The following is a 72,089-nucleotide window of genomic DNA, read 5'->3' on the forward strand; positions in this document are numbered from 1 at the left end:
TCATCTACTTGCAGATTTATGGTGCAAAATCATATCATTTTAAGCTGATCTCATTGGCAACATTATGTGCAGAGTATAATCTGTGTGGGTTACCTCTCAGTCACAGTATTGGCTACCGTGTGTGCAGGCTGTCTGAACCTAGCTTAACTTGTGATACATTGAGGAGTATGGGTATTGTCATGCTCTGTAGAACTCCTCTGCTTTTAAGGTTTGCCTTAGAAAGCTTCATTTGCATCTAACTTCTACAGCAGCTCAGCTGGTAAAGAATCCACTTGCACCTGGGTTCTATTCCTGGGTTGGGAAGATACCCTGCAGAAGAGATAGGCTACTCACTCCAGTATTCTTGGGCTTCCCTGGTGTCTCAGATGATAAAGAATCTCCCGGCAGTGCAGGAGACCTGGGTTCAGTCCCTGGGTTGGAAAGATCCCCTGGAGAAATGAACAGCTACCAATTCCAGTATTCTGGCCTGGAAAATTTCATGGACTGTATTGTCCATGAGATCACAAAGAGTTGGACATGACAGAGTGATTTTCACTTTCCATGGCATACCCCTCTATTCATAGTCCTCAGGTGACAGCATTTGATTATGTGTGTGTGTGTGAAGATAGAAAAAGTAAATATAATTAATGAAAATTATTAATGTAATTATAGAAAATTAGGACAACATAAAACCTCTAGGGACAATAAACCGTAGATTCACCTAGAGTCTAACCACTCAGAGAAGACTTATTGTTATTCTGTTGTTTTGCTTTTCCTTATTTAATGAACAGATGAAACTAGATAAATAAATGGAAGGTTTTCTTTTACCAATCTTTGATTAAAATATTTATTGATTCAAGTAATTTGTATTGAGTAGCTACCATGAATTATACATTTTAGTAGATGCTCAGTTCAAATGAAGCTGTATATATGTGCAGTTTTATAACATTTTCTGTTTACCATGATTTCAGAAACAGTTTTCAATTTAAAAAATGTATGCACATATTGTTTTCAAGTTTGCATCATTTATGTATGAATATATCATACTTTGAGCAAATATTACTTTTGTATCATTTATTTTTAATGTAATTTTTATATATAATATGTATATATATATGCACATTCATATATATGTTATATATATATATATATACCCATTTATTTATATATACACATATACCCATTCATATATATATCTATATATACATGCATTCATATCATCCCTGGTTTGGGACGATCCCTTGGAGGAGGGCATGGCAATGGCAACCCACTTCAGTATTCCTGCCTGGAGAATCCCCATGGTTGGAGGAGCCTGGCGAGTTGCATTCCATAAAGTCACAGAGTTGGACATGACTTAGCACACATATTAACTTATAATAAAACAATGAACAAAATATGCATATATAATAGGCTATTATTTATCGTGGTTTTGTTGGTCAGAAGTACCTCCCTCCTCCTGGTGGATCTGACCAGATTGGTTTTTCAATAGAGAACATCAGGAGCTTGAGTTCTCTCAGTGGGTTTACTCAAAGCATCCAGGATTGATTTAAAACCAAAATAATTGGGAACCATTCAGACTCAGTGTAATGGCGTTAAGAATGGTCTTCAGATCCAAAGGCTTTCAAAGACTCAAGTCTGAACATTAGAACATGAAGAGAATAAGGTTGGGGTTAAAATGAAGAGGATCTTACTGAAGATTCCATTCACACATATAGTGCCCATTCCTGTCTCTGCACTGATCAGAATATTGGATCAAACATGTATATATTCATCAAGGAAAAAGCCACCCATATGCCAGAGTTCTCCTTTCTCCCTATGAAAGCTGAACAAAATCCAACTGGGCTGTTTTTCATTTGTATCTTGGTGAATGTCCAGCTGATTAGAGTTAATCTAAGGTTGTGGTGATTAATTATAGCATTAACAATTCAACAGGGGCTCCTGGATATATGACTTAAACTAAAAGAGTTAATTTTTTAGTGGAGTTCCATGGCTGAGGAAAGTAAATACAAGACAAATCAGCCCTCAAATGCCTACTGGCACTTACTACTAATTTTCCTACTTGGATGCAGAATCTTTTGATTGACATTACAGGGAATTCAATCACAAAATAGCTGTCAGCTGTTTTATGTTCTTGTTCATTTGTGTAACCACTTCCCTTTGGCATTTATAGCAAATAGATTTCCTGAGCATTCAGATCCTTATGATCACTGAGAAGATAGCAATTGGATTTTAGTAATCAGTGGTTAACAAAACTATTACAAACCATTTAAGATATACTTTGCTTATTTTCATGTGCTACAATTTTCTCTTTCCTTCTGTACTTTCATTTAAAAGAGGTTGAAGGGAAAGCTAATGGCAGATTTCTGATAGTTTACCTCTATTGACATTACAAATCCTGCCGTCTGACAGTAATCCTCCTTAGCATGAATGATTCAGGGAATTGCTTGGGACTATAATAAATTGCAGAAAGCATTTAAACTATAACACTAGCATAAAACCTTTGTTTTTTCTCCATGAGTAAGGACATTTTAAAAGATGAAAATTAATGTGCTGAAGTCTGAGGCAAAGCATAAGGGGTAAAGATAGCCCATAACATTTTGAGAAAGGACAAGGTCAGCCATATGAATTAACAAGGTAGAGATTTATGATGAAGCATTAAACTGGGCAGGCAAATAGACTACCTGGAATCTATGATGGTCAAAGGCAGCACTACCTGGGCTGATTCAAGACTGAAGGTCTTAGTAACTGAATTATTGAATCTAAATCAAATTCTGAAAATTCCAGCACGTTACTGTGAAATTACTTTTCTAAAGTTATTGGAGGCAAGTTTCTCTCTACTCTGTTAAAATTTAAACCTCACTTTCAGAAAAAAGAAAATGAAAACTATATCCTAAGTTTAATCCCTTACGTAAGAAACATCCAGAAATCATAATTCTAGGTGGCTAAGGGCCATGGAAAAACAAGTAATTTATATTATAATATTACAAAATATTGCAGAGTAGAAAAACACTAATAAACTGTACTCAATTTTATTCAGCTTAAAATATTTGTGTGAACAATAAAATTATTTAAATGGAATGAATAGTGGAATATTCAGTATTCAAGTAAAAAGCTAGTAGGAAAATAAAATGATTCAAAAATGTGTTTCAAGTATGAAGATGCAGAAAGTGAGCATCACATTCAACAGTACCAGCACCCAACATATGTAATGGAACACAGGGCAAGTGAGTCATATCAAGTTCCTTGGAGCAGCAAAATGCCCCTGCAACTAAGTTTTACTTAAATTTGAGTGTGTGTGTGTGTGTGCTCAGTCACTCAGTCATGTCTGACTCTTTGGAACTCCAGGGACTGGCCTGCTTGGCTCCTCTGTCCATGGGATTCTCCAGGCAAAAAAAAAAAAAAAAAACTGGAATGGGTTGCCATGTCCTCCTCCAGGGGATCTTCCCAACCCAGGATTGAACCCAGGTTTCTGGCATCTCCTGCATTCGCAGACAGATTCTTTACAACTGTGCCACCTGAGAAGCTCTAAATTTGAGACCCTGCGACTAATTTCCAAACTAGGCTTTTTCAATAATCTCACATATTTATTCATGATAGGTAATTTTCAGTGTCAACTTGGTTGGGCTAAGGGATACCTCAATCGCTGGTAAAACATTATTACTGGGTAGGTCTGTGAGGGATGAGGACCCAGAAGAGATGAGGATCTGAATCTGTAGACTTAGTGAAGGAGATCACCCTCCCCTGTGTGGGGGATTATCATCCAGTACATTGAGAGCCTGAGTACAGTAGGTAGAGGAAGAGTAGATCCACTCCCTTTTTGAGCAGGGAGATTTGTCTTCTTCTGCCCTTAGACACCCAGCTCTTCTGGTTCTCAGGCCTTTGGATTGATTAGGATTTGGACTATTGACTCCACTATTCTCTCTGGTTCTGGCCAGAATTAGAGATTTCTTATTAGCCAATCAGGGATTTATCCTGAGATTAGCTCACATAGTTATGGAGGATAAATTCATGATCTACTGTCTGTAAAGTGAAAAAACAAATGAAGCCCAGGAAGCTGTTGGTGTAGTTCTAAAGCTTCCCTAGTGGTTCAGACAGTGAAGGGTCTGCCTGCAATGCAGACCTGAGTTCAGTCCCTGGGTAGGGAAGATCCCCTGGAGAAGGGAATGGCTACCCACTCCAGTATTCTTGCCTGGAGAATTCCATGGACAGAGGAGCCTGGCAGGCTTCAGTCCATGGGGTCACAAAGAGTTGGACATGACTGAGCGACTAACACTTTCACTTTCCATATACATATCCTATTGGTTCTGTTCTCTGGAGAACCCTGACTCTCATAAGTATTTATAATTTGTGCATGTAAGATGCACATTCATCACTCTAAGTGACAATTTCTTCAGCCCCTGTCTTCTTTTAACCATAGTCTCATAAATGCAAACAACTCTGTCAATAGCTCTCACCAAAATCTAAACCCAGTTAGTTAGGTGAGCCTGGAATTTGCTGTCATTGGGCAAACATACTGAAATCTTTTACTGGTTTGTAATTACACTTTACTGACCACAGAGCACTCATGTCTTCAATATTTTTGGCCTCACAGTTGCTTCACTAAAATTTAAAGCTATGTTTCCAGACAATACTACCTCTCTCAGCTCCTGGAAACTGAAGAACAACATTTATCACTTGTCTATCTTATGAATCCTAGAGAAACCACCATGAACCCTGGGACTCTAACTCATCTCTCTCAATAAACCTTTACAGTATTTCTACTGGGAAATTTTTATAGTCATTTTACTGAATTTTATGAATTATATATTAAAGATATGACACATTTTCATCCTTGTAAAAATTTTCAAATTCTGTTGAATTTTTCTGTGTATGGTAATTTTGCTTGTTTTAAAACTGCCAGCAGATTGTTTTAAATGTTCTGGTCATAACATCTATTTATATATATATATATATATATATATATTTTTTTTTTTTCATGAATCTTAAGGCTTAAAAGCTTTCCCAAAGATCAATTTTTTTCTACCTTTGTACTACATGTATACAATGATACTTATGACTATGACTTGTATGCCTCCTTTTACACTATTTAAAGATTTTCCTATACTAAACAAAGTACTTTAAACACCCTATGCTTAGTAAATTTATTTGATATTGAATTAAACTGGCTTGCTATATTAAAATGACATGTGATTGTTCTTTCACAAATTGCTTATATATTAAATTTGGTTTATGCTGGTACTCTTTCATATATAGGTTAAATATACCACTAAAATGAAATATAAGAGGATATTAAAGATACCTTCCAATTTTTTAAAGCATTGGTAGTAATTATACTTGTGTACAGAATCTGGTAATTTCTTACATTTTTTTAATAAAAGTTATGAAACTCCCTCCAATAACAAAAAAATGGAATAACTTAAGTTAGAAAATTATATAATTCATAGCAAATTAACAAATTATTAAGGACATTACTTTTAATTAAAAGTTTTTACTTATGGATGAATAAATAGTTATGAAATATTACCTAAAGCATATATAGTAATGCAGCGGAAAAATTCTTCTCTTAGTTAAAAATTATTGCTGTATATTATGAATATAGAACCAAGAAATGGAAAACATCTCCAAAATTCTAATTACCAGTTTAAGAGTGGGCTATATGCTTATATTGGCAAATTTGTCTTATTTTTGTATATTTCTCTTTGTAGCACATCCTTGATTTCCTATACATTCTATTTTCTTTAAATAATATATTTGTGAGCCTTTGTGAAATTGACAGCTCTTATGGGATGAAATAATAACATTTGTAAACTCACATTATCTAGTTTTATCTGCACTGAAGAGATGTTATCTGACACCCATATGCAATATTTTTACATAAGCATAAAAGACAGAGTAGCATTTTCAATGTGCATACTAAAAAAACTATTTCTAAACTGTTTTTTCATAGGTTATAGACATGTCAATAAATTGCAGTATGGCAATCCATATACAAATGAAGCCCTTAACTAGCTCAGCAAATGAAAAAAATGAAATTTAACATTCGTTATTTTATTGAATATTTTCAGGAAATCACTCTCTGTGAATTTAGGGATCATCTTGTAAATGATCTACAGAGACAATGATTTTAATAATCTAGAACTCCACACCCCTGAGGTTATTTTTTCCTAGCATTCATCATCTTATTTTACCAATATGTTGTAGGCTTACCCATTAAAACAATGGAAACTTTCTATATTAAATATCCAACACTGAGTTTTCTAAATACCACCCCATACATTTCCAATCACTTTCTCTAATGTCCCGATCCTATCAGTACCTCAAATTTTCCAGAATATTGAACTGTGGATCCAACCACTTTTCGCTGTCTTTCAATCACGTCTTCACTTCTGTCCTCCTTCAGTTGAAATTTCATGATCAATCATGATCAAAACTGGCATTCATTCACCAAACTCTTGCCCCTCAATCATTTAGTTTTAGGGTCCTAAAAAATATAGCCTCCAGTCACTGCAGCTCTCCATTTATGTCTTCACTGCATGAATGCCACTGAAAGTGTGTGGATGTAACCCTTGTACTATATACTCACAGCACTGCTAACTGGTTTCACTTTAAACTCACAATTTTCAAACTACGAGTGGATCTGTTGTATATTTCTCTTGTCTATGTACTCTCCCCCTCTCCTGCTAGAATATTATATTCTTTCTCCTATCTCTTTAAACCCCCAACATTCACTGCATTCTCCTCCTTCTCAGACGATGACCTTATTTTGTATTTTACCAGTAAAGAAAATATAATCAGAAGGGAACTTAGGTTTCCACTACTACATCTTCTTCTATGCCTTCCTGCTATCTTCTCTTTCACTACTATGAAATAAATATTCAGTGCCTTTGTCTAGAGACAACCCCTAATCTTATTCAGTAGAGTCTATGTGTCTGAACCACTCAAGAATATCACTATAGCAATTCTCCTCTGTCTCTTGCATGTGTCACTGATTTTTCCTTCTCCAATAAAATATTCCACAAAATATATAATTCTATCCCATTATAAAAGAAAATCTAACTCGAAAAACTCCTTAAAAAGTTATATGTGTTACCAGTACAAAATCTCTCCTCTTACTCTCTTTTACACTCATTTTAAAATTAATTTTTATTGGACTATCTCTGCCCTAAATATGGTGTTAGTTTCTACTGTACAGTAAAGTGAGTCAGCTATATATATACACACACATCCCTTCTTTTTGGGATTTCCTTTCTATGAAAGTCACCATAGAACACTAGCTTCTCACTAGTTGTCTATCTTATACATTGTAGCAATAGTGTATATGCATAGGCTTTTGCATTTACTGTTCTACTTAAAGTACTCATGGCAATTTACTGATGACTTCAAATTGCAAAATCCTATGACTTTGTCTTAACTCTCATATGATTTGACCTATAAGTAGAATTTGTTGCTGCTGCTGCTGCTGCTAAGTCACTTCAGTCGTGTCTGGCTCTGTGTGACCCCATAGACAGCAGCCCACCAGGTTCCCCTGTCCCTGGGATTCTCCAGGCAAGAACACTGGCGTGGGTTGCCATTTCCTTCTCCAGTGCATGAAAGTGAAAAGTGAAAGTGAAGTTGCTCAGTCATGTCCGACTCTTAGCGACCCCATGGACTGCAGGCTACCAGGCTCCTCTGTCCATGGGATTCTCCAGGCAAGAGTACTGAAGTGGGCTATCCATTCTTTTCTCCCTTGACCTTAATGCTAGATCTGTGTTCTATGTCAAAATTTTGTTCAATTTTCAGCTCTCTGGTTTCTTATATCTCTCTTAATTTGGAATGATGGGAATATCCCAAACTCAATCCTTTGAACTATTCCATGGGATTCTCCAGGCAAGAATACTGGAGTGGGTAGCCATTCCCTTCTCCAGGGGATCTTCCCTACCCAGGGATCAAACCTGGGTCTCCTGCATCGCAGGCAGCTGTTTTTAACATCTAAGCACAAGGGAAACCCACATAATTAACATAAACATAAACTTAACTAGTTAAAAAATAAACACCAGATATTTTCCTCCAAACCTGCTTATTTCACGTGCTACATCATTATGATATAAAGTAACATAATTTTTTCAGTTGTTAGTGCTTAAGCTCTAGAGTTAACCTTGAAATCTCCTTTCTAACATGTTCCATTTGATCTCTCAGCAAATCTTGTTTTTCCTACCTACAAATTGTATCTAGAATGTGGCAGACTACTACTAAGTTGAACCAAGTCAAGACCAATGGTTGATGGTTTGATTGCCATAGATTATTTTCTGGATCTACCTGGTAGGAAATGACAAGCCACTCTAATATTCTTGCCTGGGAAATCCCATGGACAGAGGAGCCTAGTGGGCTATAGTCCATGGGGTCACAAAAGAGTTGGACCTCACTTAGCAACTAAACAAAAACACCTGCTTCTATTTTTACTTCTCTATTAATTTAGACTTTAAAATGCTACCAGAGAGATATGATACCTTTTAATCACTTAAAAGTATTGATTAAAGAAAATATCAATTATATAATTCACAGTCAAATTAGGAGACAGAAACCACACAGTAATTTAAAGAGAACAATTTAATACAAAGAATATTTATGTCTGAAAGAGTAATGAAGATATAAAAAGCAGCCACTATTCCTAGGTCTGAGATAAATCACCAAATGGAGATTGACACCACTGATTTCCATCCAGACATTGTTGGACAGGACATGGCTATGGTTCACTGGATAGTAGAGAGTTGCTGCAATTGAAATGTAGATGAAGGAAGGATGAAATGCCAGTGTAAACTGAAATAGCTCAAAATTTCCCTCGAAGATAGGGGATAAATGTACAGATCTCTGTTACAATATTTCCTCTGTCATAATGACCAGCTAGTGTTGAAGCAACTGTTTAGCACTCTTTGATAATGTCTATTTGAGGTTCTTTGTTTAACTCTGTTAATTGAATTGACCATTAATTTTAGTAAATTATTTTATAATTAACTCATTTGATTAAATATATAATTATCAGTGTATTGTCTTGAGGACTTTGTCTAACCCCGGCCTGAGTTTGTGATGATTTGTGTATTCCTGGGGGGAAAAAAATCAGCAAGTAAATTATGTAACTGGTAAAAGTCTAAGCAGAAGAATCAAGTAGTAAATTGATACAAGTAAATATATATGTATGATTACATGGAATATATATGTATGCATTGCATATACATTGTAAATATGTGTGTATAGAAATATGTTTATATAGAAGTCTTTTATAATTATACTTTAAAAATGGAATTAAAAATAGTAATATATAATCAAAATAACAATTTAGCAAATATTTGCATGTTAACTTTTACACTCAGTTCTTACTAAAAAAAATACTATGTAAAATTCATAATATAAATAAGGAAAAAGTACACAGAAAAAAGAATCTGTGTAGTAATAGATTCAGAGTAGTATGACTATGTGATTCATTTTATTTATATGGTTAGAAAATGAAAGTGTTTCTTGTAAAGCTATTTACAAAATAACCATTTATAATAAAGTACCCAATTTTAAGTGCCGAATCCATTTTGTTAACTATGAATCTATGCATTTATGAATACAGATATTACTGAATTTATTAATCATGAAAGCAAACCCTCCCAAGATAAATTTATATATTTTCATGGTGATTGTCAGCATGATGCTAATCCTTGAAACAAAAGGAAATCAGAAAAATATACACATATATCTAATATACCTTTATTTATATTGTGTATGAAAGTGAAAGTGAAGTCGCTCAGTCATGTCCTACTCTTTGCGACCCCATGGACTATAGCCTACCAGTTTCCTCCACCCATAGAATTTTCCAGGCAAGAGTACTGGAGTGGGTTGCCATTTCCTTCTCCAGACGATCTTCCCAACCCAGGGATTGAACCCAGGTATCCTGCTTTGTAGGCAGATGCTTTACCGTCTGAGGGATTTATAATTTAGATAAAAGCTTTGTCAATTAATATGTCAAGGCATATTTATATAATGTAGATTTTACAGATAATACAATCTTAGACTAAGATATATAAAATTTTTAGTGTTGTTATTAGTCTAAGCAAAAGTCTAAAATCTAGTTCACAGTCATATTTATATAATATTATTAAATTTGAGGAATATGTATATCAAAAATAATTACTACTACAAAATATGAGCTAAAATACATTTTAAAATGGAATTCTAAAAATATAGAGACAAAAGATATATTCTAAAGGCTAACATATTATGCATTTTATCAACCTCCTCCAAAATTCATGCTAAACAATTTCATTTTCCTCCAGCTTTGCTTGTAATTTTTTTGCAGTTGCTCCAAATCCTCACTCATTTTTATCCCGATAGACAAAGACTAGTCAATGTTACCTGTCAAAGAAGCAATGAAAGTGTCAGCAAGTCCCAAATCCTCAGTTTTCTGGCTCTTTTTTAGGGAAATCCCTTCATATTTCTTAGAATCATTTTTTTCATCTCATGAATAGAGTACAGATAATGACATAGCATTTGTAGAACTTTACATCAGTAATGTATATGCAAGATACGTTGCATGGCAAGCGCTCAGTTGTGCCTATTGTTAATTTTAATGTTACTTTTTGTATGTTACACTTAAACACACACACACATATAATTTTACTTCATAGATCAAATGTAACAGTTTGCAATTATTCTTTTGTTTTTACACTTTTTTAGTGTAGTTGATTTACAATGTTGTGTTAGTTTCAAGTTTATAAAAAGTGAATCAATTATACATACGCATATACATATATACAGTTGGAATTCTTGTTCAGAATTTTGAACTAGTGAAAGGTACTCTTGTTAGAGGCTATCTTATGAAACAAAATGAAAAAGAATTGAATCATGACACTAAATAAATTTTCCAGTGGTTCATCAATCAAGGTGCTTTTTAAAAACAAGCACTAAACTATATCTCAGCTAGTGGCTGTGTGGAGATAGAATACTGTGAGTTCTACTTTGGGGATTAATCACTACCCTAGAAAATTCAAGTGTACATTTGAGATTTGTGGCAATGCTTGTGTTAAATAAAATTTGTTTATATCAATATGATGATAGCATTAACAGATAAAATAATAAAGCTTAGACATTTCATACTTTTATCTCCTCATAACACACAAAGCAAAATATACATACAATAAATTTCTGATAGTTACAGAATGGCTATGTACCAGTTCAGTGCAGTTCGGTCACTCAGTCATGTCCAACTCTTTGTGACCCCATGGACTGCAGCACGCCAGGCCTCCCTGTCCATCACAAACTCCCAGAGTTTACTCAAACTCATGTCCATTGAATCAGTGATGCCATCTAACCATCTCATCCTCTGTTATCCCCTTCTCCTCTGGCCTTCACTCTTTCCCAGCATCAGGGTCTTTTCAAATGAGTCAGTTCTTCACATCAAGTGGCCAAAGTATTAGCGTTTCAGCTTCAGCATCAGTCCTTCCAATGAATATTCATGACTGATTTCCTTTAAGATGGACTGGTTGGATCTCCTTGCAGTCCAAGGGACTCTCAAGAGTCTTCTCCAACACCACAGTTCAGAAGCATCAATTCTTTGGCACTCAGCTTTCTTTATAGTCCAACTCTCACATCCATACATGAGTACTGGAAAAACCATAGTTTTGACTGGATGGACCTTTGTTGGCAAAGTAATGTCTCTGCTTTTTCTATTCTAAATTTTTCAGTTAGAATGTACTTTTCATGCAACTCAGTGTACAATGAAAATTAACATGCATATTTTACAGATTAAGGTATTAAGTCAAAGATAGTTAAAGAGAAAGCCAAAGTTTACACAGATAGGACATGATCAAACGAGAGGCTACTCAACCATTCACATCTTTGCCTCTCAAGAAAAATGCTAGCTCTTCTAAGGGTCATATAGTAGTTCTCTTTCTCTCCCTTCTTTCTCTTTTTTTAAATTTTTATATGAATCCCTCAGGCTTTCAATTAAACTAATTCCTACTTGGTTGGCATTCAAATATTCTTATTCATTTCAGTTTTAACTGGGAAAAGGCAGATAGGACTATCAAATTAAGTATTATCATTAATGAATCTATTTGAAAAGCAATTCAATGACCCTGTTCTTTATGTAGTAACTATTCATGGCAATGTCCTTCATTCTCTAAATGTTGTAATAGGGACAAAACCCAATAAACAGGAAAACAGAATGAGGCTCTTACAGCAAACACTCCAGGACAACTTTATAATGAAGTTTGAGCTGATCATTTAGACTTACTTTATGTTTCCCCAACTACTACACCCAGAAGCCCTTTTTAATTCATATATGTTCCACATAAATATTAGGTATAATTTGGATTATGTATTATGTGTCTATCATATTTAAATTGGAGGTAACTTACTGTTAAGTATAGAGTGTGGTTTTAGTGTTGTAAGCTTTGTATATAAAACATCTTGCCATAATATCATGTTTGCTACAAGTATGCTCATTATCCGCTTAAATATAAATTATCTATTCATTTGCTTCAGAAAACTTCACATAGACTACAGTTTTGCTATTCAGTATTTCTTTTTTGATGGTAATAAGCGATAATAATAAGCTTAAGTAGGAAAACAAGTATTAGGCAGGAATCACAGCCCTAGAGAAAATGATGGAGCATTTCTGTGCACCAGTGATAAAAATCTGTTCTGTAGGGATGCTCATTTGACAAGTTGCAGAAGAAATTATTGCTTCAATATTTATATCTCTATTTCTCTGTGTCTAATTTAATGACTCATTTAACATGCTTGTAATTCCTGAGATAATATTAGAAATCTGTTGCATAATTATGCCTCAGTTCTTACATGGTATTTAAATTCCAGGCCATTATATATTATTGATCTACTAAGATTATAATTTGAAACTTAACTCCTTACTGTCTGAAATTAACTAATGCTGAAAGTATGTTTGTCCTCATGATAAATGATCTTTTCATTTGATCAAAGTATAAAATTGTCAGTAAAGAAGGTCTGTGTTATAGAAGCAAGATGGTGATAAAATGCCAATAAATTTTAGAAACACAATTATCTCTGAAAGCAAGTTCTTGTCTGGTGTTAAGTCGCTTCAGTCATGTCTGCTCTTCGTGACTCCATGGCCTATAGCCCGCCAGGCTCCCTTGTCCTTGGGATTTTACAGGCACGAATACTGAAGTGGGTTGTCATTTCCTCCTCCAGGAGACCTTCCAGACCCAAGATTCAGACAAGCTTCTTCTAGGTCTCTTACATTGGCAAGCTGGTTCTTTAACACTAGCGCCATCTGGGAAGCCTCTAAGTTCTTGTCTAGGGCACATCTTATTAGATTGCTACATTTCGGAAGCTTCTGCAGCTGCATGCGTCTTTGTTGATATAAGGTACCTAAAATAGCATTATCTCCATGACCCAGAAAGTCAGTTAAAAGGCAGCCTTGGTTGTAATGATATCATCCACATTTAATGTCTGCACCTTGGAAGTAAAGAGGCAATAAAAGCTTCCCCAATAACCCTAAATACTAGGTTTAACAGCAGTGTTATACATCAGAGAAAAAATACAACAATACAGTTTTGCCTTATCTCCTGTCCTTCAATATTTCTACAGATTACTTTTTAAAATTCTAAATATGTTACTTACAAAATACTTTTAAAATGTGTTGTTTTGCCCAAAATTTATGTTCAGAGCCTTTTTCAGAGGATCAGCTTCACAGATTCCTCCAATTGCTCCCACAGAGGTTTAAAAATGCCTGCTTCAGAAGAACTGCTTAACATGGTCCTCCAGTAGTATTTAATATAAATGAGCTTACCTAAATCTACTTTGAACTTTTGAGGTAAGCTTACTTGCATATAGGTGAATATATTTCTGTTTCATCAGAAAATTTTTAAAATGTCTGAATTAATTAAGCTATTGTGTGATGAATGGTAAGGTATTATAGTACAGAAAGTCACAAAGCAGGCCCTAATTCCTTCAGAAGACAAAAGGGAAGAGATTTTCTTTAACTGGCCAAGGTATATATTAATAGTTTCATAAAACCAAGTCTGAAATGTTTTGTTTTTCTCTGGGTTAGGTTTTATGCTTTCCTGGAGCTCAAATTTCCTTGTGTATCATTTATATTTTAAATTAGGTTATTTAATTTAGAAAAATATATTCTGGGTTTGGAGATGTGACACATAGTACCATCAGATCTTTTCCTTCTCAAATTACTGTATTTGATCTTCTCCCCTTCGTTCTTTGCCTGCCTGCCTTCCTCTGTTCCGTCCTTTCTCTCTCTCTCTCTCCTTTTTTGACATGCTGTTTTTTCCCTGTGAAATATAGATATTTATTTTCTTCATTCCCACTGACATAGATTTAATGGTCATTTATAAAGATAAATTTCCTGCAACTTTTTTAATGAGGTTAGTGCAGATCTTAATAGCTGTTTAAAATTCAGTGTTCTGTTGCAGGAAGGGGGACCCCTTCCAGGGCCTGAAACTTGGCTCTTGTCTAAGACTCAGAAATGAATTGTCCAAGGACACACATATGCTGACAAAGCAAGAGATTTTATGAGGAAAGGGCACCCAGGTGGAGAGGAGTAGGGTAAGGGAACCCAGGAGAACAGCTCTGCCACATGGCTTGCAGTCTCGGGCTTTATGGTGATGGGATTAGTTTCCAGGTTGTCTTTCACCAATCAGTCTAACTCAGAGTCCTTCCTAGTGGTGCACGCCTTGTTCAGCCAAGATGGATGCCAGAGAGAAGGATTCTGGGAGGTGGCCGGACACGTGGTGTCTCCTTTTAACCTTTCCCGCTCTTCCCATTGGTGGAGGCTTATTAGTTCCATGTTTCTTTCCAGGAACCTCTGTTGTAAAACAACTGATGCAAATGGTTACTATGGTGCCTGGCCAGGGTGGGCAGTTTCAGTCAGTATGCTTTGCCTAACAACTCCATCCTATTTTTTTTTTTTTTTGTAACTGAGTATGGGCAATGAGATACTTTATCTAATTATAAATTAATGGTAGATTTTCCATGACTGAGTCACATTTCGGAGGACTCAGTTGTAGTAAGCCTATTATTATTTTATAGTTACTAAGTGGTGTGTGTTGCTTTTGTTATTTGGCTGTCTTTTACTGTATCTAATAAGATGATTATACTACCACTTAAAACATGTTTTAATGGCTACTTAGAAATACTATGTAGAAATTTCAGAAACTAAAGCAATGATATCCATTATTCTACCAAAAGATAGAATTATTTATGACTTACCAAGCTTATTTCTCTATTCCATGCTTTTAATGAGCTCAAAGGTTGGAAACAATGTAGATATGTGCTGTAAGATATCAAAGATATCTTGACAATAAATTTGATCATCAAGAATTTTCAAATTAAAAATAAAAGATGCAAGAAGGAGGCACTTATACTTTATCAGTTTAAGTTTGGGTAGAGCAATGAGTTTCTTTTTTTAAATTCTCACTTCTTAGTTCTTTTCAACTATTTAAATAAGGATGTTATTTTTGTAATTCAAAAAAAGATTAAACACTATGTGTTGGTCAAAATTAAAATATATATGGTGTTAAAACTAGTTTAAATATATTTATTTTCCACATGCATCTATTACACACAGTATTCTGTGTAGAGTCAACAGGTCTAGTTGCAGTTCCTTACTTAATCTACTTAATATAACTAGTATTCTAAATGTAGTGGAGGTACAGAATAAAACATTTAATGTACTCTTTTATTTATTTGTTTAATTTTCCTGGTTGCCTAGAATTGTTAAAAATGAAAGTTCTGGGGTTTTCATGGCCTTAATATTTCTGATTTCTTCTTGATTGAACATAAAACTTAACTATGATTACACTTTGTATGTTAACAGTGAAAGATCCATAATTCAGTTTCTGCCTTTTTTAATAGTAGATGACACACATTTAAGCTCTTGACTTCCCAAACTGAAGCTGCAGAAAGGACATCTATAACCCACAGCATCCAAAGATACAATTGAGGAGTTGTTCTAAGTTTTTATAAAAAAGAAAAGTTGCAAGTTGTATTATAGGTTAAAATTAAAACAATATCAAATTACAGTTTTTCTCATCTTATTTTGTACACCTTATTTTGTTTAAAAAAGAAGGCTAAAGAAAGAAAAAAGTGTATAGAGAAAAGGCTGCAGGAGATGAAATATTTGTGTGGACCTGGATCATCAGTTTTGCTACCTGGTTGGTCACAGGAAGCGCCATGTTTAGGAAAGCCCTGCTGTTGGTTTAATGCTTTGTTATTGCCATTTTGGAATCCTTAATATTTGTACAAAATATTTTCATTTTGTACTTTGGCTCACAAATTATGGAGCCAGCCCTGCATTTAGGTTCAAAGTTTCATTTTCTATCAATGGGAGGTCCTTGGAAATAGGGGTGGGGCCCCTTATAAATGGCCTGTGATACCTCTCAGTCTAATACATACAAATTTTTCTTGGATTAATGGGCTGTAAGTGGGCTGAACATATTAAAGTGTTCTCTCATGATATTAAGAAAGATAACTTATTGAGATAACATGGGCTGTATGCAGAGAGGAATAGAGAATTACATTGTGTCAAAATTTATTTTTAATAATTGATTCACCTGAAGATCCCTCATCTAAATTCTCTGTTAGGAATCAGGTCTGCCTGAAAGTTAAAAAAAAAAGAAAGTTTGCATTACAAATTCATTAAGGAGCGATTTGGATATCAAACAATGACTAGTAGAAATTATGTGTCTATAATTCATACACCTGGAGAATGCATTATTTTGCTGCTTAGTCATCTAAGTGTGATTAAATCAAGGACAGCTATCTGTAGTAACCAAATGTATTCATCATTTGAATACATCTACAGTTTTAAGAAGGGTGCAAGGTAATTTCCCTTGATTGCAAATCGATTTGTTTAGTGAAAAAAATTATTTGAAGTGTCTTGAGAATCATTTATACTATATCGTGGGACCAAAGTTGCTAATTTCACAATTTACATTTATTGTCAATATACTTTTGGAGTACAACATGTGTATAAAAATGTACAGATCATAAGTAAAATCCTAATGCATTTTCAACATACAGAGAAAAAAGAATATTACAACTAACCCAGAAGTCCCCTTTTCCTCCTTCTAATCATTAACCCCCAATAGGGGTAACCTCTATCCTGACTTCTAATAGTATAGATCTATTTGGTAGAGGTGAAACTTATAATTGAAAGCATATATATACTCTTGTGACTGAATTCCTTTGTTCAGTGTTATGCTCATTCATGTTGTCTTAAGTAGCAATAGTTCATCCCACTTTTATTGTTCAATAATAATCTACTGTGTGAATATACGGGTTCCCTGGTAGCTCAGCTGGTAAAAAATCTGCCTCCAACACAGGAGACTCTGGTTTGATTCCTGGGTTGGAAAGATCTGCTGGAGAAGGGATAGGATACCCACTCCAGGAGTCTTGGGCTTTCCTGAATCTGTTTATCCATAATAGTTTAGATAGATAATTTAGTTCTCTCACCTGGGATTAATGTTAATACATTGGTGTATATACATTATGTTCCCATATTAATGAACAAGTAAAAGATTACTTGAACGGTACTTTAAATAGAGAAAATTGTCTTCTGGAGAAACATAAAAAGCTTATTTTTCATGTACAGTGGGTTATTTTCTTGATATTTTCAGGACCAGAATAGCCATAGTAACACACAATTTTACCAATTAAAAGAATGTTACTCATATTTCTTCTTAGCACAACATCTAAAATACTTACATTTATAGAGGATTTTAGAACTTTCCACAGTCTGATGTGTTTATTAGTATAAGGCTGGACAATATTTATTATTGTTATATAACGCTCTCTCTCCATGTCTTTAAATACATTGTAAAAGAAAGTTGAAAACAAACATTATTCTGATCTGAAACTTTGTTCCAAGTATTCTAAACATGAAGCATTTAAGCATAACCTCTTTCATGTATAGATAAAATAACATCCTTAGGGTTTTGACACAGCTCTCTGGGCTTTTACAGTAATTAGTGTTGTATTGACAGTTATTCAGAAAAATCAATACTTCTTTGAGAGCACCCAATTGTGTCCATTATTTAATGCATTTAATAACGCATGAAATGATCTGATATTTAGCCTCAAGTACTTTCTTTTACTAATTCTTTCATAAAGAAATAAATGAGCAAACTAGATTAATAGTATAGTGAATAATAATTTCATTCCTCAGATAATCATCATTTTTCAAGCCAATATTTCATATTCTTTTTTTCTTATATCCACCAAAATCTCTTTAGAGATTTAGGAAGAAATAAATGATGACAGTCTTCCCCCAGGATACTCTGAGTCCTACTTTAATGCATTTTCTGTTGGGGTTCTCATTGATGGATTAAGTCAATCATTTGTTATTTTAAATTTAGTTGAAAAAATAATATCTGAGATCATGTTTTGTGGAAGTTCTCCTAGAGATACAAAGATTCTCTAAAGGATTTATTCATCAATGTAATCATATTTTTGGAAGTTTAAAATTGTATCAGGCTACATTAGTGATGGTTCAACCATAACACTAAAGATCTATAAATAATCAGAGTTGTATTACCGAGATTTAACTATACTTAGTAGTGGAATCTGGTTTAAAGTTTATACTAGGCTGTTTTTCTAGGTCTGGTACTGAGCAGGCTATCAGGAATAGGAACTGTATGTAAAACACAAGGTGGGAACTTTCAGTTCAGTCGCTCAGTCATGTCCGACTCTTTGCGACCTCGTGAACCGCAGCATGCCAGGCTCCTGTCCTTCATTATCTCCCAGAGTTTGCTCAAACTCATGTCCATCGAGTTGGTGATGCCATCCAACTATCTCATCTTCTGTCGTCCCCTTCTCCTCCCGCCTTCAATCTTTCCAAGCATCACGGTCTTTTCCAATGAGTCAGCTCTTCGCATCAGGTGGCCAAAGTATTGGTGTTTCAGCTTCAACATCAGTCCTTCCAATGAACACCCAGGACTGATCTCCTTTAGGATGGACTGGTTGGATCTTCTTGCAGTCCAAGGGACTCTCAAGAGTCTTCAACAACACACTTCAAAAGCATCAATTCTTTGGTGCTCAGCTTTCTTCACAGTCCAACTCTCACATCCATACACGACCACAGGAAAAACCATAATCTTGACTAGAGGGACCTTTGTTGGCAAAGTAATGTCTCTGCTTTTTAATATGCTATCTAGATTGGTCATAACTTTCCTTACAAGACTATTCTGAAAAGTATAAGGACAAATTGGAAACTTTGAAGTCATGTCCCTTCATTCAAGCTTCCCATATTGGTAACCAGAGTGCCCTAGAGGATAGGTTGATTACTATTAATAATACATGGCCCAGAAGTCAAAGAAAAGCTCAAGATATGGAAGGAGTTGCAGGAACTGTGGATCCAACTGCTTCTCTTTGCCAACAAACAGAGGTGCAGATACATGACAATGACCTGTAGTAGTGCCTTTGGGTCTGCATTTACCTTCTGTGTAAATCTTTATCTGTAACTAATACCTTTATGACAGACTGGCCATAGCTTACCCTATCCAAGTCTTAGCATTTGAATCTTCTGGATGAATTCAAAAGGAATGTATTTGGTAGATCCTATTTTTCAATCTCTAAAGATTATAGTTTCTATATTCTGTTCATGTTAATCTTGGAAAATCTTTGCACTTGCATTTGTTGTTTTTAAGTTGCTCAGTAGTATCCACCTCCTTGTGACCTCATGGACTGCAGCACACCAAACTTTCTTGTCCTTCACTATCTCCTGGAGTTTGCTCAAACTCATGTCCATTGAGTCGGTGATGCCATCCAACCATCTCATTCTCTGTTGCCCCCTTCTCCTCCCACCTTCAATCTTTCCTAACATCAGGATCTTTTCCAATGAGTCAATTCTTCACATCGGTGACCAAAGTTTTGGAGCTTCAGCTTCAGCATCAGTCCTTCAGTGAATATTCAGGGTTGATTTCCTTTAGGATTGACTGGTTTGATCTTGCTATCAAGGCACTCTCAAGAGTCTTTTCCAACACCACCTTTTGAAACCATCAATTTTTTGGCACTCAGCTTTGTTTATGTTCCAAATCTCACACGCATGACTACTGGAAAAAACATGGCTTTGACTATACGGATCTTTGTCAGCAAAGTAATGTTTCTGCTTTTTAATATGCTCTAGGTTTGTCGTACCTTTTCAACCACAGAGAAAGAGTCAATTTCACAGCTGCAGTCACCGTCCTCAGTGATTTTGGAGCCCAAGAAAATAAAGTCTGCCACTGTTTCCATTGTTTCCCCATCTATTTTGCCATGAAGTGATGGGACCAGATGCCATGATCTTAGTTTTTTGAATGTTGAGTATTAAGACAGCTTTTTCACTCTCCTCTTTCATTTTCATCAAGAGACCATTTAGTTCCTCTTTGCTTTCTCCCATAAGGGTGGTTTCATCTGCATATCTGAGGTTATTGATATTTCTTCTGGCAATCTTGATTTCAGCTTGTGCTTCATACAGCCTGGCATTTCACATGATGTACTCTGTATATAAGTTAAATAAGCAGGGTAACAATATACAGCCTTGACTTAACTCCTTTTCCAGTTTGGAACCAATCCATTCCATATCTGGTTTTAACTGTTGTTTCTTTTCTGCACAGAGGTTTCTCAGGAGGCAAGTAAGGCAGTTGGTATTCCCATCTCTTTAAGAATTTTCCAGATTTTTGTGATCCACACATTCAAAGGCTTTAGCCAAATTAAATACTAGTTTCCTATCATGATTAAAGAAGTATTTGGTATGATTTTTGGCTTAGCATATCCCCTGTCCAAAATATGTTCAGTGTGTGCTTGAAAATAGTGTGTATTATGCTGTTGTTGAATGAATGGTCATCATTAAAAAGGCTCCAAATAAAAAGTATTCGAGAGGGTGTGAAGAAAAGGGAATTCATCTACACTGTTGGTGGGAATGCAAATTGGTGCAGCCACTATGGACAACTGTTTGAAGGTTCCTAAAAAAAAGAATTAAAAATAGAGCTATAATAAAACTTTTTTGAATTAAATATGTAAATCACCTAATTGATCTCTGAAGAAGTAGAGAAGGTTGTAGAATCACTCTACCCTTAAAATCATTAACTCAGCATTTTCTTTAACCAAAAAAAAAAAAAAAGTTAAGTATTAAAGTACATTGCAAACTGCTCCTTCCCTATATTTTTGTAATAAATCCTTTAGCTTTACTAATTTCCTGTGATTTAAAAACAAGAAAAATACACTATTTAAAGGATTACTTATTGAATCTTCAGTTTAACGTAAAGGTTAACCATTGCAGTTTTACTTAAAAATTAAAAATGGGTCTAAATTTATTTAAAAATAAAATATGATGGAGATAGTCTTCTTGTAATGTACCAAACTTCTTTAAAGAAAAATGCGTGACCTCTCTTAAGGCACAAATTATAAAAAGTTAGTCACAATATACTAATGTTATTGACAGAAAAGTTTGCTATTACCGTTTTTCATTATTCTGCATAAAAGGGCACATATGATCTTTGACTTCAGAATATGCTTCTTAGCTCATTTCTGAATCAGGGATTAATATATTGTTAATTTTTCTTTTTATCAGTGCTTCTTGAAGAAAAAACAAAGGTACAGGAGAAATGAAGGAAGACTATTCCACTAACTTAAAAAAAATTCAAAACTATAGACATTCGACTGCTATTATTTTTCAAATATTTTTGAGGACAGGTTATAGATTCAACAGTATATGAAATGCTGTTGAAATTCATGGTATAACAGTCAGTGCGTGCATTTATATATTGATTGAATCTCTGATGGAAGCAAAGGATTAGTATATTCACCTAAATATTTACCTAGACAGAACTACAGTTCTGTGAAAATTAGATAGTTATTGATTTATAAAACCCATTATTTGCATGTATATTAAATTTTTCTATGCTTACTGCCCCCAAATTTACAGTGTTTCAGAGTCTTTTTTCCTTCTCATCTAAAAATACATCATGGATTAGCTTCAAAATGAAATTAAAATGCATTCTAATTGTCATGATTACCCATTGTGTTGATAACAGTTAAATTGACTTATTTCTTTCAAGCTCATGTAATAGAGTTAATATATTTCTTTCTGAAATGGCATATGTTTTTTTCCAAGTATAATTTGGAGAAGAGAACCCTTAGAATCCAGGGAGGAAATTGTTAATATTATGTATATATACAGGCAGATGAGAATTAATTATGTCAAAGAAGAGCTTTTCCCTATGGACCTGACACAATTATGGAACATCTGATTTCTTTCCGTAAGTATCCAGCCCTAGAGATTTAGTAGAATCTGTTTTTCTTAAAAGATTTGAAGAAGCGACAGTGTTTTAGACAGAGAGGACAAAAAACTTGGGGCTAAATTTTGTGTATTTCAAAGTCCACTGTGCCTGATAAGGTAGCAGAAGTTTGATACAAGGTAAAAATTTTGCTATATAGGAATCAAAACACAGAAGAAATTGTAATAGGACATCAAACCAAGTACATAATTGAAAGTGAACAAAAAATAAAAACAATACTTTAAAGTAAAAGCCTATTTAGCTAGTAACATGTAGGCTAAATCAAGAGAATTTGGATTCCTTCACTAAATAGCCCACTAATCTCAATATCAGATCAGATCAGTCGCTCAGTCATGTCCGACTCTGCAACACCACGAATCGCAGCATGCCAGGCCTCCCTGTCCATTACCAACTCCCGGAGTTCACTGACACTCACATCCATCGAGTCAGTGATGCCATCCAGCCATCTCATCCTCTGTCGTCCCCTTCTCCTCCTGCCCCCAATCCCTCCCAGCATCAGAGTCTTTTCCAATGAGTCAACTCTTCGCATCAGGTGGCCAAAGTACTGGAGTTTCAGCTTTAGCATCATTCCTTCCAAAGAAATCCCAGGGCTGATCTGCTTCAGAATGGACTGGTTGGATCTCCTTGCAGTCCAAGGGACTCTCAAGAGTCTTCTCCAACACCACAGTTCAAAAGCATCAATTCATCAGCGCTCAGCCTTCTTCACAGTCCAACTCTCACATCCATACATGACCACAGGAAAAACCATAGCCTTGACTAGATGAACCTTTGTTGGCAAAGTAATGTCTCTGCTTTTGAATATGCTATCTAGGTTGGTCCTAACTTTCCTTCCAAGGAGTAAGCGTCTTTTAATTTCATGGCTGCAGTCACCATCTGTAGTGATTTTGGAGCCCAAACAAATAAAGTCTGACACTGTTTCCACTGTTTCCCCATCTATTTTCCATGAAGTGATGGGACCGGATGCCATGATCTTCGTTTTCTGAATGTTGAGCTTTAAGCCAACTTTTCCACTCTCCACTTTCACTTTCATCAAGAGGCTTTTGAGTTCCTCTTCACTTTCTGCCATAAGGGTGGTGTCATCTGCATATCTGAGGTGATTGATATTTCTCCCGACAATCTTGATTCCTGCTTGTGTTTCTTCCAGTCCAGCGTTTCTCATGATGTACTCTGCATATAAGTTAAATAAACAGGGTGACAATATACAGCCTTGACGTACTCCTTTTCCTATTTGCAACCAGTCTGTTGTTTCATGTCCAGTTCTAACTGTTGCTTCCTGACCTGCATACAAATTTCTCAAGAGGCAGATCAGGTGGTCTGGTATTCCCATCTCTTTCAAATTTTCCACAGTTTATTGTGATCCACACAGTCAAAGGCTTTGGCATAGTCAATAAAGCAGAAATAGATGCTTTTCTGGAACTCTCTTGCTTTTTCGATGATCCAGCGGATGTTGGCAATTTGATCTCTGGTTCCTCTGCCTTTTCTAAAACCAGCTTGAGAAACTAAGGGATAAAAAATAGTTCATATATTTTAATTTTGGATGTTTGGGCTAGATTCTAGTTTTTCTACCAAAATGCATATTTCAAAATAAGAAGCTAATTTTGCAATCTCAATATATCCATTACAAAATTAGCTTCTTATTTTGAAATATGCATTTTGGTAGAAAAACTAGAATCTAGCCCAAACATCCAAAATTAAAATATATGAACTATTTTTTATTCCTTAGTTTCTCATCTACAAAGTGAGGATGAGAATGTTATCTATTTATATTGTTGTTTGAGAATGAAATCAAATATTGACTGCAATGTATTATAATGTTATATAATTTCTTGCATATAAGTTGAATGAATGCTATTATTATATATGACTATAATTATAGTATTCATACTCAGTCATTCAGTAGTGTTCTACTCTCTTGCAATCCCATAGACTATAGCCCTACAGACTCCTCTGCCCATGGAATTTCCCAGATCAGGGTACTGGAGTGAGTTGCCATTTCCTTCTCCAGGGGATCCTCCCAATCCAGGGATGGAGCCCTATTCTTTTTCATGTTCTGCATTGGCAGACAGATTCTTTGCTATTAGTACCAACTGAGAAGCCAAATATAATTTTTACCTTTGTGTGATTAAGCTCTGATGTATTTCTATAAATGCTACTTAAAAATACTTTTTAAATGAATGTAAATAGATATCCCCATTGGTACTACTCTCTTTTACATCCTTTCCATTAAAATATACACATTAGAAATACTAATTTTTATAAAGCTGTATAGACAAGGAAATAATAGATTTATGATGTGTGTATTAATGAGTGTAATACTTTTGTGCTCCTAAACCTATGATCTGAAGTTTTCATTATTTAGATTTACCAGGTGGTTAATTTAATTTGTTGATTTATTTTAAGATTTTCTTTCTCCTATAACAGTATATATGCCTATGTATCTTGATGACTCCATGTCACTAAAAGATGATAAACAGCTGAACGTCTCCACGAGGTATGTCAGGCAAAAAAACTAAGGTTAGACACTAAAGATTAATTTCAAATTATATCAACAATGGCTTCTCAAAGTCTATGTATATCTGTGAGCTCCGAGCTACAGAAGAAAATATGAAACCACATAAGAAAGTCACTAGTGGAAAGAAAGGAAGCAAGGTATTGTCAATACTTCTTTTTACCTGCGTCTCCCTTACCACACATACTGCCAATGCAAATACAATCCATAGTTTTAAAATATGATGTTTATAATAATAAGCAGATTCAAATATATTTTCAAGTAGGCAGAATTTCAATAAATAACTAAATGTAATATACTACGCTGACAGCAGAGGCTTCTCCACTCCTTGAAATGATAAGACAAAAAAGGAAGAACACCACTTGGCGTTTTCTGTTGCCTAAGGCAAAAGAGAGCTGTGTAGTCTATTTCAAGATATATAACCATTTCTGACAATCCCACATTTTAATTTTCTGTGTAGAAAAATGCATATTTTTTGCAATATATCTTCAATACTGTATACTTTGTATGGCATGTAAATCAAAGATGCATAACCCCAAAGTTCTAACTTAAACAGAAATTACATTTACAACAAAAATACGAAACTTAATAATTGCACTTCTAGAACTATGACTCAAGTCCAATTTAATAAGCATGTACTAAGAAATACTGCATGTAGTATTGTATTTTAGAAGCTAGAAATAAAAGTATGAATAAAATATATCCTCAGTTCTCAAGAAGCTAGTGGAAGAGACTGGCATTTAATAGATAAATAAAATGCATGGTACACATTCTGGACAGAAAAACACTGAGAGGGAGCTGGTCCATACTAATCAAAGATATCATCAAAGAAAAAGAGAAAATTATGTGGGGTTTGAGTGTATGAAAAAGGTTGGAGTGGCCATATGATGTACTGTTTAAAGAAAGGCTTTTGCTTTTAGATGTTAGAAACGTTAAAATAATTAATTTTTTTCTAATTTTCAAACTCATATTTACATACCAATGAATTAATTCTATTAGGAGAAATAATCCTTTTCAAATACTATTGCTTATATAAAATTGGTCTTGAGATAAAACAAATTAAGTAACAGGACAACTAAAGCAATTTAATATTACTTTTCTGAATATTAAAAATCACACAAACAGAATGTCTATTCTTCATATGTTTTCATGCATTTTTTTCAGTTTCTAATTCATTTCTTTCTCTAAAATCATCTCAGAATTCTGTATTGGAATCATAAAAAAATGTCCTTTTGTTTCCATATGATCTTCTAATTTTAGTGTTTCTGTGCCCTTATCCAGGGCTTCACAAGTGGCACACTGGTAAACAATCCGCTGTGATATTTTAAATGGATAATCAACGAAGTCTTTCTGTATGTCACGTGGAACTCTGCTCAATGTCATGTGGAAACCTGGTTGCGAGGGGAGTTTAGGGGAGAATGAATACATGCATATGTATGGCTGAGTCCATTTGCTGTTCACCAAAACCTAAAACATTGTGTATCAGCTATACCCCAATACAAACTAAAGGTTAAATATATATATTATATTATAATTAAATATTATGTATGTATTTATATATTATATATGTATATATTTTTATTGAAATACGGTTGATTCACAGTGTTGTTTTAGGTTTAGGTGGACAGCAAAGAAATTTGTGTGTGTATATATATATATATATATATATATATATGTATTATATTTCAGAAACTGTCCTATTATATATTATTATAAGGTATAATGTTCCTTGTCATGTATATCAAGTGCTTGTTGGTAATCTATTTTATATACAATAGTGTGTAAATGTTAATCCCATACTCCTAATTTTTCCCTCACCTTACCCCTTTTATAACCATAAATTTGTATCATATGTCTGTGAGCATTTCTCCCTGTGATATGTATTTACAAGTTCAAACTCATCATGTAAAATGTATCTGTTTGTAATCATTTAAATTGTATACTAAAATTAAACGCTACAAAATCATAGGTTTTCTCAGTTTCATTCCACTCTAATACAGAATATAAATTTTCAGTTAAAAATAGAAGCTTCATTAAAAGACACTTCCCAAGCTCAATTTTATGTGTTAAAATTAAATGTTTTCTATATCTGAACCCTCATATTTTAATTGTATGTAGTTTCTGATTTCTACCTACTCCAGTATTCTGGCCTGGAGAATTCCATGAACTGTATAGTCCATGGGGTTGCAAAGAGTCAGACATGACTGAGTGACTCTCACTTTCACTTTCAGTCCGATTTGCTATTATAGGAATAGATTTTAATTCTGTCCTATTTCACAGCTTTATTTACAATAATGATAATTTACTTAAAGCTTCTAAGTTTGAAAATGTTTGTCATCTATCCATTTAATACTTTGAGAAATTTGCAATTTATTTTGAACAAGAGTCTATATTCAAAAATATGGACAACATAATGACTCAAATACTGAATACTCTTATTATATATGATTGCTGGATTTAGAAGGCGGAAAGACACTCAGTTAATTTCAAATTTTAATTATGTTTTAAATTAACTATGCCGATTCATTTGTAATAAACTAAAATTTATTTGATTTTTTTCCTGAAATTGAAATTTAACTGTGCATCCTGTACATTTTTTTCACCCTAATTGCAGGACACTTATTTGATTTATACGTTAATCCTTTAGAGGTTCAGACGTTTTTCAAATCCCTTTAAAGATGAATAGAAAAGAGAGATAGTGCATATTGGCTATGCTGATTTGTTTCTTGAAATACTTTTCATATCAGCTTCACCATAGAAATTTACTACAGAGATCCCTCATTTTATTTTTCATAATCTCACTGTTTTACGTTTTTCATAAGTTGAAGGTTTGTGGCAACACTACTTCAAGCACGTCTTATCAGTACTAGTTCTGTTCAATAGCATTCATTTACTTCCTGCCTCCCTGTCATGTTTTGGTAATTCTTGTAATATTTCAATTATTATATTTACTGTGGTGATCTCTGAACAGGGACATTTGACGTTACTTTTGTGATTAGTTTGAGGGGCCATGAACCACACTCTTGTGAGATGGTGAAGTTAATAAATGTGTGTTCACCAAGTTCAGCCGATCAGCTGTCCCCTATCTCTCTCCCTCTCCTGGTGCACTTTCTATTTCCTAAGACATAACAATATTAAAATGAGGCCGCATGTGGCCTGTGATAATGTTAGGCATTATCCTTGACTGAAAAGAAACAAACAAAATTAAAACAAGGAAGCATAAAAACCTTCTAAATTTTCCACCTAAATCCGTATTTTTTAATTTTCTTAAAAATAAAATTAACTGGCATTCTTTGTGAGTTTCTAATTACAATTATATACAAGTAGAGACATTACATTTTTTGTGAACTGAAACACTGGAACACTAAAGATGGGCAGAAAGTTTTAGTATGTTTATAAAAAACCATGGGATAAAAAGTGGGTATAATCAGTTTAAAACTGATGTTTGGAAAGTCCTAAGAGAATGATATACCCCGGAGGTATTTATGTTTGTCATTGGTACAGTTACTTTGTCAAATAAAAACAAATCCAGATAAGCTGAGCCTTTATACAGGAAGACTAGTGAATAGGATGAATGCTCCCATCTCAGGAACTGCAAGTGTCTTAAAATCAAACTGAAAAATGCCTTTTTTTTTTCTTTTTCCTTCATCGATAAGAAATAAGGAAAGGGAAATTGAACAAAGGAGAGAGCATAAGCCAAATGCATAATCAGCATGGTTTGACAGGAAATGTGTCTCACTATAGTCAGTCGATTCTGGGGATAAGTTCATGCGAAGGCACTGTCCTTACTTTAGTGCTTGCTCAGGTTGGGGGTGACCTAAAGTTTAGGGATCTGTGGTGGGCAGGAGAGAAAATTGACTTAATTTTGGTCAATTGTGGACATATGGTCAATATTAAGACTAATCACTTTTTAAATACATGCTAATTCATGAGCAGATTTATGATTTATACTTTTCATCATGGCAAGTTACCCTGTACCATTTTTATTTAGAACTTTATTGAACAATGTATTCATCATTTGATTCTACTAACTTCTGCAATTTTTCAAGCAATTTCATAATTCCATCTTCCCAAAGCTTTTTATTTCTTATAAATATTTTGGTGGTTTCCAGTTTAAGGCTTTGGGTAATAGTACTATTGTGGGTTCATGTATGCATATTATTTTCGACATATGTATACATTTCTATTGATTCTATACATACTCATAGAATTATTGGTTCATAGGTGTGCTTGTATTCAACATTCATAGATGCTGTGAAATCACGGTACCAAGCAGATGTACTAATTTACTTTCCCACTAGCAGTGGATTAGTGATTCAGTTCAACATCTTGGCAGTAAATGGTAATTTCATTTTATTTATTTTCACTTCATTTTTTAGTCAGGTTTATGGAAGTGTAATCACCAACAGTAACAGTCTCTGAGTTTTGACAAACATATATAGTCATGCAGTTGCTACCACCATCAAGATAAAAATTATATCCATCACACCAAAAGGTTCCTTCAGGTCCCTAGAAGTTAATCCCATCTCTCTCTCCCATCAATTTATACTAATCTACTTTCTATCCCTATTGTTTACTGTTTTCAGAAAGTCAGATATATTAAATTCTACATTGTATAGTCTTTTGAGCAGAGTTATATCAGCATAGCAATGGCACCCCACTCCAGCACTCTTGCCTGGAAAATCCCATGGATGGAGGAGCCTGGTGGGCTGCAGTCCATGGGGTCACTAAGAGTCGGACATGACTGAGCAACTTCACTTTCACTTTTCACTTTCCTGCATTGGAGAAGGAAATGGCAACCCACTCCAGTGTTCTTGCCTGGAGAATCCCAGGGACGGGGGAGCCTGGTGGGCTGCTGTCTATGGGGTCGCACAGAGTTGGACACGACTGAAGCAACTTAGCAGCAGCATATCTGCATAGCGTAGTGTTTCTGGGATTCATCCTGAATGTGTCAGTAGTACATTTCTGTATGTAGTAATATGTGATATTCTACTTTATGGACATACCATAGCATGGTTATCCATTCTCCATTTAATGCAAAGTTTGGACTGTTTAATTTGAACAACCATAAATTAAACTCTACAAATATTATTATACAGATTAGTGTGGATATATATTTATATATTTTTTGTTCTCTTGAGTAAATATCTGGGCACTGCCTTCTGATTCTTAAAGCAAGGGTATGTTTAACTTGATTAGAAACTGCCATTTTTTTTTTTCATTTATACCATGTTACTCATGACAGTGATAATTGATAGTTCAACCACTCTGCATTCTCACTAAAACATGGCATTGGTAGTTAAATCAATATTACATATTCTCTTCTATGTTTAGTAGTGTCACACTGTTGTTTTATTTGGTTTTCTCCAAAGGCAAAAGTTGTTGACCAACTACAGCTTTTAAAGTATTTATTTGCATCTTCATGCACTCTTTGGTGGCTGTCTCTTCTTATCTTTTGTCCAACTTTTATTAGTTTATATTTGTGTCATTTTAGAGTTATTTAAATATTATAGGTACAAGTTCATTATCAGATATGTGATTCATGAATATTTTTACTGGTTTTTGCTTTTATTCTACTCACAGGCAATTTCGCCAAACACAATTTTTAAATTTTAGTAATGTTCAATTTATTGTTACATTAAACCCTAAGACCACATATATTTTCTTTCATGTGTTCTTCAAGATGTTTTTATAATTTTGCATTTTATGTTTAAGGCTGATTCATTTTTGTTCATTTTTGTTTAAAGTGTGAAGTATGGATCATGGGTCAATATTTTGGCATGTGGAAATCCAGTTGTTCCAGTACTGACTGTTGAAAAAACAGTTATTTATTCAGTTGCATTGTCTTTTCCTCTATACAAAAAAATCTGTTGACATTTGGGCTGTGTGTATTTCTCGTCTCTGTTTTACGTTCCATTGCTCTGTGTGTCTCTTATGTGAATACTGTACTTCTCCAATTACTGAGCTTTAGACTAAGTCCTGAAAGTGGATAGCATAAACCCCTAGACAGTACCTTTACTTTCTCAGAGTAATCTTGACTATTCTAGTTACTTTTTCCAAGTAACCTTTAAAATCAAATAATTGAGATCACACAAAAAACTTGCTGTTGTATTGATTAAAATTGTATTGAATCTATAAATCAAAGAGCAGTTTTAATAGTTAATCCACAAACACTGTTTATTTATACCTTCTTTGACCTCTTTTATTAATGTTAGTAGTTTTCACATACAGATACTGCATATTTTTATTTATACAAAATAAAATATGTTATACAAGTAAATTATATTCACTTCAGAATGCTATTATAAATTATATTTTTATTTAATTTTGAAAGTCCATATTTAATAGAATTTTGTTAAAATGTATAGTGTTTTTCATTTCTGCTCAACAAGTTTGCTCCAGTATCTCCTTCATATTTTTCTGGGTCAAAGTTTATATTTTTAATAAATTGAATATATAATATCCTTTATTATAAGACTAGTTTCACACATCATTTAAAATATGACTTTTCTGTGGTTTTTACTGAATTCCCACATATTCTCTGGAGAAGGCAGAATGGCACCCCACTCCAGTACTCTTGCCTAGAAAATCCCATGGACAGAAGAGCCTGGTGGGCTGCAGTCCATGGGATCGCTAGAGTCAGATGAGCAACTTCACTTTCACTTTTCACTTTTCACTTTCATGCACTGGAGAAGGAAATGGCAACCCACTCCAGTGTTCTCACCTGGAGAATCCCAGGGACAGGGAAGCCTGGTGGGCTGCTGTCTATGGGGTCGCACAGAGTCGGACAGACTGAAGCAACTTAGCAGCAGCAGCAGTAGCAGCAGCAACACATATTCTCAAGTTTTCTCCACTCTGGATGGCCAGAACTTGGTCTGTTCCGAGGTCTAGGTAAACTGTTATATAGTAAATATTTCAGTAATATTTTATTAACCCTTACACCTTCTTTGCCCACTTTTCTGATACACACATAATTCAAATATCAATATATTCTCCTTGCCAAACTCTGATTTCTGTCACTTTAGAATGGGAATCTTCTGCTCTATGCAGATGCAGGACTCAGCTTGCACTTTGGTCCAGAATGTACCTCCAAGAGCCCACCTTATTTGTTTCACATCTTTCCTGCACTGCCTGCTGTCCAATATCTAAAAATGGTTCGATTTTATTCTTTCAATGAATTTGCCCAGTTTTCTAATTGTATATGGTAAGTCTGCTACCAGTTCTCTAATAGTTCCTGGGATAAAAATGCCCTCTCTCTCTATTTAGAACCTGTTTTTACAGTATCTCTAAATACACATACTGAAAGTGATACTGTATGTAGTTAAGGATAGTTTTCTTCCTTTGCAATAATTTTATTTCCTTATAGAGTCACCTACTTATTATTTTCTCATGTTTTCCCTTCTAAGTAAACCAACATAGGATATTAATAACCCACCATAACTTCTATTGTTTTTTCACATACTTAGTTGTTATTACTTTCTCTGATTATCTTAGCTCGGTATTTACTTTCTCTAGCCTAAGAACAGTTTCCGTTTTTTTGAGTCAGAGACCTGCCATTTCAGGCAGTTTCTCAGTTGTTTCTAAGAATCAATACCACTACCTGACCTCTACTGTGATACACATTTCATTTTAGAAAGCATTGTAATATTGTAGAAATGGAAAGTTTGTTTTAGGTAGTGTGCCAGTACCAACTAGCAAGAGGGAGGGGGACATATTTATATCTACAGCTGATTAATATTGAGGTTTGAAAGTAAACAACAAAATTCTGTAAAGCAATTATCTTTCAGTTTAAAAATAAAAAAAAAAAAAGGAAAGAAAGATTTCTGAGGCAGTAGAAGCTAAGGGATAGAGTGCCATAATTCTTTGGCAATATCTGTCATAACTGCCTGTAACAGAGGTTTTATATTTACTGCTGCTAAGTCGCTTCAGTCGTGTCCAACTCTGTGCAACCCCATAGACAGCAGCCCACCAGGCTCCCCCGTCCCTGGGATTCTCCAGGCAAGAACACTGGAGTGGGTTGCCATTTCCTTCTCCAATGCATGAAAGTGAAAAGTGAAAGTGAAGTCGCTCAGTCGTGTCCGACTCTTAGCGACCCCATGGACTGCAGCCTACCAGGCTCCTCCGTCCATGGGATTTTCCAGGCAAGAGTACTGGAGTGGGGTACCATTGTTACTAGTTGTATATTAAGTGGGATATTGTCATTGTTTAGTTGCTAAGTTGTGTACAACTCTTTTGTGACCCCGTGGGCTATAGCCCACCAAGTTCTCTGTCTATGTTATTTCCTAGGTGAATACTGGAGTGGGTTGCCATTTCTTTCTCCAGGGAATCCTCCACTCAGGGATCAAAGCCGCTTCTCCTACATTGGCAGGTGGATTCTTTACTGCTGAGCTGGCTGGTGCTTCCCAGGTGGCGCTAGTGGTAAAGAACCTGCTTGCCAATGCAGGAGACATAAGAGACACAAGTTTAATCCCTGGGTTGAGAAGATCCCCTGAAGAAGGAAATAGCAACCCACTCCAGTATTTTTTCCTGGAGAATCCCAAGGACAGAGGAGCCTGGAGTACTACAGTCCATGCATGGGGTCACAAAGAGTCAGAAACAACTGAAGTAACTGAGCGCAAACGCATACCTGGGGATACACTTTGGATAACTCGCATGTCTCCTGATACCATGCTGTTTCTTAGAACTAGCCTCTTCAATACTGTAGCCACTAGCCCCAATGGCTACTTAGATTTATATTTAGACGATTTAATATTAAATAAAATAAACATTTAGTTGCTGAGTTTCACCAGCCACATTTCAACTCTCCAATTGTTGTTGTACAGTCACTAAGTCCTACCTGACTCTTTGCGACCCCATAGACTTAAGCATGCCAGGCTTCCCTATCCTTCAACTCCTCAATAGCCACATGTAACTGGTGGCTACTGTATTGGTCAACACAGATATATAGGCTATTTCTATGACAAAAATTTTAGAATCTGGGAAAGCCCTAAAGAATCCATTTACACCTGAATTTTATTGATCTGTAATTGGCTCCTTAGTTTAAAATAGTGTTGAACCATAAACTTGAGGGTGTATGTATATATATATATATATATATACACACACATATATTTGCAAATATAGATATATATATTTGCCCATTTGTAACTATTTTTATTTCATTCTCCCCTATCAAGTGACAAAGTTTTTTATAAGACCCCACTACCTTCACAGATATTGACTGAATCTGTGAAAATTCATCAGCTGTTTCTGAAAAAGGAAATTGCTAGCAGTATTTCATGTTAAAATAATGATAATCCTCATTAGCTTAAATACTATGCCCTGTGCTATCATCTACAGAAGAAACTGCCTTTTTGTGTGGGTTTAGTTATTCAAACGATATGATTGGTAAGTTCTCCCATTATGTATGAGTATCATTCTGGAAAATGAACTTCATTAAAGAGCTTTAGGATATAATAAAAACCAATCTGATAAAGAAAGTTTTAAAAGTGCTTTATGAATTGATAATATGGTCATTGAAATAATATGCTAAATTACAAAAATGCAATTAAGTTGATATACATATTTTGTTTATAAAAATAGTGTTACATATATAAATTTAATATATTCCTCTTTTATTTGATAAATGTGGCACAACCATTCCTTATTTTAGCTTCTGGAGAATCTTTTGTGCTGAGCTGGAAAACAGTATTGCATTTAAGTTCTAATATTTCTCTCCCTATGTTGCTTCATCCTGATAGTATGTGAAAAAATCATTTTTAGCTTACCAAGATTCAATTTAAATAAATTACCTTGAGGATTTTCAATATCACCTTTTTATACCTAAGAAGTGAAAAGGAGAGCAAGAGAAAGGAGGAAAAAAAAACTTCTATACCAGTAACACCTGCTCTCCAAGTTAAGGATTCTTGTTCTCTTTAGTTGGATTTAATCATTCTAGAGCTTGAAATTTATCAACTCATTTACACTTAACTATTAATTATTTGTCCTGCAGATTTTCTGCTTACATTTATTGTGTTGTCATAGATTGATTTATTTTCTAAAATTTATCAATATATATTGATGAAGTAGATGCTGTCTTACCTTTTCAACCTACCTTTTTACTGCAACAGAATAATGTGCCTATTACATTGTAAAAGAAATGTACAGGGGACATTTTTTACTCTTCTTAAAAAAAAAAAAAGTAGAAAAATTATTGTTTTAACTGGAAGGAATCTGATCATAAATGAATTCTGTCTTCAAAATAGGACTATTTTGATAACCGAGCATCCAATCACGATTTGTGATACAGTTTGGTGCTCTTCCAACACCCAGAGAATGCTGCCTCTTAACACAGTCGGCTGTGTAGTAAATTACTACGGAAAGGAGTATGGATTTTCTGGGCCTTAAAATACGTCAGAGTGGAATTTAGTCATGGTTTTGGCCAATTCCTGGGCTTTTCTTGATATCTGGAAATGGCTCGTCATTCTTAACTTTTTTCCCCTAAAATATACATTAGGCTTCTTTGCTATACCCCTAACCTTCTCGGAGAAGGCAATGGCACCCCACTCCAGTACTCTTGCCTGGAAAATCTCGTGGGCAGAGGAGCCTAGTAGGCTGCAGTCCATGGGGTCACTAAGAGTCGGACACGACTGACTGAGAGACTTCACTTTCTCTTTTCACTTTCATGCATTGGGGAAGGAAATGGCAACCCACTCCAGTGTTCTTGCCTGGAGAATCCCAGGGACAGGGGAGCCTAGTGGGCTGCCGTCTATGGGGTCGCACAGAGTCGGACACGACTGAAGCGACTTAGCAGCAGCAGCAACCTTCTGCTCTGCTATCTCTCACGCATAGCATCCCCTCCCAGACTCTGGTGCATCCTGCTTGCAAAATAAGCCAATGGAAGGCATTTTTGAATATAAGAGGGCAAGAGGAGAGAAAAGAATCAAAGTCGTCTCTTATCTGTCTCCACTCACTGAGGCAAATCAGACTGTGGTCACAGCCCTCATGCCATGTCCTCAGCCCTCAGCCTGCAGCCTTGCTTTTGTGTTCCAGCAACTTCTGTTTCCCCAGGTCTAATGATCGCCATTTATCTCTGTTGTATACTTCTGGGTTCTCTTTTAATTCCTTCAATCACATACAACTTCTCATTTATATTCAATTTCCTTATAATGAAATACTAAGAATAATTTCTACCTTCTTTCCTAAACCCATTTATCAATTTTCCATATATATATATATATATATATATAAAATATTTACAATATAGTATTAATGTGAATATAGAAACTAAGATTTTCGGTTTTTTTCAGCAATTACATAGCACTTATATAACCATGTTACCCAGATAAAGTCTCGGTTTAATTTTCATATCTTTTAGGTCATATATAAATATATTTTGATACATTTATTTCTGTGTAACTAGACATAATATTAATAAACACCCTGAATATTCATGTTTCATTTATATAATATACATGAGTATAGATAATATATAGATCAAAATATCATTCTTTTTAGCTTGAATCTTTTTTTTTTTTTTTGCAAATACTACTTCACAACATTGACTTGTTTGTGTTCTATGTTTACTAGCTTAGGGTTTACACTCTAGATTAACTACATGGCTCACAAGAAAGAGAGGTTTTGCAATTATAATATTGCCAGATTTACTTGATTTTCAATTCTTACACTAACACTCTGAGGAAAAGAAGAGAAAAAAAAAATAAGCACATCCATTAATCATATCTTTAGTCAACTCATGGCTTGCCCCAGTGATAGTGCTGGAATTAGCATGTTTTCCTGTAGACATATGGGATTTGTTTTCAGAGAGCACAATTTAAAATGGTTAATATAGAAAGTTTAGATATTGGTTGAATAAAAGTGTTAAATGCCCTTGAGACAGTTTCATGAAAAGGTTACTAAGAGATCTCATCTAATTAGGCTTTTTTTTATTTCAGTTAAGAAACTGGACTTAAAAGAAGGAAGAACAGTAATAAGTCCAGGTTTACAGGTTGAAAAGTAACAATAGATGTGTTTGATGTCTAATTATAAATGTGTAAAGCATTATGTGTTATATCATGGTCTAAAGTTTCAGAGCAAAATAGATGTGTCATCTTTCATAAGAAATACATGCTTAATAGGTATGAATTAAGGAACATACTTTTGGCCATTAGATTTTATTGTGGGGTGATACCTTTCTGCTGATCTTATTAAAAAAAAAAAAAAGTGTTAGTTGCTCAGTCGTGTCTGACTCTTTGTGACACCAAGGACTGTAACCCACCAGTCTCCTCTGTCCCAACTCAGAGACCAAACACAGGTCTCCTGCATTGCAGGGTGATTCTACTGCTGCTGCTAAGTTGCTTCAGTTGTGTCCAATTTTGTATGACCCCATAGACCCCACGAGGCTCCCCCGCCGCCCCTGCCCCCCGTCCCTGGGATTCTTCAGGCAAGAACACTGGAGTGGGTTGCCATTTCCTTCTCCAATGCATGAAAGTGAAAAGTGAAAGTGAAGTCGCTCAGTCCTGTCTGACTCTTAGCAACCCCATGGACAGCTACCAGCAAATGGGAGTGATTTTATTATGGCTGACTAAATATTTTGCCTGTTTCTATTTGGGAAAATGACTTACAGATTATACTTTTTTTTTTCCCTCTAAAATTGAGACATATGAATGTCTTTTATTACAGAGGTCTAGTTTAAATAGTCCAGTCAATTATATCAACACCCTGAAATAGATAAAAAATGAGTATTTTCAGAGTACTATGCATAAATTCGTTCATAAAGAATATATTACATAAAGAAATATCTAAGATATTTGGAGCAACTTTTAAGATAAAGCCAAAAAGTATGTACTTTTAAAATGCACAAACCTTCCTATTTGATTTAGTACTATGATTTCACTGTTAAGAATTTTTCAGGGAAAGGCACACTGTCATGCAATGATGCCATGATGCCATATATGTGTAAGTGGTCTTAGTGACTGTCCAGTAAAATTGGGGATGGTTGCATTGATATACCCTACTCTAAGCATTGATGGCAAGTTAATAAAAAAGTAGTATTTTTTACTATGAACTGTATGTTAGTAAAACATATATGTGGTTTTACTAGACTTCCTTAAGGGCAAGCCTAAGACAGATTGCTTTTTCTGTGTAAGCAATCCATTAACTGAAGTAAAGAGAGCAGAGATGCCTGCATTTAACCAAAAGCTTTCCTTTCTCTTTTGTAGAAGATATCCCTAGATAATGCCTGTCCTGTATACTCAGTTTCCTATGGGTCATTAGCATCTGATACCTATTTGGAAAACCATCCAAAGTCCCCTTCTCAGAAAATCCTTTTCTGTCACATTTTACTGCAGTTTGTAAAATTAGAGCACTTGAATCAAACCTAAGTAATCTGGTTTCTACGGGTCATGGTGACTTCTTCATAATTGGACAACCAAGAAGAAATGGAGGGGCACACAAGCTGTTGATATTTCACCACCAAAAAACTGAACCTAAGAGAACAGAAATAGAAATAAACAAACATCAACAACAAAACACAGGTTTGTTTTTTTTTTAATCATTTGGAACATGAGTCATGACAAATCTGATATCAGCACACAGATATTCTTTCATTTAAGGTCATATATTATAGATCAGGTTGTTTTTACTTACTTAAAGCAATGAAATATTTTAACTGGTAAAGATTTCTTAAACTTTTGCATTCTGTTTTCCTCCTAATGCATGGATATTTAATATAACTAGATGCAGTATAAGTTCCTTTTTTTTTTAGTTCAAGTCTGAATTTTATAGAGGATCTTCATAAAAATAAGTACTATTCCAACTATGTGTCCATTAATTTTCAAAGTTAAGTTAAGGTAATGACTTTTTTATTTTTATACATTGATGGTATATACTATAATTTATCTTCTGAATTATAGAGATAAATAAAATTGAAATATTTACTTTGTATTTTAAAGTAAATATTTACTTTAAATTAAAAAGTAAAGTAAATATTTACTTTAAATTAAAAAGTAAAGTAAATATTTACTTTGTATTTAGTTTTCTACAGAAATGATCACTTAAAATGATTGTGATTAGATTGAAGGCCCGATATAATGATCATTATGAAGTGATTCTTTGCCTCGATAATTAAGCTCTGGCATGTTAAAATACAATGTGTTGACAAAACCTTCACATATATAGGATGTAATTAAAATCTATGAAAAATAAAGAATTTTTATATCAAAAGAGATTTGGGCCTAGGAATGTGATCAGATTTTCAATATGTATAAGTTTTAAAAACTGTACTTAGAATGTAAACTGAAGCACAGAATCAAGGAAAATACATGTCCACTCTAAAAGTCTTTCATTAGAAAAATTAAAGTTCTAACAATGAAACATAATGATCCTTAGGAAAAAAACTCAGACATTTTCTTCTGATCTAAAAAATGTGTCTATCACTGATCTGTATACAAAGATATAAATGCCTGAATATAACCTCAAAACAAAAAGTGAAAAGGGGAGTTGTGTGTAAAATATAGCACATAGATATTATTCTAATTGTGAGAAGCACAAAGTAGAATGGTTCATCTTAGAAATATGGGATTCTAATGTTCTAATTTAGTGAAAAATCTCCTGTTTGCAAGTCAAATACATCTCAAATCTGTTGAAGTAGTAAAAATCAATTTTTGTATACCAAACTGATTTTGATGATTAATGACTCAGTCATAAGGAACTCAAATGATTTTACTGAAGGCTCTTTCTCTCTTATTTGATGTTTTTATTTTATTCTATTTTATTCTCACTTGTTCCTACTTGAGCAAATTTTTTCCCCTCAAAATTCAGGGGACAATGTAACCAAATGTTCTGACCCTATACAATTCCATCTGGTATTGGCAGTTGCGGGGAGTGGAAAGAAAAGAGTTTTTCTTTCAAGAAACGAATATAAATCCTAGTGAAAAATCAGAAGTTTGTGTTTGCTTCTCCCTGGGTCATGTACCTTCCCCAGGACTAGTCATTATACCAGGTGTATGAGGTGTTATAAACAGCAAGGGTAGAGTCAAGACTCTGGTGGAGTCAGTCAGAGGAAAGGGGACGGATGCTTCATACAAAAGGCAGAATCAACTGGAAAAGGGAAAGACATATTCCTCAAGAAAAAGCAAAGGGTAAGAAATAGTATGGGGGGGAGGGTTGGGGAATGTAGAGCAGACAGTGGGGGAAAAAAAAAATTCGCTACAGGTCTTTCATTGGCCAAGACACTCTTACAGTATGGATTGTCTTAGAACAAAGAAATGACAACTTGTGACATTGAATCTTGAAATAATTCAACAAGATGAAATTGTGAAGCCTAACTGTACTATGCTGTGAAGTCTATGAATAGTGCAAGTGTTAATCACCCAGTCATGTCCAACTCCTTGCAACCCCATGGACCATAATCCACCAGGCTCCTCTGTCCATGAAAATCTCCAGGCGAGAATACTGGAGTGGAGAGCCATTGCATTCTCCAGGGAATCTTCCTGACCCAATGATAAAACCCAGATGTCCTGTTTTGCTGGTGGATTCCTTACCATTGAGCCACCAGGGTAGCCCTGAAGACTGCAAACACCCAAAGAAATGTCTTCCTCAACATCTGTTCTCAAACTCTTTAGGGAGAAAAGAAAAAGTGTTTCAGGTTCATAGAGTCCTAACATGTCCAAAACAAAAACCTAGAAATATTATACAGAAAACAGGACTACTTTATAAAATGTGTTACCATCTATTCTTAACTGATTAATTGCCATTTTAGAGGTGATGTTGCTTAAAGAGAGATGAAATGAGTTAAAATTAAATATATATAAGAAAATTCACACTAAAGAAGCTGTATTTTTTAATTCCATAGATAAAATTTCCTAAATATGGGCATCTAATACATCTAGCAGATTTTGAAGAATAGAAATGGAGGAAGGATACTCAGAAATGAAATGTGATTTGTTTCTCAATCAATTGTAAAACTAAGAAAATAGAAATTAAGATTAGAGAAGATATTGATTTTATTTCACATTATATTTTTCCCTATGGTAAATGTCATCAAATGCCAGAATTCATTTCTATTTTAATCTCCCTCCCAAATTTTAAGATATATATATATATATATATATATATATATATATATCAAGACATCTTCATAGGCAATTCAAGATACTTATGACCAAAGGACATAAAGCTTAGAAGATGAAACATAATTGTTAAAACTCTCTTTAATATCACTCCCACATACTAATCAAAGTGTAATGTGCCATCCAGACTTGGAAACTTTTTTAAGAAATGAGAGTTTTAATTTTAAAAGTCAGAAATATTTTTCTTCATTAATGATATTAATTTACTACCTTCATCACCTCTAGCCAAAGATTACTTCTAAGACTCACAAAATAATCAATCCCATATCAGATCCCATGTTTGTCGTTTTCTTAACTAAACTGGAAGGAAATCTGGAACACAATTTTATAAATACAGTACCCTCATGCTTTTTTCAAATGGTGGGAAGAACAGAGATCATAGAGAGCATTGGTAAATTAATTCATGATCTGATGGTCAGAGTTCAAAATTTCAAAATCAAGATTATACACGAAATCATTCATGAGGCATTTTTAAATATAATAGAGTTAATATGAATTTATATATTTCTTCTTTTTCTACTCAGTAAACCACGTATTCAGTTCTCTCTTTTGTACTCATGAATCAACTGTAGTCTTACAAAATCATCATTGATTTATATGTCAATAATTGTAACACTTTGATATGTATGTCAATAGTTGCAACACAATCAATCCCAGGCTTGGAAGATCTCCTGGAAGAGGACATGGCAACCCACTCCAGTATTCTTTCCTAGAGAATCCTGTGGACAGAGGAGCGTGGTGGTCTATGGTCCACAGGGTCACAAAGAGTTGGACACAAAGAGTGACTGAACACACACACACACACATATATGTGTTACTTATTGTAATCAAATTCTCAGGATTTGTGTACAAAACAGCATACCCTGTCCTTGAAACTCTCTCCCTCTTGACTTCTGTCTTCATTCTCTCCTAGCTTCCCTCCTGTGTTTGTTCCACTTCTGTCTCTTTTAACAGTTTATCCTCATGTGCCCACTCCTCCAGTGTTCCTATTCCTGAGGGCTTTGTCCTTACCCTCTTAGCCTTATATAGCATTACTCTGTATTTTCCACTGAACAGCTTCATCCATTCTCAGCTCTACGGTTTGCTCTCCTGAACTTAAAATTTTGTATTAATTTGTGACTAGATAATTTTACTTACAGAAGTCAATGCTACCTCAGATGCTAAATTTCTGAAACAGGAAGCTGCATCTTCTACCCAAAGCTAACACTTTTTAACAAGTGTTTTTCCTCAATAAATACAATTATTATTCAACATATTTTTAATCTGAATAAAACAATAAACAAGCAAACTATTATTCATGCATGATTTTTTTATCCCACTTATCCACAGCTAGGTGATTTAAAGATCTTGATCCCATGAAACTATAAAAAAATAAATAAATAAATAACAAGAAACCTGAGTATTCAGGGGAAAATGCCTTATCTTCTGTTTCTAAGGCTCCAGGTATATTAAAATATAAACAAACATGCACAAGTTTTCAAAATATTTTGGCTTATTATAAATGCCTATATGTAACACAGTAACACCATATAGTTCTCCTCTGTGTTACCAATTGCACTTGTTATTTTATCTGAATGTTTAGTTCATAATATTATCTCTTTTCTACAGTGCAACCATGGAGCCTGGGAATCCAGAGTCTCAAGTCAGACCACCTGAGCTCAAAACCTTGTTTCTCTGTCTGCTTGGTAGCCTGGGATAATTACATACTTCATCTCTCTGAGAATGTTTTCTCATCTGTAAAATGGATATAATCATTATCATTGTCTTATGGTTTGTTCTGAAAGCATCTAAATGAATACTTTAGAAGTTGGCACGTTCTGTAAATATTATATAATTTAATGTGTTGTTATCACTATACATTGGTAATAGATTTCTCATGTCATAAATTCAATTATATAGAAATAGAGTTTTTATATTTTTAATAGTTTTAAACATTTTACCATGCTATATAATGATAAATCAATAACACCAAGATTTTCTTTGTCAATTTAAAATTTTCTTAGTCAATAAACTCAATCTGTTTAGAATTCCTATTACTGTTTTTTGACTTAAGGAGATCTCTAAATTCCAAGTTGGTTTTTGAGTGACAGTGTGGCACTGTGGGCACATGTTGGACCAGATTGTAGTTAAGTATGGTTGCCCCTATACACTGGTATTTGCATTCCTAATTGGTTCTTTAATTTGTAGGCTATGTTACCCCATGGTATCTGTTTTCACTAGGGTGAAATTTTTCTGTTTATTGAAATATAGTTGATGTATAAGTTAAAGGCATACAGTGTAATAATTCACAATTCTAAATGTTATATTACATCTGTAGTTATTAGAAAATATTTTCTATATTCCCAAGTTGTACAGTATATCCTTGTAGCTTACTTTATACAAAGAGTTTGTGTTTCGTACTACCCTTCCCCTGCATTGGATCTTCCTTCTCCCTATTTTGCTCAGTTGCTTCAATCATTTCTGGTTCTTTGTGACCCTAGGATTGTAGCCTGCTAGGCTCCTCTGCCCATGGGATTCTCCAGGCAAGAATACTGGCACTGGTTTCCAGGCCCTCCTCTAAGGGATCTTCCCAACCCAAAGGTCAAACTCTCATCTCTTACGTCTCCTGCGTTAGCAGGTAGCTTCTTTACAACTAGCACCACCTGGGAAGCCCACATACAAGTTAGATTCTTTGCTGCTATATTCACTTGTTGTATGTTTAAGATTCTGAATATAAGAGATATCATATCGTAGTTGTCTTACTCTGGCATATTTCATTTAACATAATGCTCTCCAAGTTCCTCCATGGTGCTGAAGCAGATGCCATAATTTTCTTCTTTTGCATGGCTAAATAGTATTCCACTTGTGAGTGTATTTGTGTGTATGTATCATCTTTGTTGATTCATTTTTTTTCCTTTTTTGTTTAATTGGAGGCTAATTACTTTACAATATTGTGGTGGTTTTGGCATATATTGACATGAATCTACCATGGATGTACATATGTTCCCCATCCTGGACACCCATCCCACCTCCCTCCCCATCCCATCCCTCAGGGTCATCCCAGTGCACTGGCCCTGAGCACCCTGTCTCATGCATCAAACCTAGACTGGTAGTCTATTTGACATATGGTAATATACATGTTTCAATGCTATTCTCTCAAATCATCCCACCTCGCCTTCTCCCACAGAGTCCAACAGTTTGTTCTTTAAATCTGTATCTCTTTGACTGTCTTGCATATAGGGTCATGGTTACCATCTTTCTAAATTCCATATATATATGTGTCTTTCTGATTTACTTCACTCTGTATAATAGGCTCCAGTTTCATCCACTGCATTAGAACTGATTCAAATGAATTATTTTTAATAGCTTAGTAATATTCCATTTTAAAAAAATTGAGGGGGGCTTTATTTTTTGGGGTTCCAAAATCACTGCAGATGGTGATTGCAGCCATGAAATTAAAAGATGCTTACTCCTTGGAAGGAAAGTTATGACCAACCTAGATAGCATATTGAAAAATGGAGACATTACTTTGCCAACAAAGGTCCATCTAGTCAAGGCTATAGTTTTTCCAGTAGTTATGTATGGATGTGAGAGTTGGACTGTGAAGAAAGCTGAGCACTGAAGAATTGATGCTTTTGAACTGTGGTATTGGAGAAGACTCTTGAGAGTCCCTTGGACTGCAAGGAGATCCAACCAGTCCATTCTAAAGGAGATCAGTCCTGAATGTTCATTGGAAGGACTGATGCTAAAGCTGAAACTCCAATACTTTGGCCATCTCATGCGAAGAGTTGACTCATTGGAAAAGACTCTGATGCTGGGAGGAATTGGGAGCAGGAGGAGAAGGGAATGACAGAGGATTAGATGGCTGGATGGCATCACCGACTCAATGGACATGAGTTTGGGTGAACTCCGGGAGTTGGTGATAGACAGGGAGGCCTGGTGTGCTGCAATTCATGGGGTCGCAAAGAGTCAGACACGACTAAGTGACTGAACTGAACTGAATATTCCATTGTTTATACGTGCCACTGCTTTCTTATGCATTCATCTGCTAGCGGATATCTAGCATGTTTCCATGTCCTAGCTGTTGTAAATAGTGCTGCAATGAACATTGGGGTACACGTGTCTCTTTCCCTTCTGGTTTCCTCAGTGTGTATGCCCAGCAGTGGGATTGCTGGGTCATATGGCAGTTCTATTTCCAGTTTTTCTTTTATGAAATCTCCACACTGTTCACCATTGTGGCTGTACTAGTTTGCATTCCCACCAACAGTGTAAGAGGGTTCCCTTTTCTCCATACCCTCTCCAGCATTTATTTTTTGTAGACTTTTTGATAGCAACCATTTTGACTAGGGTGAAATGGTACCTCATTGTGGTTTTGATTTGCATTTCTCTGATAATGAGTGACATTGAGCATCTTTTCATGTTTGTTAGCCATCTGTATGTCTTCTTTGGTGAAATGTCTGTTTAGTTCTTTGGCCCATTTTTTGATTGGTTGTTTATTTTTCTGGAATTGAGCTACATGAACTACTTGTGTATTTTTGAGATTAATTCTATGTCAGTTGCTTCACTTGCAATTATTTTCTCCCATCCTGATTGCTGTCTTTTCACCATACTTATAGTTTCCTTCATTGTGCAAAAGTTTTTAAGTTTAATTAGGTCCCATTTGTTTATTTTTGCTTTTATTTCCAATATTCTGGGAGGTAGGTCATAGAGGATCGTGCTGTGTGCTATGTCAGAGAGTGTTTTGCCTATGTTTTCCTCTAGGAGTTTTATAGTTTCTGGTCTTACATTTAGATCTTTAATCCATTTTGAGTTTATTTTTGTGTATGGTGTTAGAAAATGTTCTAGTTTCATTCTTTTACAAGTGGTTGACCAGTTTTCCCAGCACCACTTGTTAAAGAGATTGTCTTTAATCCATTGTATATTCTTGCCTCCTTTGTCAGAGATAAGGTGTCCATAAGTGCGTGGATTTATTTATGGGATTTCTATTTTGTTCCATTGATCTATATTTCTGTTTTTGTGCCAGTACTATGCTGTTTTGATGACTATAGGTTTGTAGTATAGTCTGAAGTCAGGCAGGTTGGTTCCTCCAGTTCCATTCTTCTTTCTCAAGATTGCTTTAGCTACTCGAGGTTTTTTGTATTTCCATACAAATTGTGAAATTATTTGTTCTAGTTCTCTGAAAAAATACCTTTGGTAGCTTGATAGGGATTGCATATAATCTATAGATTGCTTTGGGTAGTATACTCATTTTTATTATATTGATTCTTCTGATCCAAGAACATGGTATATTTTTCGATCTATTTGTGTCATCTTTGGTTTCTTTCATCAGTGTTTTATAGTTTTCTATATATAGGTTTTTTTTTTTTTTTTTTTTTAGGTAGATTTAGTCCTAAGTATTTTATCATTGCAATGGGGAATGGAATTGTTTCCTTAATTTCTCTTTCTGTTTTCTCATTGTTAGTGCATAGGAATGCAAGGGATTTCTGTGTGTTCATTTTATATCCTGCAACTTTACAGTATTCATTGATTAGCTCTAGTAATTTTCTGGTAGTGTCTTTAGGGTTTTCTATGTAGAGGATCATGTCATCTGCAAACAGAGTTTTACTTCATTCCAATCTGGATTCCTTTTATTTCTTTTTCTTCTCTGATTGCTGTGGCTAAAACTTCCAAAACTATGTTGAATAATAGTGGTGAGAGTGGGCACCCTTGTCTTGTTCCTGACTTACAGTTTTTCATTATTGAGGATAATGTTTGCTGTGGGTTTATAATATATGGCTTTTATTATGTTGAGGTATGTTCCTTCTATGCCTGTTTTCTGCAGGGTTTTTTTTTTTAATCATAAATGGATGTTGAATTTTGTCAAAGACTTTTTCTCCATCTATTGAGATAATCATATGGTTTTTATCTTTCAATGTGTTAATGCGGTATATCACATTGATTGATTTGAGAATATTGAAGAATCCTTGCATCCCCAGGATAAAGCCCACTTGGTCATGATGTCTGATCTTTTTAATATGTTGTTGGACTATGTTTCCTAGAATTTTGTTAAGTATTTTTGTATCTATGTTCATCAGTGATATTGGCTTGTAGTTTTCTTTTTTGGTGGCATCTTTGTTTGGTTTTTGTATTAGGCTGATGGCGGCCTCATAGAATGAGTTTGGCAGTTTACCTTCCTCTGCAATTTTCTGGAAGAGTTTGAGTAGGATAGGTGTTAGCTCTTCTGTAGATTTTTGGTAGAATTCTGTGAAGCCATCTGGTCCTGGGCTTTTGTTTGTTGGAAGACGTTTGATTACAGTTATTATTTGCATGCTTATTATGGGTCTGTTAAGGTTTTCTATTTCTTCTTGGCTCAGTTTTGGCAGGTTATACTTTTCTAAGAATTTGTCCACTTCTTCCAAGTTGTCCATTTTATTGTCATATAGTTGCTGAGTAGTCTTTTAAGATCCTTTGTATTTCTGTGTTGTCTGTTGTGATCTCTCCATTTTCATTTTTAATTTTGTTGATTTGATTCTTCTCCTTTTTTTTTCTTGATGAGTCTGGCTAATGATTTGTCTGTTTTATTTATCTTCTCAAAGAACCAGCTTTTACCTTTTTTGATTTTGGGTATTAGTCTCATTTGTTTCTTTTTCATTTATTTCTGCCCTACTTTTTATGATTTATTTCCTTCTACTAATGCTGGGGTTCTTCATTTCTTCTTTTTCTAGTTGATTTAGGTGTAAAGTTAGGTTTTTTTTATTTTATTTTTCTCTTGTTTCTTGAGATAAGCTTGTATTGCTATGAACCTTCCCCTTAGCACTGCTTTTACTGAATCCCATAGGTTTGGGGTTGTTGTGTTTTCAATTTGTTTCTATGCATATTTTGATTTCTTTTTTTTATTTATTCTGTGATTTTTTGGTTATTCAGAAGCGTGTTGTTTAGCCTCCATGTTTGTTTTTTAATAGATTTTTTCCTCCTGTTGACATCTAATCTTACCACATTGTGATCAGAAAAGATGCTTGAAATGATTTCAATTTTTTTAAATTTACTAAGGCTAGAGTTATGGCCCAGGATGTGATCTATCCTGGAGAATGTTCCATGTGTACTTGAGAAAAAGGTGAAATTCAATGTCTTGGGGTGCAAGGTCCCATAGATATCAATTAGGTCTAACTGGTCCATTGTATCATTTAAAGTTTGTGTTTCCTTGCTAATTTTCTGTTTAGTTGATCTGTCCACAGGTGTGAGTGGGGTATTAAAGTCTCCCATTATTTTTGTGTTACTGTTAATTTCCCCTTTCATACTTGTTAGCATTTGCCTTACATATGTAGTGCTCTTATGTTGGGTGCATATATATTTATAATTGTTACATCTTCTTGGATTGATCCTTTGATCATTATGTAGTGTCTTTCTTTGTCTCTTTTCATGGCCTTTATTTCGAAGTCTATTTTATCTGATATGAGTTTTGCTACTCCTGCTTTCTTCTGGTCTCCATTTGTGTGAAATATTGTCTTCCAGCCCTTCAATTTCAGTCTTTATGTGTTGTTTGTTTTGAGGTGGGTCTCTTGTAGACAGCAAATATAGGGGTCTTGTTTTTGTATCCATTCAGCCAGTCTTTGTCTATAGGTTGGGACATTCAATCCATTTATATTTAAGGTAATTATTGATAAGTATGATCCCATTGCCACTTACTTTGTTATTTTGGGTTCAAGTTTGTAAACCTTTTCTATGTTTCCTGTCTAGAGAATATCCTTTAACATTTGTTGAAAAGCTAGTTTGGTGGTGCTGATTTCTCTCAGCTTTTGCTTATCTGTAAAGCTTTTAATTTCTCCTTAATATCTGAATGAGATCTTTGCTGAATATAGTAATCTGGATTGTAGGTTTTTCTCTCTCATCACTTTAAGTATGTCTTGCCATTCCCTTTTGGTTTGAAGAGTTTCTACTGAATGATCAGCAGTTATCTTTAGGGGAATCCCCTTGTGTGTTATTTGTGCTTTTCCCTTGATGCTTTTAATATTTGCTCTTTGTGTTTGATCTTCATTAATTTGATTAATATGTGTCTTGGGGTGTTTCACCTTGGGTTTATCCTGTTTCAGACACTCTGGGTTTTTTGCACTTGGGTGGCTATTTCCATCCCCATTTTAGGGAAGTTTTCAACTATTATCTCCTCAAGTGTTTTTCCATGGCCTTTATTTTTATCTTCTTCTGGGACTCCTATGATTCAAATGCTAGGGAGTTTAACAGTGTCCCTATTTCTGCTTTATTGACTATGCCAAAGACTTTGACTGTGTGGATCACAATAAACTGTGGAAAATTCTGAAACAGATGGGAATATCAGACCACCTAACCTGCCTCTTAAGAAATCTGTATGTAGGTCAGGAAGCAACAGTTAGAACTGGAAATGGAACAACAGACTGGTTCCAAATAGGAAAAGGAGTACATCAAGATGGTATATTGTCACCCTGCTTATTTAACTTATATGCAGAGTACATCATGAGAAACGCTGGACTGGAAGAAACACAAGTTGGAATCAAGATTGCCGGGAGAAATATCAATAACCTCAGATATGCAGATGACACCACCCTTATGGCAGAAAGTGAAGAGGAACTGAAAAGCCTCTTGATGAAAATGAAAGAGGAGAGTGAAAAAGTTGGCTTAAAGCTCAACATTCAGAAAACTAAGATCATGGCATCTGGTCCCATCACTTCATGGGAAATAGATGGGGAAACAGTGGAAACACTGTCAGACTTAATTTTTGGGGGCTCCAAAGTCAATGGTGACTGCAGCCATAAAATTTGGGCTCCAAAGTCAGATGGTGACTGCAGCCATAAAATTAAAAGCCGCTTACTCCTTGGAAGGAAAGTTATGACCAACCTAGATAGCATATTGAAAAGCAGAGACATAACTTTGCCAACAAAGGTCCATCTAGTTAAGGCTATAGTTTTTCCAGTGGTCATGTATGGATGTGAGAGTTGGACTGTGAAGAAAGCTGAGTGCCAAAGAATTGATGCTTTTGAACTGTGGTATTGGAGAAGACTCTTGAGAGTCCCTTGGACTGTAAGGAGGTCCAACCAGTCCATTCTAAAGGAGACCCGTGCTGGGTGTTCTTTGGAATGAATGATGCTAAAGCTGAAACTCCAATACTTTGGGCACTTCATAGGAAGAATTAACTCATTGGAAAAGACTCTGATGCTGGAAGGGATTGGGGGCAGGAGGAGAAGAGGACGACAGAGGATGAGATGGCTGATGGCATCACTGACTCGATAGATGTGAGTCTGAGTGAACTCCGGGAGTTGGTGATGGACAGGGAGGCCTGGCGTACTGCGATTCATGGGGTTGCAAAGAGTCGGACATGACTGAGCGACTGATCTGATCTGATCTGATCTGATTGCATTATTCATTAATGATTGATTCTTTGTTATTTCTCTTTGATCCTTGTTAAACATTTCTTGCATCTTCTCAATCCTTGTTTCCAGCCTATATATCTGTAAGTCCATTTTGTTATCAAGACTTTGGATCATCTTTGCTATTATTATTCTGAATTATTTTTCAGGTAGACTCTCTATCTCCTCCTCTTTTGTTTGGTTTGGTGGGAATTTATCACGTTCTTTACCTGCTGAATATTTCTCTGTCTTTTCATTTTGTTTAGATTGCTGTGTTTGGGGTGGCCTTTCTGTAGGCTGGAACTTTGTGGTTCCTCTTTATTGTGGAGGTTGCTCCCTGTGGGTGGGGTTGGACTAGTGGCTTATCAAGGTTTCCTGGTTAGAGAAGCTTGTGTCTGTGTTTTGGCGGGTGGAGCTGGATCTCTTCTCTCTGGAGTGCAATGAAGTGTCCAGTACTGAGTTTTGAGGTGTCTGTGGCTTTGGTGTGACTTTGGGCCTTTATTTTAATGCTCAGGGCTGTGTTCCTGCATTACTGGTGAATTAGTATGGTATGTCTTACTCTGGAACTTGTTGGCTCTTGAATGGAGCTTGGTTTCAGTGTAGGTATGGAGGCTTTTGGGTGAGCTCTTGTCAATTAATATCCCCTGGAGTCAGGCATTTTCTGGTGTTCTCAAGTTTTGGATTTAAGTCTCCTGCCTCTGGCCCTCAGTCTTATTCTTACAGTAGCCTCAAGACTTCTCTATCTATAGAGAAAAGATGATAAAACATCTTGGTTAACAGTGAAAAGATTCTCCACAGTGAGGGACACCCAGAGAGGTTCTGACAGTTACATGGAGAAGAGAAGAGGGAGGAGGGAGATAGAGGTGGCCAGGAGGAGAAAGGGAATCAAAAGGGGAGAGCAATCTAGCCAATAATCAATTCCCTATGTGCTCTCCATAGTCTGGAACACCCAGAAAAGCTCACAGAGTTACATAGAGAAGAGGGGGGAGGAAGATAGAGGTGACCAGGAGGAGAAGAGGGGGAGTCAAAAGGGGAGAGACCAGTCTAGCCAGTAATCAGTTCCCTAAGTGTTCTCCACAGCCTGGAACACCCAGAGAGATTCACAGAGTTAAGTAGAGAAGAGAAGGAGGAGGGAGGAGATAGCGGTGACCTGGGGGAGAAAAGGGAGAGTCAAAAGGGGAGAGAGCAATCAAGCCAGTAATCATACCCATAAGTAAAAATGGATACTGAAGATTAGATTCTTAGAGGTACAAAATTGATAACAAATACCAAAATGCAGATTAAAAATCTAAAGTAGAGGTTAGACTATGAAAAATACAATATTAAAAATACAAAATAAAGTCAATCACAAAAATTGTAATATATATATATATATATATATATATATATATATGAAATCTGCTTTAAAAATAGGGCGTTTTTTTGCAAGGTAATAGTAGGTTATCAAAGAAGGCAATGGCAACCCACTCCAGTACTCTTGCCTGGAAAATCCCATGGATAGAGGGGCCTGGTGGGTTGCAGTCCATGGGGTTGCTAGGAGTCGGACAAGACTGAGCAACTTCACTTTCACTTTTCACTTTCATGCATTGGAGAAGGAAATGGCAACCCACTCCAGTGTTCTTGCCTGGAGAATCCTAGGGACAGGGGAGCCTGGTGGGCTGCCGTCTATGGGGTCGCACAGAGTCAGACACGACTGAAGTGACTTAGCAGCAGTAGCAGCAGCAGCAGGTTATAAAAATGAAAAGTAATGGAGTAATAAAGAACTTAAAAATAAAGAAAATTAAAATGTTAATAGTAAAAATATATCTAGGAATTTCTCTGGAGCTGTTGAGGGCAGTGTGGGGTCAGTTCAGTTTCATATATTTCCTTGTTCCAGCTTATACTTCTTCTCAAAGTCTATAGGCCCATTCCAATGCTTAGTCAATGCTAACGACAGGGTTTTAATACATTGCACCTGTCATTTCCAGAGCGGGTCCCTCTTTGTTTATTTTGGCTTCCTCTGTTTCCAAGTCTTTTCAGTATCTAATTTCTGCCCTGACAAAAGCGGATGAAGGTGGTCATGTATTTAGGCTCACTTGTTCAGTTCTGCTGTAGGAACGGAGGAACACTTCAAACAAATACCACTGGTGTGTGTGGGGAGTGTTCACAGTGTATGGACCACACTGGATCTGCCCCGGCTCCCGGTGCTGTGTGCTTTCCCAGCACTCAGGCTCCAGGTTGCTTCGCAAGGGACCTGTCCAAATCAGGCCCTGGGTTTTACACACTTCCCAGGTCTAAGCTGCTCAGGTTCAGGTTTTGGGTACTCCACAAAGGAAGAGACTCAGTTGGGCATGCCTTTTGTGCCCTCCCAAGTCCAAGCAACTCAGGCAACCAGGTGCTTGGCGAGTGCACTGTCCCATCTTAATCACCTCCCCAGTCCCAGCTGCTTGGTTTCCTGGATGTGCTGCAAGAGCACCATCTCAGGTGTGCCCTGTGTCTCCTCTGGGGAGCTTTTCTCTGGCTATGACCCTCCTGGGAGATGTCATCCGTCCATGGTCGCAGGAAGACTTGGTTAGCAGCTGCGAGCCTGCTCACAGTTTGGTGGAGGATGACGTCTCTGGGGCCGAGATTGCCCCTCCCCCCTCCCCTTCCAGCTCTGGCTGCACCCACCTGCCTCTCTGCCTCTGGCAGGGGGAGGGTCCTGTCTGCAGGCAGCTAGCTCTCCATTGGTATTCTCTCAATCCTTTGTTCTGTGAGCAGGAGAGACTGTGCCTTAGGTTAGAGTTTTTTTGTGGGAAAGTTCTCTCTTTTTCATTTTGTACCCTCTCTCTCTCTGGCTATCCCACAGTTGGGGTTGCTATCTCATGTTAGCTCCTTCAGATTGTCCTCAGGGCATTCAGATCCAGTCCTTATCTCCCTGTCCAGGCCCTGCTCGCTGGTGGTGGACACCAGCGTCTGGGCTACTTCCCTGCTGGGAGTTGTGGTTAGACGCGTATTCTGTGTGTGTGTGTGTGTGTGTGTTTCCTCCCAATTACGTTGTGCTCTGAGATTCCAAAACTCCCCATAGACCCGTGGGTGAGAGGGTTTCCTGCTGTTTGGATACTTCTCCTCCTTCATGACTCTCTCCCCTGGATGGGTCTCCGTCCCTAACTCATTTGTCTCTCTTTTTGTCTTTTATATTTTGTCCTACCTGCTTTTGAAGACGATGGGCTGCCTTTCTGGGTCCCGGGTGTCCTCTGCCAGCGTTCAGAAGTTGTTTTATGGAAGTTGCTCAGCATTCAAATGATCTTTTGATGAATTTGTGGGGGAGAAAGTGGTCTCCCCATCCTACTCCTCCACCATCTTCTATTGATTCATTTTTCTAATTCTCTGTTGCTTTATGCATTTACATCCTTGGAGTATATTATGTTAGTTCTAATCCCTTTGCCAATCTGATTGTTGTTCAATTGGTCAGTCATGTCTGACTATTTGGGACCCCCATGAAATATAGCACATCAGATTTCCCTGTCTTTTACCATCTCCCAGAGTTTGCTCAACTCATATTCATTGAGTTGGTGATGCCTTCCAACCATCTCATCCTCTGTTGTCCCCTTCTCCTCCTGCCTTCAATCTTTCCTCACATCAGAGTCTTTTCCAATGAGTTGGCTCTTCACATCAGGTGGCCTAAGTATTAGAGTTTCAGCTTCAGCATCAGTCCTTTCAATGAATATTCAGAGTTGATTTCCTTTAGGACTGACAGGTTTGGTCTCCTCAGAGTGTAAGGGACTCTCAAGAGTCTTTCCAGCATCACAGTTTGAAAGCATAAATTGTTTGGTGCTCAGCTTTCAGTATAGTTAATTCTTACATCCATACATGACTACTGGAAAAAACATAGATTTGACAATAGGAATCTGTGTTGACAAAGTGATGTCTCTGCTTTTTTAAAACATTGTCTAGCTTTGTCATGGTTTTTCTTAAAGGAGAAAAGCATTTTTTAACTTCACGACTGCAGTCACCATCCTCAGTGATTTTGGAGCCCAAGAAAATAAAATCTGTGACTGTTTCCATTGTTTCCCCATCTATTTGCCAAGAAGTGATGCCATGATCTTCTCTTATTGAGCATTGACTTTTAAACCAGTTCTTTTACAGTCCTTTTTCACCTTCACAAGAAGCTCTTTAGTTCCTCTTTGCTTTCTGCCACTAGGGTGGTGTCATCTGCATATCTGAAGTTATTGATATTTCTCCCTGCAATCTTGATTCCAGCTTGTGCTTCATTCAGCATGGAATTTCACATGGTGTACTCTCCATATAAGTTAAATAAGCAGGGTAACAATATACAGCTTTGACATACTTCTTTCCCAATTTTGAATCAGTCCTTTGTTCCATGTCCGGTTCTAATTGTTGTTTCTTGACCTGCTACAGGTTTCACAGGGGGCAGGTAAGGTGGCCTGGTATTCCCATCTGTTTAAGAATTTTCCACAGTTTGTTGTGATCCACACAATCAAAGTCTTTAGCATAGTCATTGAAGCAAAAGTAGATGTTTTTCTGGAATTCTCTTGCTTTTTCTATGATCCAGCAGATGTTGGCAATTTGATCTGGTTCTTCTGCCTTTTCTAAATCCAGCTTGTAGTTCTCAGTTCACATACTGTTGAACCCTAACTTGAAGGATTTTGAGCATAATCTTGCTATCATATGAAAGGAGTGCAATTGTGCAGTAGTTTGAACATTTTTAGTATTGCCCTTCTTAGGGACTGGAATTAAAAACTGACATTTTACATTCCTGTGACTCCTGCTGAGTTTTCCAAATTTGCTGCCATATTGAGTGAAGCACTTTAATAGCATCATCTTTTAGGCTTTGAAACATCTCAGCCTGAATTCCATCACCACTTTCATAATGGTGTTTCCTAAGGCCCACTTGACGTCACACTCCAAGATGTCTGGCTCTAAGTGATCACAGCATTGTGATTATCCAAGTCATTAGGATCTTTTTTGTATAGTTCTGTGTATTCTTGCCACCTCTTATTAATATCTTCTGCTTCTGTTAAGTTCATATAGTTTCTGTCCTTTATTGTGCCCATCTTTGCATGAAATTTTCCCTTGGTATCTCTGATTTTCTTGAAGTGATCTCAGTCTTTCTCATTCTATTGTTTCCTCTATGTTTGAATTGTTCAATTAAAAAGGCTTTCTTATCTCCTTTCTATTCTTTGCATTCAGATGAGTATATTTTTCCTCTTTTCCTTTGCCTTTTCCTTCTCTTCTTTTCTCAGCCCTTTTTAATGCCTGCTCAGACAATCATTTTGCCATTTTGCATTTCTTTTTCTTGGGGATGGTTTTGATCACCGCCTTCTGTACAGTGTTACCAAGCTCCATCCATAGTTCTTCAGACACTCTTTCTATCAGAACTAATCTCTTGTATCTATTTTTAACTTCCACTGTACAATCATATGGAGAAGGCAATGGCACCCCACTCCAGTACTCTTGCCTGGAAAATCCCACGGACAGAGGAGCCTGGTAGGCTGCAGTCCATGGGGTCGCTGGGAGTTGGACATGACTGAGCGACTTCACTTTCACTTTTCACTTTCATGAATTGGAGAAGGAAATGGCAACCCACTCCAGTGTTCTTGCCTGGAGAATCCCAGGGACGGGGGAGCCTGGTGGGCTGCAGTCTATGGGGTTGCACAGAGTCGGACACGACTGAAGTGACTTAGCAGCAGCAGCAGCAGTATAATCATAAGAGATTTAATGTAGGTCATACCTGGATTGCCTAGTCATTTTCTCTACTCTTTTCAATTTAAATCTGAATTTTGCAATAAGGATTTCATGATCTGAGACATAGTAGGCTCCTAGTCTTGTTTTTGCTGACTGTAGAGTTTCTCTAACTTTGGCTTCAAAGAATATAATTGATCTGATTTTGGTATTGAGCATCTGGTGATGTCCATGTGTAAAGTCATCTCTTGTGTTGTTGGTAGAGGGCATTTGCTATGACCAGTGCATTCTCTTGGCAAAACTCCGTTAGCCTTTGTCCTGCTTCATTGTGTACTCCAAGGCCAAACTTGCCTGTTACTCCAGGTATCTCTTGACTTCCTACTTTTGTATTCCAGTCCCCTATGATGATTAGGGCTTCCCTGGTAACCCAGCTGGTAAAGAACCTACCTGCAATGCAGGAGACCCAGACTCTGGTTCAGTTCCTGGGTTACAGTGATCCCCTGGAGAAGGGATAGGCTACTCACTCTAGTATTTTGGGGTTTCCCTGGTGGCTTAGATAGTAAAGAGTCTGCCTGCAATGTGGGACACCTGGTATTTATCCCTATGTTGGGAAGATCCCCTAGAGGAGGGCATGGCAACCCACTGGAGAATCCCATGGATAGAGGAGCCCAGCAGGCTACAGTCCATAGGGTCACAAAGAGTAGGACATGACTCAGTGACTAAGCACACATAATGAATAGAACATCTTTTTGTTGTTGTTGTTAGTTCTTGAAGGTTTTGTAGGTATTCGTAGAACCATTCAACTTAAGCTTCTTTGGCATTAGTGGTTGGGGCATTGACTTGGATTGCAGTAATATTGAATGGTTTGCCTTGGAAATGAACCAAGATCATTCTGTGATTTTTGAGACTGTACCCAAGTACTGTATTTCAGACTCTTTTGTTGACTGTGAGGGCTGCTCCATTTCTTGCCCACAGTAGTAGACATAATGGTCATCTGAATTAAATTCTCCCATTCCCATCCATTTTACTTCATTGATTTCTAAAATGTTGATGTTCACTCTTGCCATCTCCTGTTTGACCACTTCCAGTTTACCTTGATTCATGAACATCAAAATGTCAATGTTCACTCTTGCCATTTCCTGTTTGATCACTTCAAATTTACCATGCTTCATGAACAGTCCAGATTCCTATGCAATATTATTCTTTACAGCATTGGGCTTACTTTCACCACTGAACACATCCACAACTGGGTGTTTTATTTTTTTTCCATTTTGGGTCAGCATCTTCATTTCTTCAAACTGTTTGTGGGGTTCTCAAGACAAGAATGCTGAAGTGGCTTGCCATTCCCATCTCCAGTGGTCCACGTTTTGTCAGAACTTTCCACCATGACCCATCTGTCTTAGGTGGCCCTATGGAGCATGGCTCATAGTTTTATTGAGTTAGACAAGGCTGTGATCCATGTGATCGGTTGGCTAGTTGTAGTGGTTTCACACTGAATAATTCTCACAAACACACAGGATTATGAGAGACACAGTACAGGGAGAGCTTGCAGAAGAGCAACTCCCCAAGAAAACATTGAGCAGATATTTATTGGTAACTTATCTTGTAATCTTTAACTAAGAGCAGTAAAGCAAAACAAAGGCCAGAACTCTTGGGATTAAGGGAGCTTCCTCCTGGAGGTCTGGAGGTAATCGCATGAGAGTTGTAAAGAAAGGTCTTTGTAGATAAGGGGGTTGTTCTGCATGCAGAACAGCATCTGGCTAATGCTGACTTGTCAGCCAGAATGTTTAACTTAAGGGTGAGGAAAGAGCAAGCAAGGGAGAGAGAATGAGTAAGATTAAATTCCAGGAGACATTTCTGAGAAAGCAGTATAACATGGTTCCGACAGTTTTCTGTGACTGTGGTTTTCATTCTGCCTGCCCTTTGATGGATGAGGAAAAGAGGCATGTGAAAGCTTTCTGATGGGAGGGACTGGCTGTGGGGAAAACTGGGTTTTGCTCTGGTGGGCAAGGCCATGCTCAGTAAATTTTTAATCCAATTTTCTGCAGATGAGTGGAGCTATGTTCCTTCCCTATAGTTTGGTCTGAGGCCAAACCATTCAAGGAGATCAAACTAGTCAATTCTAAAGGAAATCAATCCTGAATATTCATTGTAAGGACGGATGCTGAAGCTGAAGCTCCAATACTTGGCCACCTGATATGAATAGCCGACTCATTAGAAAAGACCCTGATACTAGGAAAAATTGAAGGCAGGAGGAGAAGGGAACAACAGAGGATGAGATGATTGGATGGCATCACTGACTCAAAGGACATGAGTTTGAGCAAGCTCCAGGAGATGGTGAAGAACAGAGAAGCCTGGTGTGCTACAGTCCATGGAGTTGCAAAGTGTTGGATACAACTGAGCAACTAAAGACCAACAACTTCATTCCTTTTGGAGCTATTTTTCCAGTCTTCAGTCGCATATTGGGCACCTACAGACCTGGGGAGTTCACTTTTCAGTGTCATATCTTTTTGCCTCTTCATACCATTAATGAGATTCTCAGGGCAAGAGTGCTGAAATGGTTTGCCATTCTTTTCTCCAATGGACCACTTTTTGTCAATCTGGGGCTGCAGGAAAAAAAAAAAATAATAATAATGGTGTTGAGTTTTCCATCTTTGTCTCTGATGCCATCACTGTATCATTCTTTGTTCTGCTGAATGGAATTGGGGTGCCTGAAATGATTCTAGTAAAAGACTCCATCTTCCATGTATCCACATGGGATTGAGGTGTAGGTGTACTGTGGTTGCCATTTCTGTCACTAGTCCCAGGGAAGCTAATTCACCGGGGAAGAGAAACTTCATGCCCGTCTTCTAAAATTCAGATGTTGTGAAGTCTGTCATTTCTCTACTTTTGATTTTTCTTTCCCCAGTAACCCAGAGAAATATGTTCTTCCTTAGTTGAAAGGAAGGAAATCAAGGCAAATTGCTTCACAGTTCTTTTAGTTAATATATTTACTCTATAGTTGGGAAATTATTTCTTAAACTATAACCTAATATTTGATACTTTTTTTTTATTCTTTTCTGATTCTTGACTTCTGGATGAGCCTTCATGCCAAGTGACCCAGAAAGGAGAAATACTCACCAGATTAAAGAAACGTAGTTAGAGAAACTGTGTATATTGTTTATTACTTCATATTATTATCACATCACACCCTGTGTGCACATAAAATAACATTCTGTATTAATTGTTTCTAAAACAAATTTAGAATTGTTTTTGTCTTATTATATTTTCAAATTTTTAATTGGAAGATAATTGCTTCATAAAGTAGAGTTGGTTTCTCACGTATAATGATTTTATTCAGCCCTAAGAATATATATATATATATACACACACATATATATATATCTCCTCTCTAACTAGAACCTCTATATCCTCTCCTTCTAGAACCTCCCTCTCCTCCCATCTCACCCCTATTATTCATCACAGAGTGCCAAAGTGGGCTCCCTGTGTCCTATAGCAACTTCCCACTAGCTATCTATTAATACTTTACACGTTCATTATAGGGGACTGGAATACAAAATAGGAAGTCAAGAAACACCTGGAGTAACAGGCAAATTTGGCCTTGGAATATGGAATGAATCAGGGCAAAAACTCAAAAGAGTTTTGCCAAGAAAATGCACTGGTCATAGCAAACACCCTCTTCCAACAACACAAGAGAAGACTCTACACATGGACATCACCAGATGGTCAACACCGAAATCAGATTGATTATATTCTTTGCAGCCAAAGATGGAGAAGCTCTGTACAGTCAACAAAAACAAGACCAGAAGCTGACTGTGGCTCAGATCATGAACTCCTTATTGCCAAATTCAGACTTAAATTGAAGAAAGTAGGGAAAACCACTAGACCATTCAGGTATGACCTAAATCAAATCCCTTATGATTATACAGTGGAAGTGAGAAATAGATTTAAGGGCCTAGATCTGATAGAGTGCCTGATGAACTATGGAATGTGGTTTGTGACATTGTACAGGAGACAGGGATCAAGACCATCCCCATGGAAAAGAAATGCAAGAAAGCAAAATGGCTGTCTGGGGAGGACTTACAAATAGCTGTGAAAAGAAGAGAAGTGAAAAGCAAAGGAGGAAAGGAAAGATATAAGCATCTGAATGCAGAGTTCCAAAGAATAGCAAGAAGAGATAAGAAAGCCTTCCTCTATGATCAATGCAAAGAAATAGAGATCAATGCAAACAACAGAATGGGAAAGACTAGAGATCTCTTCAAGAAAATTAGAGATACCAAAGGAATATTTCATGCAAAGATGGGCTCGATAAAGGACAGAAATGGTATGGACTTAAAAGAAGCAGAAGATATTAAGAAGAGGTGGCAAGAATACACAGAAGAACTGTACAGAAAAGATGTTCACAACCCAGATAATCACGATGGTGTGAACACTGACCTAGGGCCAGACATCCTGGAATGTGAAGTCAAGTGGGCCTTAGAAAGCATCACTCCGAACAAAGCAAGTGGAGGTGATGGAATTCCAGTTGAGCTATTTCAAATCCTGAAAGATGATGCTGTGAAAGTGCTGCACTCAATATGCCAGCAAATTTGGAAAACTCACCAGTGGCCATAGGACTAAAAAAAGTCAGTTTTCATTCCAATCCCAAAGAAAGGCAATGCCAAAGAGTGTTCAAACTACTGCACAATTGCACTCATCTCCCATGCTAGTAAAGTAATGCTCAACATTCTCCAAGCCAGGCTTCAGCAATATGTGAACCATGAACTTCCTGATATTCAAGCTGGTTTTAGAAAAGGCAGAGGAACCAGAGATCAAATTGCCAACATCCGCTGGATCATCGAAAAAGCAAGAGTTCCAAAAAAACATCTATTTCTGCTTTATTGACTATGCCAAAGCCTTTGACTGTGTGGATCACAATGAACTGTGGAAAATTCTGAAAGAGATGGGAATACCAGACTACCTGACCTGCCTCTTGAGAAATTTGTATGCAGGTCAGAAAGCAACCCTTAGAAATGGAAATGGAACCGACTGGTTCCAAATAGGAAAAGGAGTACGTCAAGGCTGTATATTGTCACCCTGCTTGTTTAACTTATATGCAGAGTACATCACAAGAAACACTGGACTGGAAGAACATAAGCTGGAATCAAGATTGCCGGGAGAAATATCAATAACCTCAGATATGCAGATGACACCACCTTTATGGCAGAAAGTGAAGAGGAACTAAAAAGTCTCTTGATGAAAGTGAAAGAGGAGAGTGAAAAAGTTGGCTTAAAGCTCAACATTCAGAAAATGAAGATCATGGCATCAGGTCTCATCACTTCATGGGAAATAGATGAGGAAACAGTGTAAACAGTGTCAGACTTTATTTTTGGGGGCTCCAAAACCACTGCAGATGATGACTACAGCCATAAAATTAAAAGACGCTTACTCCTTGGAAGGAAAGTTATGACCAACCTAGATAGCATATTCAAAAGCAGAGACATTACTTTGTCAACAAAGGTCCATCTAGTCAAGGCTATGGTTTTTCTAGTCATCATGTATGGATGTGAGAGTTGGACTGTGAAGAAGGCTGAGTGCCGATGAATTGATGCTTTTGAACTGTGGTGTTGGAGAAGACTCTTGAGAGTCCCTTGGACTGCAAGGAGATCCAACGAGTCCATTCTGAAGAAGATCAGCCCTGGGATTTCTTTGGAAGGAATGATGCTCAAGCTGAAACTCCAGTACTTTGGCCACCTCATGCGAAGAGTTGACTCATTGGAAAAGACTCTGATGCTGGGAGGGATTGGGGGCAGGAGGAGAAGGGGACGATAGAGGATGAGATGGCTGGATGGCATCACTGACTCGATGGACATGAGTCTGAGTGAACTCCGGAAGTTGGTGATGGACAGGGAGGCCTGGTGTGCTGTGATTCATGGCGTCACAAAGAGTCAGACACAACTGAGCGACTGAACTGAACTGAACTGAACTGAGTGCATATATATTGATGCATTTTAAAGGTTATCATCCTATTACTAACTTTCTCTAAATAAAATCCTAGTAAGCACTTTAGACAGCCAGTATTTTAGGTATTCATTCAATTCTTTTTAGACTGAAGTATCACTGACATATTATATTTTAACAATTTTAGGTGTACAGTACAGTGATTCTATATTTCTATAGATGGCTATATCAGAGTAAATATCTCATACTGAACCTGAAATGCAACTGTTGTTCAGTTGTGTCTGACTCTTTGTGACCCCATGGACTGTAGCCTACCAGGCTTCTCTGTCGAAGGAATTCTCTAGGCAAGAATACTGAATTGGGTTGCCATTTACTTCAGCTAAAATCCATTTCCTTAAAAGATGGGAGTAAATATGTATATAGTTGGTTAAATTTTAAATTTCATCTCCTTCAAATTTTCTTTTTTAATGTATTCTTTTCACTAGTATTGCTTATTTATTAAATGGGTCTTTGAAATTATATTAACAGAAGTATAGAAATTAGAGGGAATTTTATTAGAATATTTGGAAACATTAAATTTGCACAGCCCTACCTCAGTAAAAAGTATACATTTCTTTCTTTTTAGCTAGGGCTTGAGTCTTTCTTTTTTCAATTGTTTTCATGCAACAGTGATATATTTCCTTCCTTTTATTTTGTGCTACTAAATACATATAAAGTTAAGGGATCTATGCTGAGAATTGCATTTTCATTTTGCATTTGGGAAACCATGGAAGAAAAAAGTATTCTTAACTTTGTTACTCTCCAAAGCATTCAGATTTGAGTCATATTTGCTCTAAATCATAGTGTTTAGGGAATTCTCCACAAACTGCTTGTCTTTCCTAAGTGCCTCAGTGAAAATTTACTTCAGACTTAATATATGAATTTCATGTACATATATAAGCTCATGCTTTCTATATGATTAGTGAAATGCTACTGTGGAGAAACTCCTGGGATTTTTAAGGGGAAAAAAAGCCTTTGTATAATGTGAAAATATTAACAAGGGTCTTTGTAAGTTTGAGAAAGACGTTCATGGTCCATTACATTTTCCAGAATGGTCAAAGCCTTGGGGCTCCTCCCATTTTTCTGTCCTCAGAGACCATCTCGCAAGGTGAGAGTAGCCTACTTTCTTATTTTCAATTGAATTTTCTCTGAAATAAGTTGTGAGTATTAAGTACAGAGGTCAGTAGGTTCTTGAAGAAATGTAATTGCCATACATGCATTTTAAGAGTCAGCAAAGCCTAATATTAGAAGAGCTGCCAACAATAGTACTTGTTCAGAGTTTTACAAGAGCTCTCTCAGGGACACTAGACTGATGATGTAGTGATAAGTCTCACCAATATTGGAGCAGCTAGGGCTTCTCTCTGAAGGGCAACTAAGCTTTTACTTGAACAGTTCCACTTTGCCTCTTGTGCTCTCCCTAGTCCCAAGACTCTTGCTGAACTACTTTTAAAGTCAAAAGGTTTTATTTCTGAATTGCTAACCCCCAGAGAGCATTGTCACATCAAGAAAAAAACATTTACATTCATTAAAGAGAAAGGAGCCTGTCAGCTCAAACAATATGGCTTAGGACAGAGAAACCTTAGCTTCCTATAAGGAATATGTGCATACTCCTAGTTGGTTCTTTGGAATATGTGCATACTCCTAGTTGGTTCTTTGGGACTGAACCCATAACAGGCCAACTGTTCAGAGATTAAAAGATGTCATGTTGTCAAATAGGTTCTCCCAAGCCTGGTGTTAATAATGAATCCCAGCTCTTAGTTGGCAAATCCATTGTATGCGCATTCAAGTTACATTTCAGTTTCATCCAAACATAATTAAACATTTTCCCTCTCTCATGTACACGAGGTTCAGAAAGAGACTAGTGTAAGGGAGGAAAACGTGTAACTCCAAAATGTCTTTTTGGCATGTGGATTGTTTTGAGCTGAAAGCAGTAAAGGTCCTAAAGATTCAGGAAAAAAATGTTCACCTTCTCCTTAACTGCCTAAGAAAAGTTCAAATAGAGGGCCTTTTCCTGGAATAGAGCTATTGCCACGGATATTTGCAAAGAATATGAGCTGTCTGTGGTGGGGGAAGAGCCCTAGAGATCATAGTCTGGTCTGTGTCTCATTGTCTCTCAGGGCCCAGCAAACATTTATTCAACAAAGGTTTGCTTTTCCATCTCTATGTAAATTGTCTTCCTTCCCTTTGAAGTCCCCAAGCACCACCCGCAACCTCCTCTTTTGCAGTTAGCTGACAATGGTATTGAAGCTGAGAGCTTCAGCCATTTTGGTGAGTGACTCAGTTTTCTTGGGTCTCTCCCATGTATACATGCTATTTGGTTTGAATTTCTCCTCTTACTGTGTCTCAGGTCAACTTAATTATTTGACCAGCCAGAATTATTTAAAAGGGTAGAAAAAAAGTTTATTATTCTTTTCTGATACTAACTTCACTCATTTCCCCTAAACTACAGTATTAAATGTGAAATGAAAGTGCTTTTTCCAAAGTACCTATTCTATTTATAGAATCTCTTCTATTTATAGTATCTGTATTTATACATAAATATGAACATAAAATTCAAGCTTAATATGCATAATTGCAATTTATTTGCAAATTTTATATTAAATATTACTTTTATGGAGACAGAACTGTGTATATATGTATATACACTCTGTTTTCTGATTAGCTGATAACAATTTTTAATTTTTGTCCATATTTAACACCATTTCCCCCCCTAATCTCTTAATTTATTGAAAGCTTGTTTAGTCCCAGGAAGAAGGAGGTCATGCCATATTTTTTCAGAATTTTATCAGAATATAGAAAGCTATGCTCCGTGGTAACTGCTTTTGACCACAGCCATAGGTCAGTCAGAGCAGACTTTCCCTGGCTTCCCTCCCTCTATCAATTGTGTTTTCACATTTTAAATGTAATGGAAGTTCCTAAGCAATTGGCTCAGTGCAGATATTGACAAGGATGGAGAGGAACATGAAAGAGATGACCCCAGAAGAAAATATGAGATATATTCCAAACATCTTAAAACTATGTAGATGTTTAGAAAACTGAAATTAGGTTCAAAGCATAATGATATAATTTTAGCAACTCCCACTGACGCAGGGGACTTCCCTGGTGGCTCAGTGGTAAAGAATCTGCATGCCAATGCAGGGGCAGCAGATTGGATCCCTGGTCCAGGAAATCCTCTGGAGAAGGAAATGGCAATCCACTCCAGTATTCTTGCCTCAGAAATCCCACGGACAGAGGAGCCTGGCAAGTTTCAGTTCATGGAGTTGCAAAGAGTCGGACACTATTGACTGAACAGTAGCAAAAGCAACTGACACAGAAGTTGGGCAATCTGAGTAAACTAAAGTTCATTGAGGAAATGTTATTGTCAGCTGCTGTAAAATAGGCTTGCTGACAACTTGCGTGTGTGTGTTCAGTTGCTTTGGTCATGTCCAACTCTATGCGCCCCCATGGACTCTAGCCCGCCAGGCTCCTCTGTCCATAAGATTCTCTAGGCAATAATACTGGAGTGAGTTGCCTGTGCCCTTTTCCAGGGGGTTCTTCCCCACCTAGGGATCCAACCTGCGTCTCCTTTCTCTCTTGCATTGCAAGCAGATTCTTTAGCTCTGAGCCACTGGGGAAGCCCTTGGTGACAACATGGAGTATCAATTATCTGTGGTTTAAACCCAGTGATACAAATTGAACTGCAATGTGTATGGTTGTAAAGTCTTCTTTGAAAAGTTGATAATGTTTTTTAGCAGTTAACTGTACTGACTACAACTTGATAGTATTAATTGCTTTCTGAAGAGTAAATTAGGAAATATATGATTAATTAAATAGCTTCTTTTAATGAATAAAAAGTTTATTTCTTTTTGGCAGTTAGACTTTAAAATAGGTTGGCAATATTTTAAAGGCTGCTTTTATAGAAGTAATATATTTTGTTTAAAAAATGGAATTGAAAACAATTTAATTCTCTATCACAGCTAATTTTAAAGGTATAGAAACACTATCTCAATAGTTAGAGGAAATAGCAAAAATACTCATCATTTCTTTAGCAAAATAGTTTCTATTAGTGCACTTACATGGTTTTAAATAGCATTTTAAACATTTAATTTCCAAACAGAGCTAAAAAAAAAAAAAAAGAAAGGAGATTTCACAATAGTTAAAGGCAATAAAAAAAAAAAAAAGTGCTATTGTTTCTTTTACCAAAAGGCTTCTACATTATTTATTAGTCAGTCTTCTAATTTCACAATGCCTCCCTCATTCACAAAGTCATAATTGACTTAAGATGGCCAGTTAGTGCAGGATCAGGATTAGGTATAGCTACATGCAAATATGACAATTATTCTATATAATTACTATTACTGCTGCTGCTGCTAAGTCGCTTCAGTCGTGTCCGACTCTGCGACCCCATTGACTGCAGCCCACCAGGCTCCCCCGTCCCTGGGATTCTCCAGGCAAGAACACTGGAGTGGGTTGCCATTTCCTTCTCCAGTGCATGAAAGGGAAAAGTGAAAGTGAAAGTGAAGTCGTTCAGTCCTGTCCGACTCTTTTCGACCCCATGGACTGCAGCCTACCAGGCTCTTCCATCAATGGGATTCTCCAGGCAAGAGCACTGGAGTGGGGTGCCATTGCCTTCTCTGAATTACTATTACTACAATTTATTATTACTTGGTTCAGAAAGCAGATATTAAAAGTTCCTGTTTTTGACATACTCTTTTCTTATTCCCTTTCTGTTCTCTTCCTCCTGCTCAATCCCACCCCATCCTCTGGCAACTACTGATCCATCTTTAGTCACTATATATGAGCTTACCTTTTCATATAAATGGAATCATACAGTATGTATGCTTTTTTTTTTTTTACTTTGTTGATCAATCAGCATAATTGTTTTGAGATTCAGCTATATTGCTGCATGTATCAATACTTCTAATCTTAATGACAGTTACTCTTCTATTACATGGATTTTCTGGATGGTTCAGCAGGTAGAGAATGTGCCTTCAATGCAGAAGACACAGGAAATATGGATTTGATCCCTATGTTGGAAAGATCCCTTGGAGGAGGACATGGCAACCTGGTCCAATATTCTTGCCTGGAGAATCCCATGGTCCCAGGAGCCTGAAGGGCTACCATTCATAAGGTTGCAGAGTCAGATGCAGCTGAAGCAACTGAACACATTCCATTATATACATATACCACACTGTGTTTATCAATAGCATATTCATCTGTCAATGGACTTACAGTTCTTGGTTGTTAACAAATAAAACTTCCCTGCACATTTATGTATAATCTCTGAATGGCCATATGCTTACATGCTTTAATTTCCACTAAAAGTGGAATCAGTAATATGTAGCAAGCATGTAGTTAATCAAAAAGTACATAAACTAACAAAGTGTTTTCCAAAGCATTTGCACAGTTTTACACTCACACTATTACTGTGTAAGAGTCCCTCTCCTTCATCCTTACTGATCTGTTCAGTTATTTATTTGTTTAATTTGGGCTTTTGAAATAGGTATACTGATATTTCATTGTGGTTTTAATTTTAATTTCTCTAAATAACAAATGATATTAAGCATCTTGTCATGTACTTACTTGTCATCCATGTATTTTACAAGTTTTATTAAATTGTTTATTTTCTTATTATATTTTGAGAGTTCTTTATATATCCTTGATATGCAAGTGCTTTATCATATACATGATTTGTAAATGTTTACCCAGTCTGTGGCTTCAGTTTTTATTCCCTTAAATTTTCATTCAAAGAGCAGAAGCTACTAACTTTGATGAACTTCAAATTAGCAATTGTGTTTTATGGATTTGTGCTTTTGATATCAAATCTAAGAATTCTTTGTCTAACTGCAAGATCACCAAATTTTATCCTATGTTTTCATAACAGACATTTTAAACTTTTAAATTTTATGTCTAGGTGTATTATCACCCTTTAAACTTTTAAATTTTATGTCTAGGTGTATTATTACCCTTGAGTGCATCACCCTTGAGTGATGTCTGGATTTAAGTTTATTTTCTTGCAGTATTTTTCTTGCTGTTATTTTCTTCTATTGTTCCAGAAGTAGTTGTTGAAAAGTCTATCCATTTTCCTACATACATTTTGAAGTCTTATTATTGAATACATGAATGCTTAGGGTCATTTTGTCTGTTTGTTGAACTGACTCCTTAAATGTTATGAAATGATTTTTATTCCTGGTAATATTCTTTGATCTGAAATTTACTTTGATATTAATAGAGCTACTCAGTTATCATGTGAATACAGTTAACATGACATATTTTCTGTATTTTTACATGTGATCTAATTGTTTCTTGACTTGAAGTGACTTCTTACAGGCAGTGTGTAGTCATTTCTTACTTTTTTATCCAATCTGACAATCTCTGCCTTTTAGTTGGAACACTTAGGTCATTTACCTTTAATGATATAATTAATTAGATATTGATATTATTGGGTTTAATTCCACTAGCTTTCAATCTATCCTGTAAGTTCTCTGTTCCCTTATTCCTTTCTTTCTGATTAATTTGTCATTGAATATTTTTAGGATTCGATTTTGCCACCTTTGTTGGCTTATTACCTAGTACCTTTGTAAAAGTTTAGTGGTTGTTTTAGGGTGTAGAGTTGTTGTTGTTCAATTACTCAGATTGTATTGGACTCTTTGTGACCCCATGGACTCTTTGTAACCCCATGGACTGAGCATACCAGGCTTCCCTGTCCTTCACTATCTCCCAAAGTATGCTCAAACCCATGCCCATTTAGTAGATGGCCATCCAGCCATCTCATCCTCTGTAGCCCTGTTCTGCCCTCAGTCTCTCCCAGCATCAGGATCTTTTTCAATGAGTTGGCTTTTCATATCAGGTGGCCAAAGTATTGGATCTTCAGCTTCAGCATCATTCCTTCCAATGTTTATTCAGGACTGATTTCTTTAGAACTGACTGATTTGATCTCCTTGCTGACCAAGGGACTCCCAAGAGTCTTCTCCAGCACCAAAATTTGAAAGCATCAATTCTTTGTTGCTCAGTCTTCTTTATGGTCCAATTCTCACATCTGTAGATAACTACAGGAAAAACCATAGTTTGACTAGATGGACTTTTGTCAGAAAAGTAATATCTTTGCTTTTTAATATGTTGTCTAGGTTTGTCATAGCTTTTCTTCCAAGGAGCAAGTGTCTTTTAATTTCATGGCTGCAGTCTCCATCTGCAGTGATTTTGGAGCCCAAGAAAATAAAGTCTCTCACTGTTTCCATTTTTTCCCCATCTATTTGCCTTGAAGTGATGGGCCCAGATGCCATGATCTACTCAGCATATAAGTTGAATAAGCAGGATGACAATATCCAGCCTTGACATACTCCTTGCCCAGTTTGGAACCAGTCCATTGTTCCATGTCTGATTCTGCTACTTCTTGACCTGAATACAGGTTTCTCAGGAGGCAGGTAACGTGGTCTGATATTATCTCTTTAAGAATTTTCCATAGTATGTTGTGATCCACAGAGTCAAAGGCTTTAGTACAGTCAATGAAGCAGAAGTAGATACTATTACTTAAGGTTAAACTGAGATAAGTTAAAGTTGTATACTTTTGTATACATTTTGTATACTATTACAACTTTAACTTACCTCAGTTTAACCTTGCATGTGTTCTATGTCTTCAGTCATGTCCAACTATTTGGGACCTATGGAGCTTACCAGGCTTCTCTGTCCATGGGATTCTCCAGGCAGTAATACTGGAGTGGGTTGCCATGCCCTTCTCTAGGCAAAACATTCTACATATAAAAATATTTGTGTCTGACTCTTTGCAACCCCAAGGACTTCAGCACACCAGACTTCCCTGTCCATCGCCAACTCCCGGAACTTGCTCAGACTCATATCCATGGTCTTTTCTAATTAGTCAGTTCTTTGCATCAGGTGGCCAAAATATTTATGACAGTGTATTTCCTTTTCTCTCTTCATAACCTTTGTGTTGTGGTAACCACACACCTTTCTTCTACATATGTAGTCTTTATTTTTCTTGAAAGAATTATATTTTAAAGACATTTAAAGAAAAACAACACACACACACACAGACACATGCATGCACACACACACACATATAGAGTCTTGTGCTATTTATTTTCATGTTCATGTCCATACATACATCTGGTGTCATTTTTCAGCCACATAAGGACTTTTTCAATATTTCATGCAATGGTAATAATGAATTTCTTTTCCAGTTTTTGTATACCTGAAATAGTCTTCACTTTGCCTTCTTTAAAAAAGTAAATTTTTATTGTGTATAGAATACTAAATCAGCATGTATTGTTCCTTTAACTATTTTAAAGATGTTCCATTTTCATAACATTTCTGCTGTTTCTAGCCAGAAACTTACTCTCATCTTTATATCTGATCTTCTGTATATAATATGCCATTTTCCTCTGGCTACCTTTATGATCGTCTATCACTATTTTTGAGAAATTTGATTTTGATGTCTCTTGATATAGTACCATTCCTATGTCTTATGATTAAAGGTTTTCCCCCTCATCTCTATATTTTCTCAAAGGATTCAGTTACTTGTATATTTTTCAACTTAAAGATTTGCTACAGTTAGCTGAAACTGTCTTCTTTTTACTTTCCTGATGAGAGGATCTTGTTTCTGTCTTTGTTTCATTTTTGGTCATTTTTCTTACTAGGTATTCAAGATCCCTAATATTTTCTTCTGCAGTGTCTAATCTGCTATTTCCCATCATTTTATTTCCCATCCCAGACATTGTAGTTTTCATCTGTAAAACCTTATGTCTTTTTAAACACATGATTCCTTTATCTACTTAATATATTTGATAATTCTACATTCTAGCATTTTGAACAATTGGAATACAGTTTTAATATCTGTTCTAATGACATCACACACCTAGTCTAATGTTTAAGAAAAGCCTGAGCTTCTACTGAGTTGGCTTTGATGGATTAATTTTTCTCCTCATTATGAGCCATCCTCATCTTGCTCATTGCAAATCTAGTAATGCTTTGCTGGATTTCAAATACCCTGAAATTCACCTTCACCTTGTTGAGTGTTATATATTTTTATACCTATAAATATTCTTAAACTCTTTTCTATGAGACAGTTAACTTACTTTGAAAAGGTTTGATACTTACAAGTTTGTTTGTTTGTTTGTTTAAGTTGTTACTTGTGAACAAAGTAGTACTTTTGAGGAGTTGTAACAATTTGCCACGTTTAACACAAGTCCATTGTCAATCTTGTAAATTGTGAACCCTGTGGAATATGAATCTCTAACCATTTGTAGATATTTCCTTTCCCAGCTACTACTAGTTAATATACATGGATGTGTCAATCACTGATTTTTCAAGTTTTTACCCTGTGTACCTCTCTAATCCCCATTTTTCTGCTCTCTGATCTCTATCCACATATCTCACCAGATTATCCTTTTTGCCTCCTTAACTCAGGGAGAATACTAGGCTCCAACAACCCCTGCACTCCCAAAATGATTCACCACAGCCTGGAAACTCTCCAGGCAGTAATCCAGGGTAATTGCAGAGCTCACCTTGTGTATTGTTCATATCTCTGGAATTACTGTGCTTTTTTGCCTGATGTTTATTGATTTATAAATCATTGTGTCATATATTCTGCCTGTTGTTTCATGTGTAATGATAAATCTGACCTCTTTCATTCCGTCCTAATTTGAATCAAGTCTAACATCAGTTCTTTCCAATAATCTTTAAATGTGACACCTATAATAAAAAAAAATAATTCATAGAGTGAACTAATACTCTAGCCAGACTTTTTATATTCATGTAAGCATCTTTGATGATCAGTTTTATATATCACCTTGACAGGGCTAAGAAATGCTCAAGTAATTGGTAAACATCATTTCTTGGTATGTCTGTATGAGTTTTTCTAGAAGAGTTGAGTCTATTTGTACCAGTAGACTGAGTAAAGATTACCCATATTAATGAGGGTGGACATTATCAAGTCCCTTGAGAGTCTGAATAGAACAAAAAGGTAGAAGAAATGAGAAGCTGTTTTCTGCTTGAGTTTTTCTCTTGCCTCAGATGTCTGCACTCTGGGTTCTTAGAGGTTTTGGATTTGGACTGGGACTTTGACAGTCAACTCCCCTGATTCTTATACCTTCAACTCAGAGGGAGTTATGCCACCAACTGTCCTTGGTCCTCTAACTTACAAATAGCAGATCATGGGGCTTCCTAGCCTCCATAATTATGTGAGCCAATTTCTATAATAAATCTCCTCAGATATATATGTGTATGTGTA

The sequence above is a fragment of the Bos javanicus genome, chromosome 8 (assembly GCF_032452875.1).
Source record: "Bos javanicus breed banteng chromosome 8, ARS-OSU_banteng_1.0, whole genome shotgun sequence".
In the NCBI taxonomy this organism is placed as follows: Eukaryota; Metazoa; Chordata; class Mammalia; order Artiodactyla; family Bovidae; genus Bos; species Bos javanicus.